The 71180-nt window shown below is 47.4% G+C and overlaps 1 protein-coding gene across 1 annotated transcript; it reads right to left on the minus strand.

Annotated features, from left to right (window-relative positions):
* Positions 1-27662: 27662 nt before the first annotated feature.
* Positions 27663-60508, minus strand: LOC146808573 (pepsin A-like). Its single transcript, XM_085623597.1, has 9 exons — positions 60367-60508; positions 42325-42481; positions 41623-41740; positions 39877-39995; positions 39572-39768; positions 31098-31214; positions 29113-29257; positions 28723-28821; positions 27663-27893 (listed from the first exon to the last, which is right to left on the minus strand). Exons 1-9 carry the CDS (start codon positions 60417-60419, stop codon positions 27768-27770), a joined length of 1131 nt encoding a protein of 376 aa, XP_085479723.1. The 5' UTR covers positions 60420-60508; the 3' UTR covers positions 27663-27767.
* Between the last annotated feature and the right edge of the window lie 10672 nt (positions 60509-71180).

Below are 71180 nucleotides of genomic sequence, written 5' to 3' on the forward strand. Positions count from 1 at the left end.
GATGGAGAGAGTGTGTGGAGTCAAAGATGCTGTGGCTTGTCTGCAGCAACACTTCAGAAGGCATGCACAACAGTCTGATGAATGGTACCGGCAGATGTGGTACCTATAAATAAACAATAAGGCTTTATTCTGGTATTAACCCTATCTCTTAAGGTATCACCTCACAAAAGCTTTTCAAATCCCAACCAACCTTTAGTTTTGTTGCTGTTTTGTTTTCATTTAGATTGTCTCTAGAGGCTGCTTTATCAACATTTTCAAAACTGTAGTGAATATGATTTCAGCTTCAAACCCACAAGCAAATCTTGACGGGGTTTGCTTCGCCCAAGTCCTCTCTGGCAGAGCCCTGCCAACTGTATGTACTAGTTGAACAAAAACATGTATTACCTTTGTTCGCAGCACAATGTTATGACAGAGCTCAGCACATGGTAAAATCAAGTCTTATAATGCATCACTCCTTTTATTTTTTGTCTTTTTTCCATCCAGGTGCGAGCCTAATATGGGACATTCTTTGCGGTGTGGTCAAAGCGGAAGGATCAAGGGAGCACGCAAGACAGAGTCCTGGAACATGGGAAACAGGTTAGTGGCAGTAAAAGAGGCCAAGCAAAGGAGAGGAGTATGAACGTTCTTTAAATAAGACTGCTTTAGAACGTTCATAAATATTACATTATAATAATTCTTTGTAACAGGTGCAGATGATTCATTTGATGAGGCTGTCTTCCAGAGGGTGTTTTAGAATGTTCACAAAGGTTGCATTCTAATTGCGTATAGCAAGGAACAGGTGAAGAGGATTAATTAGATGAGGGCTGTTTTCTAAAATGTTCATGTTGAGGTCATCTATGCGTGTTGTTTGATTCTTATTCTGTAGGATTTTCTGGATGTTTCCGTGGTGCCTGAAACCTGACCTCGGATATAGCTGCAGCTAGCTATTACCAACAGCACGTAATATGGTCAAAAGTCAGGGTACAAGACGTTTGTTCATTCATAAGTGTTGGGAGGTATTATAGAAGTTGTGCCGGTATATTGTGATAGTCAAGAGAAGTGAGCTGTGGCATGAATCCTGACAGTTGCCCCTTCCAAAGGCAGTCTTACAGGTCATTGCGTGTTGGGGTGGAGGGAATGAAATCGTCTCACCAGACAGAGGGGGCATGAACTGATGAGGCCGGTTTGTTATGTTATGTTATGTTACTGGCTATTTGTTAAGCGCACGACTACTCCCAAGAGTGTCCCGGCGCTAATCATAGAACCCGTATCAAAGATAATCAACAGTCAGGTACCACAGACACAGATCATGGAAACAGTGATGTTTTTAGTTTATGACGAAAGCACAAAAGATCAGATTCCTGGTGTAGATCAGAAGGAAGATTATTCCATAGAGCAGACGCCAGTACCTGAAAAGTACGGCCTCCCTGACGTGAAAGAAAAAACCTGGGAGTGTAGAGCCGTTGGGCAGAAGAGGACCGTAGCGTACGTAAAGGTACATAATATTGGCAGCGAGCCCTTAAATAAGGTGCGCCGATGTTATGAGAGGCCTTAAAGGCCAGTACCAGAGCTTTAAAAAGTATCCTCTTACGTACAGGAAGCCAGTGAAGAGTTCTCAAAAGAGGGGTCGTATGGGTACGTCGATCGGCAAGAAAAATCGCTCGGGCAGCAGCATTCTGAGCCACCTGGAGACGATTAAGGAGATATTCAGGTAGACCCAGATACAGAACATTCACATAGTCGAGGCGAGATAATACCAAAGCCTGGACGACTATCCTTCTGTGCGATTGAGAGAGCAGTGGAAGAAAGTTTCGCATCATCCTGAGTAAGCCAAAGCAAGTGCCTACCACTGACTGAACCTGGGCATTCATGGAGAGCTTACTATCCAGTTTCACCCCCAGGTTCTTAACCGTGGTAGCCAGGGTGGTGGGTGGAGACATATTTGAAGGCCACCAGTCATGCCAATTTTCATCTGGTGCCCCGCCAAAGAAAATCATTTCTGATTTATCCGAATTGCATCTCAGGTGATTAGTGTTAAACCAGCTAAAAACTGCCGAAAGGCAGCGCTTGATGGACAACCCATCCAAGACTTCACCCTTGGCACAAGTGAATAGCAGTTGAGTATCGTCTGCATAAGAGACGATTCTGGCGCCGAAGGATTCAACCAACAGTGCCAGAGGAGCTACAACCAACAGTGCCAGAGGAGCTACAGGAATGCTCTGAAGGGTCATAACCCTTCCAATCTATAAGGTAATATAGTGTTCCCTGAGATCATCTAGAATCCAGGATACAATGAACTTCGTACTCTTGTTGGACACTAATCAGAGTGTGTGGGGGTGGGGCATATTTTCATGTGTCGGGTGGTATGGCTTGATCAGTGAAACGTGAAACACTGGGTGAATAGTGTATTCAGGGAGAAGCCGTAGCTTGACGGTGACTGGATTAATTCTCTTGATAATGGCATAAGGACCTCTACATTGTGGTCGTAGTTTCCTTGGGCCTTCTAGTTGAAGGTGTCATGTTGATACCATACACTGTCTCCTCCTTTGTATGTAGGGGCTTGGGTTCTATGCTTGTCAGCTTAAGTATTCATGAACAATTTGGCTTTTGCTAAACTTGTCCTCGCGTAGTTTTGAATCTCATTCAGTTGGTGTAATCTTTCCCTGAATGAAGGTAGTGTAGTACAAACTCCTGATACATCAGCGGGAAGGGCCCGAGGATGTCAATCAATCAATCAATCAGGGTTGGTAAAGCGCAGCTACTCACCCTTGAGGGTCTCAAGGTGCTAGGGGGGAGGGGAGGTGCGACTCCGTTGAGTGCTGAGGTCATCCGAAGAGCCAGGAATTGATGTCCTTCCTGATCTGGAGCAGTGTAGGCAGTTGCCAGAGGTGGAGAGAGAGGTCTTTCTAGGCCTTGGCCGTGAGGTAGGAAAAGGAATTTCCTCCCATTCTGGTCTTGTAGATGCGTGGGATGGTGGCTAGAGAGAGGTCAGATGATCGTAGATGTCTCTTGGGTGCGTGGAAGGAGAGGTGAATGTTTAGGTATGCAGGTCCGGTGTTGTGGAGGGCCTTGTATGCGTGAGTGAGGAGCTTAAAGGTTATTCTTCTTTCGATGGGGAGCCAGTGGAGATTGTGAAAGTGTTGGGTGATGTGGTTGCGACGAGGGACGTCTAGGATCAGTCTGGCTGCAGCGTAATGGACGGTTGGGAGTTTGCAAAGTAGTTTCTTGTTGATTCCGGCGTAGAGGGTGTTGTCGTAGTCCATTCTGCTACTGCTGAGACAGTTGCTTGACAGTTTTTCCGGATTCGAAAGGGATCCATCTGAACATTTTTCGGAGTATGCAGAGGGTGTTGAAGCAGGCCGAGGATACGGAGTTGATCTGGTAGTTCATTGTGAGTGATGAGTCAAGTATGATGCCGAGGTTTTGTGCGCGGTCCGTCGGGGTTTCTGAGGGCAGGGTCCACCAGGTGTCATCCCAAGCATAGGGGGTGGAGCCAAGGATGAGGAATTCTGTTTTCACAGAGTTGAATTTCAGGCAGCTCTTCTTCATCCAGGTGGCGATGGCTTTCATCCCTTCTTGAAAGTGGTGCCTGGTGATGTTGGGTTATCGGTGAGGGAGAGGATGAGCTGGGTGTCGTCGGCGTAGGAGACGATGCTGAGCCTGTGGTTTCTGATGATGGTTGCAAGGGGGGGCATGTAGATGTTGAAGAGGGTGGGGCTGAGGGAGGATCCCTGGAGCACTCCACATCTGGTCTTTGTTGGGTCCGAGAGGTAGTGCGGGAGTCTAATTCTCTGGGTTCTGCCTGTGAGAAATGAGCATATCCAGTCCAGGGCCCTTCCCCGGATTCTGGCGTCATGAGTCTGGTGGCTAGTGTGCGGTGGGAGACGGTGTCGAAGGCAGTTGAGAGGTTGAGAGGTCCAGAAGGATGAGGGCTGCCATTTGGCCCTGGTCAAGGAGGCAGCAAATGTCGTCCGTGGTGGCGAGTAGGGCGGTCTCGGTCCTGTGGTATCAGCGGAATCTGGATTGGGAGATGTCCAGGATGTTGTTGGCTTCGGTGAAGTTTCCTACGTGGGTGTTTTTTGATGACCTTGGCTGTGAATGGAAGCTGGGAGATGTGCCTGAAATTCTTGAGGTCCGTCGGGTCTGCGAAGAGTTTCTTCAGAAGGGGGTTGACTTCGGTGTGTTTCCAGTCATTGGGGAATGTGGCGGTTTCGAGGGAGCAGTTGATCTTACGGCGTAGTTCAGATGCAATGATGTTGGTGGCTCTGTAGAAGATGTGTGGTGGACAGGGGACTGAGGGTGCTCTGGACTCAGTGAATGCTCTTCATGGACTTTAGGGTGTCTTCTGTCCCGAGCGGGCCCAATGAGCAGGGTCTGTTGTGTGGCGTCGCTGGGGCTGGGAGCTGTAGCGGTGCAGAAGTCTTGGTTGTCAAAGTTGTTGTAGATCATCTTAATCTTGAGGTTAAAAAAGGTCCTGAGTCTGTTGCAGAGGTCTTGGGAGGGAGGGGCGTCTGTTGTTTCGCTGTTAGGTTTGGCAAATTCCTTGATGATGGAGAAGAGTTCTTTGGTGTTGTGGGCATTGGTGAAGATTCTTTCTTGGAGGAATTTCTTCTTTGTGGATATGATAAGTTGGTGGTGTGCTGCAGTGACTGCTCTGTAGGCGGTCCATGTTTCTGGGGTTCTGTTGTTCCTCCACATCTTTTTGAGTCATCGGCAGGAGCGCTTGGATTCTTGGAGTGCAGGGGTGAACAAGCTTGCTTTTTTGATGTGTCATCCTGTGGCCTTTTTGAGGGGGGCAAGTGTGTCGGCGCAGTTCATTATCCAGCTGCGGAGGTTGCATGCCGAGGTGTTAGTGTCTGGTGTCATTGGTGGTGGAGTGCTGATGAGGGCGGAGGTGAGTTGGTCTTGGGTGACTTTGTTCCAGCTTCTACGGGAACGGCTGTGGGCGTGCTTGTGTACAGTGGGTTTTCTGAAGGAGAAGTGGATGCAGTGGTGGTCTGTCCAGAGGGGTTCCATGGTGTGGCTGTAGGAGACGTTGTTTCCTTCTGCGAAGACGGGGTTGAGTGTGTGTCCCGCCTTCTGTGTGGGGGAGGTGACCGACTGCATCAGTCCTATGTTGGCAAGGTTCTCTAGGAGGGTTGTGGTGTTTGGGTCATCATGGATGTCCTGGTGGAAGTTTAGGTCTCCGAGTAGGATGTAGTCATGTGGAGGCGAGAGCATGGGGTGCAATCAGGTTGGCGATGGTGCCGGTGAAAGGAGCTTGGGGGCCAGGTGGCCTGTAGATGAGGGTTCTGTGAGAGTCGTTTTAGGGTTGATCTGGATCTGGAATTGGGGATGTTCCATGAGGGTCGTAGAGTCGTCGGGGGCCAGTGGTTGTCATACGGAAGGTGATTTTACGAACAATGGCGATGCCTCCTCCGGGGCGGGTGTGGTGGTCTTTCTGCAGGATCTTGCATCCATCAGGAATGGTGGTGGTGATGTCGGGCATGGAGTTGCCGTTGTTCCAGGTTTTGGTGAGGAAGGTGACGTCGGGCACATGGGTGTTGAGGAGGTCCAAGATTTCTATGGCGTGCCTGTGTAAGGAGCGCATGTTGAGGAGGATGCAGTTGAGTGGTTTGTGAATGGTGATGTTTGGTGGGCTGGAGGCTGCTGCTGGGGTCCAGAGGTGGATGAAGGTGTCGTCAGCAGTGCCAACAGGAGACCGGGCCTTGGGTGTTGCTTGATGTTGAAAGCTGGCAGTTGTTGCTGCATCCTGGGTTGAGAGCGTGGAGGGTGCTGGAGTCGTAGCGGAGGTGGGTTGAAGGACCAGGGTCTGTGGTCAGGTTGTGGACTGGCACGGATGGGCTAGCCTTTGGCATGACAACGGATGCAGCTGGCTTTAAGTAGGGGTCGGGGGAGGGCGGTCATCCGAGAGGCAGGAGCGGGAAGGACACACTGGAGGGGGGAGGGGCTGTGGGGGCAGCAGCAGCGGGGAGAAAGCGTGAGATAGAAATGAGAGAGAAGAGAGAAAAGAGAGCAGAGAGAGCCAACAGAGAAAAGAGAGCACAGAGAAAAAAGCCAAGAGAGGCGGAACAGCAGAAGAGCAGAGTGCTCTCCCACTGGACCACCAGGGATGAGGCGCAGGAAGGAGCCTGCGGGTAGAGGACGGCCTCTAACACCCAGTAAACATAGAGCTCAGGGGGCTCAGAGGGCAGCTTTGCGGGGGAGAACAGTCACACTGACCAGGTCAGTAGTCTAGTTCTTATTGCTGTGCAGCGGGTGCCATTAAGTAGGGGTCGGGGGAGGGCAGGATGTTGTTCTGACATGAAGAAGAAGGGTGTGTAGTTAGTGGCTGAGTGGGGGCTGTTATTATAAGTGAATTCAGCCAAAGGTAAGGCCTCATCCCATTGTCTTGTGTACGTGGACAGTAAGCATCTTAGTGTAGTTTTGAGGGATTGGTGGACCCGTTCAGTTTACCCGTCAGTGACAGTGTGGGTAGAAGGCAGACAGCAAGGCTACCTCTATTCCTAACTTATCACAGAGTGTTCTCCACAATTTAAATGTGAACAGAACTTCACGATCTGAGATTAATTTAATCGGTAGACCATGCAGCCTTACGATATGCTCAATGAATATTTGACTAAATTATGTGGTGGGTGTCTTTTGAGGGGGATGAAATGTGCCATTTTTGGTAACATGTCAACAACTACTAAAATGGTAGTGAAGGTGTCGCTTGCTGGAAGGTTAGTAATAAAATTCAGACTAATGGTGTACCACCAATGAGCTGGGGGTACAGGCAGAAGCTGTAATAAGCCTGCAGGCACAGTGTGAGTATTTTTGTTTCATGCACAAGTTGGGCTACCAGATACGTATTCTTGTATAACCTTTCGCATGTTGTTCCACCTGAAGGTTTTTTGCTAATTCCTTTGGGTTTTCATTATATCTGGGTGCCCTGCAAATGCTGTGTCGTGATTCCATTGAATTATCTGACGCCTTCATTCTATAGTAGGGATGTACAATTTCTGAGCGTTAAGAAATAGCTTGTCAGTGATAGTATGGTTGGGTGGTTTGATCCATCCTTCAGCCTTAAGTTTTAAAATATTTTTCATATAAGGCCATAAGAAAGGTGTCACCCTTGCTGACTGCGACTATTTTTTCCAGTGGAATGATAGTAGGGGAGTATGATGTGGAATGGGAAGAGTGAGCATACCCCAGTCTAGAAAGAACATCAGACTGTAACTGTGAGAAGTTGGCCTGATGTATGATGTCACTAGTTATAGTGTACACCTTATATCAGTCCAAATACCCTTATGGTGATTGGTTGTAAAGTCAACCTTATAGACCAGCTATCCTAGTGGTAGCATGGACAAGAGCAGTCTTAGGCTAAACTCTGAATGGCATGTGAAGCCAGCTGTGATACCATATATAATCCCTTGAATACCAAATGAAAGGACACCACAACAGATATATATATAAAATAAAGTGTATTTATTCTAAGCAAACCCTCAGCACTCTTTATGAGATTAGAGGTAAGTACAACACAGTCTTATTTAAGCATACATTAAGTCACACAGGTAAGTAATACAGTTAGGCCCTAGGGGCCACGCAAACCATATACTAAGTAAGTGGTATAAGGACCACTGTCACGGAAATAGAATAGGCCTAGGCCTAGGGAATCGCTGGGGCTACACTGCACTAGCAACAGTTAGGAAGTGGGAGGCCCACGGGATTCGTATGCAGAGTGGAAACACTCACGCGTAATGCGTAAAAGTCACTAGCAATAGTACAGTTTAGAAATAGATAGATTTAGGACACTTCCGGAGTAGCTAGGAAGTTGAGACTTGAAACTTAGACACTAGGATAGTCACTATCCTGATGAGCACCGGAGTACCCAAGTTACCTAGCCCACAGGCTGCGGGTGCATAGGGTTGAAGTTGCGTCGGGTTTCGTCGTCGACTCCTATGGATGCCTGAAGAAAGATGCTGACAGGCAGTCAGGGAAGAGTGTCCGGTGGATCCCAAGGCTGGGATCAAGAAGAGAAGAGACCTGCAAGCAGAGGGGACAGAGTCAAGATCACTAGCCAGTGACCACGTGGAACCAGGAAGGAACCAGACGATGTCGTGAAGAGTTGCAGGTGAAGGTGAAGCTTGTCGCTGCAGCCAGGAGGACCAGGAAGCGTCGAGGACGACCAGGACCAGGAGGCGAGCTGTCCCACGAAGGCTCTTGCTGTCGGCGGCGTCGAAGCTGGGCTAGGACTCACCAGGCCTTGGCAAGCGGAACCCACGAAGAACGGAGGACTTGCTTCAGGATCAGACCAGGAAGGTCTGGGGTGCTTCTTCTTTGCAGGGAAGCAGGAGCCAGTCTGGAGGAGCCAAACCAGCGCAGAAGATTTCGGGATGCGTCGTCACAAAGGCCACTAGCCAGCGGGCAAGCAACCGGACAGACGCGGCAAGCAGGAAAATGCTGAAGGGCCCCACGCAGGACTCGTTGAGTGTGGGGGGCTGGTCTTCGGTGCAGATGGTGCTTGGGGGTGGGGCTTCTCAATCCCCGGTGCACAACTTCGAGGGTGCCTCAGAAGCTGCGCTTGAAGATACTAGCCACTTTTCCCAGGTAGCCGGTCCCACGTCGCTCGTCGCCTCCACGGATCTCAGCTCTGCTGTGGATGTGGATCAGGGTCGGAGAAGTCTGGAAGTCAAGGCTCTGGTCGGGCTCTGCAGTCGGTTCCTCGTAGAACGTGGGCAAAGCAAAGAGTAGTCTCTTGATGGTGCCTGTTTGCACAGGGTAGCCACTCCTTGGCCACAAGGGAGATTCTTCAGTCTTCTTCTTTCGTCGAATGTCGAAGGTCCAGAGTTTCTGTTCAAGATTGCAGGTTCAGGATAATCTAAAGTCTTGAGGCCCAACTCCCACTCTTATACTAATCTGGGGGGCTGGGATACCTGCTAGGTCACGCCTTATGGGTGGGACCTGGGAGGGGGTGGTTACACCCACTTCCCTTTGTCCAGTTTCGCGCCAGAGCTGGGGCTGGAGTGCCCCAGCACCGGTTTGAACTGGACTGTGCAAGGAACACCTTGTGTGCCCCAGGCATGTCTCATTCCTTTCAGCCCACCCTGCCCCAATACACTAAAGGCTGTCTGGGGAGGTGCTAGCACCTCCCCAAGCAGGAAACCTATTGTCCAGGCCTCCCTGGCTGGGATCGCTCCCAGCTGCAGGAGGTCAGACTTGTGTCGTGGCAGCAGCATCCATTTTGTGATGCTGAGGCTTTGGTCAGAGGTTACACAGCAAAGTAGGATTTTAACATGTCTCTCCCTCTAGAAGGGAGGAATAATATCCTCATCACCAGAAATGGTATGGGGGTATTATTCCAAAGCGTTAGACACCTTACACGACATGTTTTGATAAAGCCAAACCATAGTTACCATAACCGTTTAAGATAATAAGGCACTTTAAGAGTATATGGTAGGCTATATCATAGAACAGCTATAAGGACATGGTTCCGAAAGCTGCAGACAGGCTCAGCTCATGCTAGAGCACCATCTCACATGTTACCAAGCACTCTGCCTCCAGGATTGTTAAGGCCTGCCATAGGAGTGACTGATAGGTACACATGTGTCTATATATAAGGTAGATATAGATATACTATATCTAAGCAAGGGGTGATTACACGACCTTGCCCCAGCTGAGTGATCAGCCAGTTGTGTCTGATTGGAAGGCCAGACCAGGGGTGGCATAATACATGCTGCAGCCCCTGGGAGGCCTAGGGTACACCTATGCCCTGGGTACCTAGGGTACACTGTACAGGGTCCAATAAGGTGATCCTTACCAATTGTGTATGTACCTAGGGTACATGGAGACCATTTTACAGAGAGAGCAGACAGCCTGAGACCCTGAATGGCAGGATCTCAGGCCAACTAAGTCGAAAAACCAGCTAGACACTAGGCAAAAAGTTGGGGGTAACCATAGTCAGATATCCACCTTCCTACAGTAACTGCTTGGTTAGATGCCTGGGCCATAGGTGATGATGAAATCTAACCCACTAAAGAAATGCAGCCATCGCATTTGACAGGGGCCGAGAGCCCTACCGGAGCTAAAGAAATGTTCATTTGTATGATCTGAGACTATTGTGAATTAATGTTTAGCCCCCTGTGGGTAATGGCTCTATTCAGTGAACACCAGTTTGATGGCCAGAAGTTCTCTTTCAGCCACCATATAGTTACGCTCCATTGGTAAAAGGGTTTTGAAATAAAAGGCTATAGGATGCATGTGTCCAGATTTTTGGTTCTTTTGAGAAAAAAATCCTCCTATGGCTACCTGTGAAGCATCAGCTTTGACATTATAGGGCTGGTCTGGATTGTTATGCTGAAGAATGAGTACAGTGGTGTATTTCAGTTTTTAACAGTTGCAAAGCCTTATTGGCTTCTGGAGACACCCAAATGACTGCCCCTTTTTATAGCAGCTGTGTAATGGGTGCACCACTCTCTGAAAAGTCCATGATGAAACAACGGTAAAAATTGGTGAAGCCAAGTGTCTGTTGAATTTCCTTGACATTTGTTAGAGTTGGCCAATTGGTAATTATTTATACCTTTTTTTGGGGTCCATTGTGATGCCTGTTGGAGATAAATGATACACCAAAAACTCTACTGACTGGTCATGGAATGTGCATTTGTCTAGATTAGCAAAGAGAACATTTCCCCTAAGGAGCTGCAAGATGGCGCGTACATGCTGTACTTGTTCTGAGTTTGAGCACATCAGAATGTCGTCTATGTAGACAATTGCACAAACATCCCAAAACTCCCTCAAGACCTCATGAATGAAATATGGAAATGCTGCCGGAGCATTACGTAGCCCGAAGGGCATAACAGTATACTCAAACAGCCTGAACTTAGTCCTCAAGGCAGTTATCCATTCACCTCCTTCTTGGCCATGGATTAAGTGGTAAGCTTCTTGAAAATCTAGTTTAGTGTAAATGGAATTTCTGACCTGATCAAGTAGTACCGGAATTAACGGGAGAGGATAGGGGTTCTTATTAGTCACCTTATTCACCGCCCTATAATCCACGCTAGCTCTCAACTCCCCATTCTTCTTGGATACAAAGAAGAGTGAGGAAGACACAGGCGATGTGGAGTGGTGTATAAAACCTATCTCTAATAGTTCATCCAGATATTTCCGTAGATATTGAGTTTCAGGCTCTGTCAATGCGTAAACTCGACTGCAGGGTGACATTTTTTGTGGGAGGAGATCTATGCGGAAATCAAAGGCTCGGTGTGGGGGCAGCTGGGTGGTTTTTCCGGGGTCAAAAACATCTTGAAAGTCCTGGTATTCTCTGGGTACTTGAAGGTTTTCTGTTCCTTAGACCAAGGCGCAATGCAGAGGTATTCCCACCCCTGGAGCCTCTTGGTAGAAGGTAATAGTGCAGAATGGTGAGTCCAAGGTTACGGTGGTGTGTAACCAATTAATGTTTGGATAATGGTGTTCTAGCCAAGGTACTCTCAAAATTGCCCCAAATGTGGGAGTGTCAATTAGATCAAATACAAGTGATTCAGTATGCCCATTATCGTACACTAAAGGTTAGAGCCTCTGTCTTAAAACAAATTAGTCCAGAAGACAACTCTGAAACATCTACTGCTCACACAGGTTCAGGTTTTAGCAGTAGGTATTACTTTATTTTGTCATCTTGTCATCAAAGTTCCATTACAATGAACAAATTCCGGCATTAAAAATTCAATAAAATGCATATATTAATCACAAGCCTAATAAAATCAATGAAAAATGACCAGCAGTATTATTTAGGTTAGTGGCCATAGATAAAATATATATTCATACAATAAAATATTTACAATAAATAAATTGGGTTTCACTCTTATTATCTTCTGTTCTCCAATACCATTTAGCTGTGTTACGTGATGGTAATCAGAAATGTTATATACAATATCGTGATGGAAAAGCTACAGCAGAATACGTCCAATATAACCATGTAAGCCTCCCTTGGTTGCTAGGGGACCTCTGACTGATAAAGACCATTATTTGAAATCAATTGTCATACACCCTCTGGGCCCTACTTCTGATGCCCCACATTTGGCCCAGGAACTTTGCCACCGCACACGTGAACAATGGCCTGGCATCTGACTTCAAGATCCTCAGTGCAGTCCTGTAATTGTCAGTTCCCAACTGCTTGCAAGTGGAGTAAGCCAGTTTTTCCTTGGCGACATGTACTGTGGGCATGCAAACATTACATGTACTATGGTCTCATGTTGGTTTTGGCAGCAAGGGAAACTGTGTGTGGGCTCAATACAGCTATTCCATTTTGAAGTAAAAATATGCAGGGGCAAGGTGCCAAACCTAAACTGGATATATAGTTTCCTGTCCCCGGGTGTTCTGTAAAATCTAAATAAACTTCCAGGGAACAAACCAGTTTTTGCTATAAAATCTAGGGTGAGTTCCCCCGTGCCCTACTGCTCAATTCCCCCTGAATTATCCACTCCCAGTAGGCATCCTTTACTTAGCATTTCTGGGGGAGAAAAGAGGGGTCATTAACTTTCCAGATATCCCCCCAACTCAATAGATCTAAGCAAGTTCTTAATGCCTCTTGTCAGGCTGATTTAGTATTCCCGCATTTTATATCCTCCTAAGCCCGGCATACAAAAACAATTGAGCAGTCAACTTAATCCTTAACCAAAACATCAAGGGGCACAATCTTGCTTTTGAAACAAAGGAGTGTCTGCCCATGTCTAGCATAGGGGGTTGGAGAAGAAAACTCTGGGGTAACATTCCTGAGCTCCTAAACATTTTTAGCATCTGAGCTACTAAGCTCCTCTACATGGTCCCGGCCCCATAGTTCTGCCCCATACATCACAGAACTCACTAATTTGGTATCATATACTTGGAAAGCCGGCACAATCGGTTTAGTGTGGGATAAACAATGTTCTCTTCCCAAAATTCCAATCAACTGCTAATGTTTCGGACCTATCAAAGAAATGTGAGATTTCCATGACAGACTGTATGATACCTTTAGGCCTAGGTAATCAAAGTCGCTAACTCTCTCACGTTGTGCTCTGGCAAGCATGGGACAACCATGATATTTTGGCAATGTTTTGGCTAAAAGAAAAAGGGATTTCCGTGGAAGCATTCTCTTGGAGCATTTAAGGAAATATAGTTCTTTACTTGTGAACCAGAGAGTAGATAATGACATTCTGGTAAAATACACACATACTTCGAACAGAGGTATCTCTCCCATAGATTATGTGATTGCCTTCTATTGATCTCTTTACTTGCTCTCTGATTTGAATATAATTGCTAACACTCTCAGAGATCATAAGATACTCTCTATTAGTTTAAACTTCCCGTCCCGTGAGTTTGTGGAATATTAAGGGAGCAAAGTGAATTTTAATTGTATAAATGGAAGAACTAATTGGAAAACTACCAAAATAGTAGACTTAAAGGAAAGGCTGGAAGTAATTAAACTTGACACAAACGCTTTGCATCAAGATCCTCTAATACAATTGGACTGACATATGAAGTCTTCACTGGGCAAGTCTGAACCTCTAAGTATCAAGAGGCCACCTTTATAGTTGTCCTCTCCCCTACACTCCCTAAATAGGGAGACTAATAGATTATTTCAAAGATAGTTACAATTTTTTCTGTTGAACAAAATAAAATAATCACTCATTTAAAAAGAAACAGCGAGACAGAAAGCCTTAAAAGAAATTATATTGTGATCACAGGTGCGCTAATTTAGGAGATGTAGTGATAGCAAAGGATATGAGGACATTCTGACTGATTGTTGCAGATGGTTTGGTAATCATGAGATCAATGATCATCCCTATCGAAGAAGGGGATTGGATCAGTTACATTACTGGATTGGATGCCTCCAACTCTATTGTTTTTGATTCCCTGTCAATAATTTATCCTCTTTCTGAAGATAATAATCTCCCATATTGCCCTCCCAACCAGGCAAATCGAACACTTTATTCATTGTGCAAGATCATCGGGGGCAATGGGACGCGATGACATTTTTATTTCTGTAATAAGCACTGCTATGGTCTATTTTTTGCCTCTATTGTTTTATTTTTGCTATCATCATGGAGTAATTCCAGAATCTTGGTCTGGGAGCATTATTGTGTCATTGTACAAAACCGGCTGACATAATTATCTGCATAATTACAGGCCGATAGCCTAACTCTATTCTGTTGGTACGATATTTGCTAAAAACAGTCTAGAGCATCTGCTGCATTCAGTGGCTGATGGAACATAATTCCTTTTGAATAAGCAGGCTTTAAGAAACACTGTGTTACTTTGGACAGTACAGCCATGTTGCAATCGATCACCTAATGTGAAATACGTTTGTGGTGAGTGGTCCCTTAGTCAAGGATTGCTCCCCTTCGGGGAGCTTTTATTGGCCATTTCAGCTGATTATTCTTTTTAGTTTTGTGTGCCCCACTAGGCCAACGGGAATTTCTTTTTTTTTTAATGTTAGGGAGCGGCCCCTAGGCAAGGGTCGCTCCCCTTTATTGGTGTGAATATTTTGCCCATTTCTGCCCCCCTTGGGGCAGATCGGCCTTTTATTTTTAGGCCCATCTGCCCCCAAGGGAGTCAAAAGCCATTAGACACCGGGGATTATTTTTGTGTTGTTGAGGAGAGGCCTCTTGGGTAAGTTTCGCTCCCCCAAATGGGGGTGAATATTTTGGCCATTTCTGCCCCCCCTTGGGGGCAGATTGGCCTTATGTTTTTAGACCCATCTGCCCCCAGGGGAGGTACAAGCCATTAGACACCAGGGATTGTTTTTGTGTTGTTGGGGAGCGGCCCCTTGGGCAAGGGTCGCTCTCCTTTATAGGGTGAATATTGTGGTGGTTTCTGCCCCCCTTGGGGGCAGATTGGTATATGTTTTAGGCCCATCTGTCCTCAAGGGGGGCCGAAGCCACTAGACACCAGGGTTTTATTAAATGTTGTTGGGGAGCGGCCCCTTGGGCATTATTGTGGACATTTCTGCCCCCTTTGGGGTCAGTTCAGCCATATGTTTTAGGCCCATCTGCCCCCAAGGGAGGCACAAGCCATTAGACACCAGGGATTGTTTTTGTGTTGTTGGGGAGTGGCCACTTGGGCAAGGGTCGCTCTCCTTTATAGGGTGATTATTGTGGTGGTTTCTGCCCCCCTTGGGGGCAGATTGGTATATGTTTTAGGCCCATCTGTCCTCAAGGGGGGCCGAAGCCACTAGACACCAGGGTTTTATTAAATGTTGTTGGGGAGTGGCCCCTTGGGCATTATTGTGGACATTTCTGCCCCCTTTGGGGTCAGTTCAGCCATATGTTTTTAGACCCATCTGCCCCCAAGGGAGGCACAAGCCATTAGACACCAGGGATTGTTTTTGTGTTGTTGGGGAGCGGCCCCTTGGGCAAGGGTCGCTCTCCTTTATAGGGTGATTATCGTGGTGGAGATTGGTACATGTTTTAGGCCCATCTGTCCTCAAGGGGGGCAGAAGCCACTAGACACCAGGGTTTTATTAAATGTTGTTGGGGAGCGGCCCCTTGGGCATTATTGTGGACATTTCTGCCCCCTTTGGGGACAGTTCAGCCATATGTTTTAAGGCCCATCTGATCCCAAGGGGGACAGAAGCCACTAGACACCAGGGTTTTTTAAATGTTGGGGAGTGGCCCCTTGGGCAAGGCTTGCTTTCCTTTTACGGGAGGGAATAGTTTGGCTGTTTCTGCCCCACTTAGGGGGCAGATCGGCCTTATGTTTTTAGGGCCACCTACCCCCCAGTTTGGCTGGTGGATTGTGTGGACTGGTGCATTATTGCATATGTGATTGTAATGTTTTATTTCTCCTTTTTACTCTAGTAAAAAGCTTTTGATTCCTGTTTGCGGTTTCTGCAGTTGTTGATCTACAGTTTTGCTTAGTTGCATTTATTTGGTACAATTTTTGAATGTCATAATGCAGCATATTTTGTTTGTGTTTTGAGCATAAAATTCTTTGTGATGTGTTTTGCGTGGTCTTATTTGTAATTTTCTTTTCTTTTTCTTGTTTAGTGGGATATTGTTGGTCTTTGCTGTGTCTGGGTAGAGTAGGTGGTGATGAGTCTAGCTGCTTCTGGCAAGTGAGTGGTATAGTTTTGGAGTATATAGATCTTGGTAATAAAGCCACATTTTGTTTATTACTTATTTTTGTTTGACAAGTCACCTTTATTAGAAAGGATTATGGCTAGCCACAGAATTACTACTCAGCAGGTGGTTGGTATGCTTTTTGAATCTTCCGCCGACCATGAATATGAAACTGACAGTACGTCTGAGGGAGAGGAGGAAGTATAAGATTCTGGCAGTGAGTTTTCTGTCCATGAGGAATCATCTGATGATGAAGCTACTCTCAGTGCAGATGACGCTACTCTCAGTGCAGATGACGCTACTCTCAGTGCAGATGACGCTACTCTGAGTGCGGATGATGCTACTCTCAGTGCGGATGACGCTACTCTCAGTGCATATGACGCTACTCTCAGTGCGGATGACGCTACTCTCAGTGCGGATGAAGCTACTCTGAGTGCGGATGAAGCTACTCTCAGTGCAGATGTCGCTACTCTCAGTGCAGATGTCGCTACTCTCAGTGCAGATGTCGCTACTCTCAGTGCAGATGAAGCTAGTCTGAGTGCGGATGAAGTACCTGTTTTAGAAGAGGACATTGATGTGAAGATGGTGCAGCAAGAGGCATGTGGATTGCAGCCTGAGGCTGCAAAGCTTCCCATTGGAAGTGCTGGACTCTGGGTTGATCCAAACATGCTGCAGCCGGTGTTGCCTGCCTTTACTGGTGATGCGGGGTTTGGAGTGTATTGTGAATTTTGTTTGCCTATACAGTTTTTTCAGTTGTTTATGGACGATGTATTTTTGGCAGACTAATTTGAATGCTGGACAGTATTTGAGGGACAACAGTGCCATACTTAGGCCCCTTTTTTGGTTTGACTTTTTTGATTGGTTTGATAAGGAGGCCGGCCCTGGCTTCATATTAGTCTACCATTCCATTGATGGCAACGGCCATATTTTCTGCAATTATGAGTCGTGATCAGTATTTGCTTTTGCTACGGATGCTGCATTTTGTTGATAATGCTTTGCCACGAGATCACCCTGAACGTGACCCTATTTTTAAGATTTTGCCTATTCTTGATCACTTTGTAGATCAAGTTTCAAAGATCTATACTCCAGGGAAAGAAATAGCTGTTGATGAGTCTTTGGTCCTGTTCCAGGGTCGTTTGGTTTTTAGGAAGTACATTCCTAGCAAGGGGCCACGTTATAGAATTAAGATGTATATGTTGTCTGAGTGTAGGACAGGATATGTTTATAATTTCCGGGTGTACACCTGAAGGGATTCCACTATTCACGCCCCTGGTTGTCCATCCACTTTAGGAGTTTCAGAGAAAATTGTGTAGCGACCAGCAAGAAGCGTTTTTAACAGAGGTCACCATTTGTAACTGAGAACTTCCACACTGCCTGTTTAAGGAATTGTTCAAAGTGGACACTGTTGCTTGAGGAACAATCCGCTCTAACCATAAAGGTTATCCAAAAGAGCTTGTTTGCAAAAAGCTTCCGAGGGGACAGTGCAGCGTCTTGCGTAGTGATGAACTGCTATCTGTGTAATTTGTAGACAGGAGGGATGTGTACATGCTGACTACCATCCATGATGAAAGTACTTCACCTGTGGCTGTTTGGGGTCAGGTTGCTGAAGTGCGCAAACCTGTGTGCATTGTAGACTTCAATAAGCACATGGGTGGTGTCGATAGAGTAGATCAGAGGTTGAAACCTTACACTGCTGTTCATAAGGCTTACATTTGGTATAAGAAGTTGGCCATCCATATTTTAAATTGAGAAACTTTTAATGCTTTTGTTGTGTTCAAGGAGTGTTCTCCAGTGTCAAAGATGACTTTTGTTCAGTTTCAGGAGTCTGTGAAAGGCAGCCTTATTGTACTGGAACAGGCAACTGTTTCTAGAGTTGGAGAGGTGGAGGATGTGACCAGATTAAAAGATCGCCACTCTCCCAATTTAATTCCTCCCACGCTCAAAAACAAAACAATCTCTGTAAGAGTTTTAGATTCTGTTTGCAAAGAGGTATGCAGAAGGAGAGTCTTATGCACTGTGCTGATTGACCTTCTAAACCTGGGCTGTGTGTTCCCACATGTTTCAGATTTTATCACACTCAAAAGAGTTTTTGGGAGCAACCGTGAGTCTAATAGTGTAGTGCCTGGTCTGTATGGTTTTATATTTGTTGTTCAATTTCATGGCTGGCATTAGAATGATGTCTTTAATTACCGCTGCTGTGTTTGTAGTTATAGTTTTGTATGTAGTTCCAATTGGTTTGTGTTTTCTTTCTTGTTAAAAAATTTGAAAATGGTGTGAGTGGACTGGGACTTGGCTGGTTGTGTGCATGGACTGGTGCTTGGTTGGCGGTGTGCGTGGGTTGACGCTTGGCTGGTGGTGTGCGTGGACTGGGGCTTGTCTGGTTTGGTGCATGAACTGGTGCTTGTCTGGCGGTGTGCGTGGGCTGACACTTAGCTGGCAGTGTGGGTGGACTGGCGCTTGTCTGGCTGTGCGTGTGGACTGGCGCATGGTTGGCAGTGTGTGTAGGCTGGCGATTGGCTGGCGTGTGCGTGGGCTGGTGCTTGGCTGGAAGTGTAGGTGGGCTGGCATTTGGCTGGTGGTGTGGGTGGACTGGCATTTGGCTCAGGGTATGTGTGGACCGGTGCTTGAATGGTGGTGTGCGTGGCCTGGCATTTGGCGACGGCATGTAAGTAGTGACTTGCTGCTACACACTCTGCTAGCCAAACACCACTGCACACACTATGTCAACCACCAGCCGGTGTGATTGCTATGTCAGTCATGTGGGCGTATGAAAGTAATGGGTCCTTGAAAGGCGCTATCTTTTGATGTGAATGTTGTAATGTGCCGGGCTCGGTGCTGGCGGTGTGAATGGTCTTGTCTGTCATGGATGAAAGGGGTGTGAATGGCCTGTAAAGAGGTTGTTGCCTTGCCGTGACTTTAAAACTCACAAGCTGTGAGTCATTGGTTCAGGTTTTTAACCTTTTAATTGTTAACGGTGTATTTCCTTTTTGTGAAACCTTTCACTCACCCTCGTGCCAAATCCAGCCAGTATGTGTGTGTGCTTGAGGAACAGATGGCTAGGCAGTCATATTTGTCTTACTGTCTTTCTGTGCTAAGGTGTAGTTTGTCTCTAGGGACAGTTTACCAACTTTAGATATTTTGTAAACCTCCCAAAAAATGGGGAGGACTGGGTGGTGTGCCTCTCATGGATCCCAACAAGTTTGTTTACTCACTGTGCCATGCCTCAAAATGTGACTATAGTCACATATTTCCTCTGCATTACTGTGTCATAATCTTCGGGTATCAGATAAACCACAATTTTCCTACCATCCGGCATTACCCCCCATGTCTCCTGATAGAAATGGTCCCTCACTTGTGTCGGTGGGCCAAGTACCTACGACAGGCAAGGGCCAACTTCCCACTTGGTGCAAGGGCTCTTCAAAGCCCTTCACGCACTAGGCAGTGTTTAATTTGTAAAAATATGAGTGCGGGCAGCCTATAAGTTTCCTAAATGTCCACTGCCCACTTCTACCACTGGCAGATCTCACAACAACATAAGTGTGGCCCACATCCATGCTGGTCCCCCACTGTCACTATTGATGCCGCCCACCAGCTCTCGCAATACCGTTCTGCCAATTGCTTGGTGGGCAGAGAGAGAGATCCTGGACTTGAGTAAGAAAGCATGGCTTCATTTGTAGCTGAAGCTTGAATGTTGTGTTGCTAGTTCACACAACTGATTAACCCCTTGCATCGGAGTCAACAATGAGTCAAAAGGCTGATGGTCAATAGACCGTACAAACCTTGCTCAATCAATCAATCAAGCAAACCTTTATAGGGCACAGCGGATCACCGTGAGGCCCTGGAGATGTTGGCTGCTGTGAGGTGGGTCGTTCATCGAACCTCCAGGTCTTGAGTTCTTTCCTGAATTGCTGGGGTGACGCTGCGGTCCTGAGGTGCAGGGGAGGTTGTTCCATGCCTGGCCTGCCAGGTGTGAGAAACGCCCATCTCCCAGAGAAGCCCCTCATGTTCTTTCCCCTTGTTCCCCTCACTGCCTTGTTTGTCTCTCTGTGCAAGTCTCTGCTGCAGCTGGGTCTCCTCATCAAACACCATCCACCTCGACGCGGGAGCACTGCCCGGTGCAGCTGGCTTCACTCACTTACAAACACTGAGGAGTAAAAGTCGCCTAATGACAACTTCTGGTGACAACAGAAGTTTATGTTCAAAGCTGCTCTTTGACCCTTTAAACATGCGCTGGTGGTGAGGGAAGGATGTCTGGATCATGCAGTGTGTCCACCGCATCCCCGCACTCTTGCCACGTGTTGGAAATCCTCTATGGCTCCAAGCTTTGCTCCTGATTGCACACTACTGTCCTTCGACCCTCCATGGAGGCAACGGTGCTGGAACAGTTTTCAGAGCTGGGGTGCGGCCATCAATGATGCATCACTGGAGCCACAGGGACTGTGAATGATCCATGTGTCAGGCAGAGCACCAATGGGCCACCACCACTCATCCTACAGCGGGGAGTTTGGTGCGTGGCCGGTGGCAGACTTTGGAGCACAATGTCAACAATATATCAGTAACACAGGGTTTGGTAGATGCTGCCATTAACAGACACCACATTTTACATTTCAATAAATGACCAATCCATTTGCACAGACAGACAGTTTTACTGATAAAACTGTACCGAGAACAAACGATAATGTCTGGAAAGGAGGTCTAAGCACATTTTTATCATTTGCCCATCATCAAGAGAAGTGCCTTGATTTGTTTTGATCCTATTAAAATATTTGATTCCATCACGCCGCAGAATGACAAAACTGCTGACATACTTTGAAACATACCTGCAGTTAATTCACAGGTGTAAAATGTTGTTGTGTGTTAAAAAAACTGACATCCTGCAGTCTTTCCTTTCACACCCCCTGTACCCCAGCAAGATTGTAGATAGGTCATTTATCAAAATCTTCTAACTTTGCAGACAGAGAAAGAAATGTAAGCACAAATCCACATGTTAAAAGAGTATGCAGCAATGTGTCAGTAGCAAAGCTTGCCATTTGACTCTGTAAATGCACAGCAAAGGAGGCAGGATACAAACAACATCTATATATATCTTTATTGCTCATTCCCCTTCTGATCTCAAATCATTTAATGTTCTTGTGTTGGGCTAGGAGGTTGCGTATTGCCCTTGTAAATACATTATTTACAAACCCCTTGCGTCACAGGTGCGTCACTTTTTTTGACTCACGGACAGTGCAGTGTGCCTGACCAAATTTACAAGGCCATGTAAAGCCACCCTATTTTGCATGGCCTTGTAAATATGGCCCTCTTTCATGCATTACTTTGCTTGAAAGGGGCGTTCCATGGGTGTTGCTGTGGGTGTTCCCACGCAACAACCATGAAACTGACACATTCCCAGATTTACAAGGTTTAGTAAACTTGGGAACGCGTCCGATTCCTACGCCTACCCAGGGAAGACATAGGAGAGGTGCAATGAGGAGAAATACCTTTTATTTCTCTTCGATTTTCCTTTTTTCTATGTGTGCTTGTCGCCTAGCCTCCGGACTGGAGGAGAACATTGAAAGTGCCATTATTGACGGGCCCTTTACACCTCCCATGCAGGGTGCTGGCGGCCCCTTTAACGTAGACTGGCTCACTGCAGCAGGAGGGACGGCTCCGACGACATCATCAAGGATGGACGAATCAGAAGCCAGTGAGCCCCGTAAAGCGGAAGTCCGGATGAACGACGGTGCGAAAGCCCTTGGAGGAGAAGACGGAGACGGAGAGAGCAGAGCGACGGAGACGGAGAATCAGGAGGAGAACGGAGGACGAGATCCAGAGAGCAGAGCGGCAGGATTCGAGAAAACTGCGGAGCCAGGAGGCCAACTTCACGGCATCTCGCCCCGCCACGCGCCCGGAGGAGCGTGTCTGGGAAAGGCATACCACCCCGGACCAGGACCCCGCCGTCGGTGAAGACAACCTCGACCCGGCCACATCAGGAAGAGAGGAGAAAGAAAGAGAGACCCAGACGCGGTACCAGCTCTTTAATAAATCCTCGAAACAGTCCAATCGTCTAGTGGTGTCCTTGTTATACTCAGGGGGAGTACAGCTCCTAGGCGACAAGTGGCGAGCCAGATAGGAGAACTGAACTGCGAACCTCCACCCGATAAAGGATGGACACACTTATTCACCAAATGAAGGAAGGGCAGGCTAAGATGGAGTGGGCCATAGAGCGGACCTCCTCCCAAGCGGAGGCCGATCGGGCCGTCTTCACGTCGGCTATCCAAACTCAAGCCGAGAACCTGGTCAAATTGGCTGAGGGACAAGCTCACCTTATGGCCTCTCTCGGGCAGGCTAGAGCGGCCGCCCCTCCGGAAACCGTGGTCCCTCTTCAGAAGTTCACCCCCGGAGAGGACCCCTTGGCCTTCTTCCTGAATTTCGAAAGAGCCGCCCGGGCTAGTGCCTGGGCAGGAGAGAGGTGGCCTTTTTATCTCGCACCATTGTTGGTTGGGGAAGCCCAGGCGGCGTATCAGACTGTTAATAAGGATGGAACCGCTACCTACGCCATGGTAAAACAATACATTCTAGATAGACTGGGAGTGGATGACGAGACTCATCGGCTGCGATTCCGGCAAGAGCGAGGGGCACCTGGCGACCTACCAAAGACTCTTTTCTTTAAATTGAAAGAAGCAGCTGATCAGTGGCTAAAACCCCAGGAGTCCAGTATGGAGGAGGTAATGGGAAAAATCTACCTGGAACAATTCCTGGAAGCGCTCCCCTATCCCAGCCAACGATGGTTAAAGCAACATGCCGGCTTAACACTGGAGCAGGCTGTGGAAATGGCCACATCCTACGCCTGAGCTCAAGGCCGCCCACACAAGGAACCCGAGCGACCAGTAAATCCCGCTATCCCAGGAAGAGGGGACCGGAAGTACAGTAAAGCGATCCCTGAGCCCGTATGAAACCGAAGAGCCCGACCAGATCACCCCCCTTTCTCAGGTCCACAGTGCTATGATTGTGGGGAGTGGGGACACATAGCTCGCTATTGCAGGAAGAAGAGGGACCACTAGATGTGAGCTATTTGCCCCACTCCCTCCTCTTCGCTCAGGAGACGGGACACGTGTTCTACGTGAGTGTAAAAATACAGGGTAAGGGAGTACGGGCCCTACTAGCCTCAGGCTGCAAACACTCCGTAGCAAGGCAGGAGCTCATACACCCCTCTTGGGTCCTACCGGATAGAAGGGTGGGTATAAGGTGCGTACACGGGGAAATTCTTTTTTTTGCCCATGCCCACCTTTTGGCGGGGCACGTTGGGGCTGAAAAAACGGGTCAAGCCATACTGCAGCATTTCTTCTGGCCCGGGGTCTATGCCCAGGTCCAGAAATACTGCCAGGAATGCCACATATGTCAACAGCGCAATCCCTACACACCTCCTGCGGTCCCCTTGCAACCACTTCCCATCATAGGCAAACCGTTTGACAGGCTAGGAATGGACCTCATAGGTCCCTTACCCAAATCTAGTCGAGGACATCAGTACGCCCTTGTTTTAGTGGATTACGCCACCCGCTATCCGGAGGCGTTTCCCCTTAGAGCAGCCACCACCACCGCCATAGCTCAGCGTCTGGTAGAAGTGTTTTCGAGGATGGGTTTCCCTAGAGAAATGGTCACTGATCAGGGAACCCCATTCGTGTCGAGACTGATGAAACAGGTGTGCCATCAACATCAGACACATAAAAACCTCAGTATACCACCCCCAGACAGACGGGTTAGTTGAGCGCTACAATGGAAGCCTGAAACTAACCCTAAAAAAACTTCTGTCTGGGGATGGGAGGAATTGGGACCAAATGCTGCCTTTGGCCCTGTTTGTGTTACGGAGTCAAACCCAGTCCAGCTTGGGAGCTTTTCCTTTTGAGCTCCTTTTTGGGCGGAAGCCAAGAACCTTACTCGAGATAACGAAGGACAGCTGGGAAACAGAGGGGAGAGAGGAAGCTGAGGCACTCCTAGACTATACCCGTCAGTTACAGTCCAGGTTACATAAATTGAGGACACTCGCACATGAACACCTAGCCATCGCCCAAACCAAACAGAAGTATTTTTATGATAAGGGGAAGAAGTGGAGGGACCTCGATGTGGGTGATTGGGTCTTGGTGTTATTACCCACTTCTGCTCAAAAGATGAGGAAAGAGTGGCAAGGTCCCTTTCAGGTGGTGAGCAAAGTGGGTAGAACCTCCTACGTTCTACAGGTGTCTCGAACCAAAACTCAGTTGTACCACATTAACATCCTAAAAAAATGGCTGGGAAACCCTCCGGGTTCTTCCCAAACCGTCTCCTTTTCCACTCCTCTGTCGCATACCATTCCTGAATTGCCTATCAACCCCGAACTGTCCACCAGTCAGAGGGACGCTATTGATTCTCTACTACATCAATTTGCTGGGATATTCTCTGACCAACCGGGAAGAACCCACCTGGCTGAACACACCATACCGAGCCCCTCGGGGGTTGTAGTCAAACAAAAACCCTATAGGGTACCTGAGGCACGACGAGCGGCCTTGCAAGCCGAGATCCAACAAATGCTAAAAACTGGAGTTATTATCCCTTCCCAGAGCAACTGGTGTTCCCCGGTTGTCCTTGTGCCAAAACCAGATGGAAGTATCCGCTTTTGTATTGATTTCCGGGCTGTCAATAGGGTTTCCAAACAGGACGCGTACCCTCTTCCCCGGGTTGACGAGTTGGTAGAACGCCTTGGTGAGGCCAAGTATATAACCACTATCGACCTCACCAAGGGGTATTGGCAGATTCCCCTTGCTCCTGGTGACCAGGAGAAAACCGCCTTCTCAACTCCCTCGGGGCATTACCAGTTTACTGTCCTCCCCTTTGGCTTGCATGGGGCCCCGGCCACCTTTCAACGGACCATGGATACCCTTCTCAGACCACACCTTCCTTATGCTTCCGCCTACCTGGATGACATTGTCGTCTTCAGTAAAACGTGGCCTGACCACCTTCACCACCTGAACCGTATATTAGACAGCATTTGTCAGGCGGGGTTCCATATAAATGCCAAAAAGTCCCGGGTGGCTTATCACCAGGTAAAATATTTAGGGTTTCTGCTCGGAAATGGGAACCTAAAACCTCAGACGGAGAAGGTGGCCGCTGTTCAGGCTTTGACCTACCCAAAGACAAAGAGGGATCTTAGGGCGTTTTTGGGATTAGTGGGCTATTACAGACGGTTTGTCCCACACTTTGCCAATCTGGCCGGTCCCCTAACTGATCTCCTACGTAAGTCCCAGACTTCACCTCGCTTACAAGTTCCCACTGATCAGGAAGCTGCTGCTTTTCAGGCCCTCAAAGACGCTCTCACCTCTTCCCCTGTGTTAGTAGCCCCTGACTTTCAGAAACCCTTTATCCTTCAAACAGATGCCTCGGGGGTTGGGATAGGGGCGGTGCTTTCCCAAGAGGATGCCGAAGGCCACGAGCGCCCTATTTTGTACATCAGTAGGAAGCTCTTTCCCCGGGAAGGAGAGTCTGGCGGTCAGGTGGGGGGTGGAGAAGCTTCGCTACTATTTGGAAGGCAGGACCTTTATCCTCTTTACGGTCCATGCCCCTCTCACCTGGCTCCAGCGTAACAAGGGCCACAATGAGCGTATCCTCCGCTGGTTTTTGGCCTTACAGCCCTATCGCTTCGAGGTGAAACATCGCAAGGGGTCGGATCAGGGTAATGCTGACTTCCTCTCCAGATACCCTATTTCCCCCGATCGGGAAAATCCGGGGGTTGGGATGTGTCACCTAGCCTCCGGACTGGAGGAGAACATTGAGAGTGCCATTATTGACGGGCCCTTTACACCTCCCATGCAGGGTGCTGGCGGCCCCTTTAACGTAGACTGGCTCACTGCAGCAGGAGGGACGGCTCCGACGACGTCATCAAGGACGGACGAATCTGAAGCCACTGGGCCCCGTAAAGCGGAAGTCCGGATGAACGACGGCGCGAAAGCCCTTGGCGGAGAAGACGGAGATGGAGAGAGCAGAGCGACGGAGAATCAGGAGGAGAACGGAGGACGAGATCCAGAGAGCAGAGCGGCAGGAGTCGAGAAAACTGCGGAGCCAGGAGGCCAACTTCACGGCATCTCGCCCCGCCAAGCGCCCGGAGGAGCATGGCTGGGAAAGGCATACCACCCCGGACCAGGACCCCGCAGTCGGTGAAGACAACCTCGACCCGGCCACATCAGGAAGAGAGGAGAAAGAAAGAGAGACCCAGACGCTGTACCAGCTCTTTAATAAATCCTCGAAACAGTCCAATCGTCTAGTGGTGTCCTTGTTATACTCAGGGGGAGTACAGCTCCTAGGCGACAGTGCTGCAGAATGAAAGTGTAAACACCTCTTGTGAATGTTTATCTGCAGGTAGGTAACGATCACCCCTACAATGCAGACAGCCTTGCAGCATGATAACAGAGTGTCTGCGTTGGCGCATAGCAGCCCATTGTGCGCCAGCACAGGGGAGAAGGAAAGGAATGTGCATCAAAATATTGTAAATGAGGCCCTGAACTTCCTAATTTTACCTCAGAGCCCCTATACATACCTGAATTCAATCTCCAATAGTCACTTGTCTGAGAAAGCTTCCCTCACACATAGGGATGGTAAAGAAGCTGCAGCAGACCATGCCCCCTGCACACTCTATTGTAGGTGAAGTGCAGTAGCAGAGAGCAGTGCAAGCTTCCTTCACACACAGAACAGGTACAGGTGAGACCACGGTGCAGGCCTCCAGTAGGTGCAATGCAGAAGCAGAGAGCACTGCAAGCTTCCCTCGCCCACAGAACAGGTACAGAAGAGAAAACACTGCAGGCCTCCAGTAGGTGCAGTGCAGCAGCAGAGGGAACTGCAATCTTCCCTCACACACAGAACAGGTACAGGTGAGACAGCAGTGCAGGCCTCCTGCACACTCTAGATGCTGAGAGCACCACAAGGTCTCTGCCGACTTCCATGGCTTGTACTGCATTGAATGAGAGGTTAGGTGGTGGCCGTGCGCTCTGACATACACATGGCTTGCAACAGGTGACATTGAATGTCAGGTGTGGTGGTGGTGACCACTGTGACGTACATATGCCCCTCAACAGCTGACATTTAATGACAATTCTTTTCCTTCTACCTTGCCAAAATCCTTTAATGTTCCTGGTATCAGGAACTCTGGGCTGAGGAATGGGGGAGTACAGAGAGACATGCAGGAACTGGAAAGGATTTGTAATCTCCACTCTCTTAACTACCGCTGCAAAGTGGACCTCTCACACCCATGACACCCTGTGCCATAGTCTACACCTAGATTGAAGTAACAAGATGCACGCTGGGACCCTCGGACAAGGTCTTCTGATGAAAGGTACAACCTGGAGACACTTGTGTTAGGGAGCGACCCTAAAAAAGGTTTCGCATGGATGAAAACTGTACTTGAAAAGCTGAAATCCAGTAAGAGAATGTACTAGGATCACACAGATGGACAAAATGGGAGGACCCTATGTGTAAGAAGGCGGACATAAACCACTTTTCTAATGAATAAGTAATTAAATAAAGGAGCATTCTTGAATTCTTGAGACACTTTTCATATTTAATCTAAATGAATCTAATGCTAATTGATCAGTAAAAGGAGAGACGCTGTTGTGGTTCACCATGATTGTTTATTATTCACTCAATATTTGTACACTCAGTCATTTTACAAAACCCCTGCCTCTAACTCACAAAGACAACTAACAAACTTTATGTTCATGCAACGGTGGCGAGGCCGATGTAGTTGGCGGCTCTGTCGAAAACGACGTAGTACTGCCTGATGAAGACGTCTCCCAAGATCCAGACTCCATCGGTCTCTTGGAAGTTGCTGCTGCAGTAGTTCTGGGGAGGACAGGAAGAGATATGCACGTAAAGATTTAGATTGTAAAATTGGGACAAATTAAAAGTTCCAATGTTCTAATATAGCCTTAGAGCCCGCCGTAGTGGGCTCTACTGGCCATTAAATGCCTACTCCAGCGTTAAAGAGGAAGCAGGTCTTTAATGGCTGGTAGAGCCCGCTACGGTGGGCTCTAAGTCTATATTAGAACATTGGACCCCAAGAGGGCAGAATGCTCTACTTTGTAAAACAAAGGCCTCACGGAGCCCCAGGGTGTTGAAATTTCCTCGGGTTCCGTGAGGCCTTTGTTAAACATTGGAATGTTGATGCTCTGGGCTTCTACCGACCATTAGAAGCCCTGAGCACTCCATTGTTTTCAATGGAGCGCCCAACATTCCAATCTTCTAATAGTATTTATGCCCCCCCATGTTTTCTAACATAAAATGAATTCAGATATTCTTAAAACCTGAGTTGGGTCCAGTGATGAGCCCCATAGCTTGAGGTAAAGCTCTCCGAGGCAACCAACAATTCTAGGAAGAGAGGCTGAATTAAGAGGGAATGAAAAGAGGTCTCCAAGAGTCACCCTACTTTGGCACCAATCTTCTGATGCATAGTCCCGTGTGACTGGGACCAGAAGCAGTGGGAGGTCTGACTCTTCAAGAAGGGTGGGAAGCATCACATTATTGTAGAAGTGGGCCCGTTCTTCTGCTCATCTTATGAGGCACCTCAAATTCAGGCTTCATACGTGCTCTCCTTAAAAAGGGAGAGTTTTTCTGATTTTAAGGCTCTGTGCTAGCGCCTGAAAGACACACAGAAGCTGTTTATGCTCCTTACCTGGTTGATGTAGGCACTGGCCGGCACCGGGTACTGGACGCCATTGATTGTGAAAATGATGTCAGACAGCGAGCTGATGGAATTGCAGTTCACCACATACTAAGGAGCATGGAAGGAGAAAAAACAAATGAAAGAACATGTGTTGAGAATATGATCCAGACATTGCTGTGCATTTGATGGATTACAGAATGTGAAAAGTGGATTTATCTGCAAGGTTGTTTGAGAGATCAGCGAGTGAGTGACATGAGATGAGAAGAACAGAAATGATTCAATGGAATCACCTCAGATGCAGGTGATTGGCTTATCCTGAGTATGCAGCTTCAGACATCAGGATCTCCCAGGGATGGACAAGGTCCTGGAATGATCACCCCTCTGTACCCTATCTCTTACCTCGCCATTTGAACTCTGATAAGCTCCAATCGCATTCTGGATGTTTGAGATCCCGGGGGACAGACCAGCAATAAGGGACGTTCCGGTGTCGACGATGGCCTGGCAGCCTCCGTTGCAGGCGATAACATTCCCGTTCATGGAGATACTGGAGGTAGAGATGGAAGAGAAATTGGATTACAGCTAAGATACTACAAAATGAATTTAACTATTCATCTTTGAATACAAATCTTGAAAAAAAAGTACAGGTTTAACACTTTTTAGGGGGTATTTATGAGTTTACATTGTCTCCATAGCCAGCAATCAGTGTCCCCCAAACCCTTTTCACATGGCAACTGCAGGTGATGCATCTGGGAAACAAAACCCTGTGAGCAGATCCAGCATGTGAAGGCACCCTGAGGGATCTGTCATAACTCACATTATCACTGAAGAAAAATCTCCACAACAGGAGACCAGCCACAGACACAGCTTCAATAGTGTCCCAAAATTGTCAGGAGCTCTGTCCCTGAGTGACCGGGACATTTAAAAACATTTTTTGTCTGGGGCCATCATGATTTAGATGGAAGACCGGGACGGAAAGCTTTCTCATGAAAATGGGATAGAAACTCTGGTGTAAATCATCCCCGTCCTCAAGTCTTAAAAAAGTGAGGGGCATATTTAAGGGGATTTGGCATAAGGCAGTGCAGCAAGTCACCTCGCTGTGCTGCCCTATGTCACAGTGAAAGGGCAGGAATGCACTGTATTTATCTAATACGGTGCATTCCTGTTATTTCCCCCTGCGCTGGTACCGTTTCAGCAGACTAGCGCCAATGTAGGACTGGTGCAAGGGTGCCAGTGTTGTCAACAGGATTGTTTTTGTGCAGGAAGGGGCACCTTCCTGCACAAGAATCATCATAGGAGGCTTTTTCCTCTTAGAAAGAGGCAAAAAGAAGATAAATTAAGTTAATTACCTCCCCTGGGACGGCGCATCCACAGTCTTACAGGGTGTTGCATATCTGGAGAAATGTCAAGATCCAGGGGTGTTGCATGGGAACAGCAACCGCAAATGCCTCTCTAGCGCAGAGTGAGGCAACACAGTGATTTGCGCTGCCTTTGCCTTGCCTCACTCCATATCTATGAGGCATTTGCTTTGCGTGGCCTCCTTGAATTGATTTTGTGGTTTGCCCCGCCGGAGCGTCACTAAAAGCTATGCTACAGTGGCACAAGCGGCTCAGGAATATGCCCCTGAGTTTCCACTGGTGCAGCTGGCAGTTATGCCACAGTCGGAAAGGTAATGCCGTGAGGGGAACACGAGAAGGAGGTAAGGTATCTGACTACATTTGTCAGATGTCCCACTAAGGTCCTTCTCCAAATGAGGCCATACATATTCACCCAACCGTGTTCACTACTTGAGCATCGCGTGTGTGCTACCTGTGTGGAGCAGGGAGATGTTGTGCGCAAAGGTGCATGTATTCACATCCCCGGTAAAGTCATCTAGTCACCAGTGGCCTGATTTGCAAATTTGCTTTTAGAAAGGTCAGAAACTTGTTACTAAATGTTTTTTTTTAGGAATTAAAACGAAAAAATATCCTCATCTCCCCCAAGTGAATGTGCCAGGCCTGGCTGCAGTGGGCCCATGGCTATCTGGCAGTTGTTGTCTCTTGCTGTGTGTATAGCCAGGAACAAACACTCCCTTCAGTCCTCAATCCTCATACATTGATATGGTGTGGAAATTTCCAAGGATTTCATTGAAACTGTCCCTGGATTTGGTGTTAATTTCAGTGGGGCGGAGAGGTGGTGCTCCTGGGCCCCCTCCTGATTTCCTTCAGTGCACCAATGGCAGAAGAGCTAACATTTGTTAACAGCTGGATGGGTTTGTGTGGACTGGTTCTCTCCCTAACCATAGATCACTGATCTATTGAGTTGCTGACTGCCGCCTGTCTGCTACTGACCGTCCCTACACCTGACCTGTCCTTTGTTACACCTGACCTGCTGTTTGTTGCACCTACCTCTCCAGGGTGATCTGCCAGTAGGTCTCGGCGGAGAGAGGTATCCAGTTCAAGCTTCCAGTGTAGTAGGAAGATTCGTAGCCACCAAAGATCACCACGCTCCCGCTGGCTCCATTCCTGTGATCACAAAGAAGAGAAAATTGAGATCAAATGATGAAGGTTCAGACGAGAGAGGCTTCACCTATGCAGCAGGATATAGCATTTGCTTCTGAGTGCAAAACTCATCTATTTCAATCTGCGCCACTTCGACGTGGGCGACATTTACGACTGGGCATTGTTAGCGGGACGCGCAGTGTGGATGTGGCTCTCAGGTTGACAAGCAATGTCTTACCTGCTGGAAGTGTAAATTCCACTGATTCTAAGCTGTCAGGTTGTGAACTTGTCCTGTTGTGCTGTAAAATATCAGCTTTTGAGTCTGAGCGCCCACAAAGTAAAGGCTGCGTTTGGAAAGTTGGTCTGGCAGTGCGACCTGGCTGGTGGTGAATCTATTGGATGGTGGAGTCAAGCTTAGTCATTCTGTATGTTTTAATCCATTTTATTCGGCTTTGCAAATACGACAGTGAGATATGGCACATCAACCGGAGAACAGTGGAGCAGTATCTCCCAATTCCCACCTACACATCATCCCCCCGCCCGCATCCCATCTCATAACAGGCTGTGGTATCTTCTCCATAGATGAAGCCCAGGCGTTCTTACCACTCTGCAGGTGACGCGTGTCATGCGAGTCACGTGAGTGGGCTTAGAGAAGAACTAAACTTCACAGTTGTTTCCTCCTTTGTTACCTCCATCACTATACTCCACCATCATTCTATGAAAAATAACATTTAGTAATATTTTGTATAAAATATACTTACCTGAAGAATCCTATAATCATGTGCCATCACCAACCACTGGGGGTGAATGTTTTGCCATTGTGCAACATTCCGTCCATCATCTTGTGTGTTTTGCTGTTCACCCTATGTGGGAAGGGTATGCCCAGACGTGGGTCCCGTGCTCACTACGCCACTGGAGTCAAGCTATCCTGGCTGAAGAGGGGTGAAACCCCGAAACCGGTCCTAGGATGCTTGATTCCGGTCCAGGGAAGACATGGCTTGGCAGTTTGAGCTGGACTGTTCCCATGAGGCACAGGGCCAAGACTGATTTGCATATGGGGTGGCGTGGGGAGCAAAATAACGATGGATTAAACCCAGATCTGTGACTGGGGGTGAATGTTTTGCCAATGTGCAACATTACATCCATCATCTTGTGTGTTTTGCCATCACCAACCATCCATTCTGACCTAAAAACTCAACCTAATGCAGTCTTAACCTGTTTAAAAAATACAAATGATATATAAAGCCCTTGCTCCGGAGGTTCTGTCCATTGGATGTTCCGGTTCGCACCGTACATGCTCAACAGAACCTTCGGGTCATTGGACGAAGCATGGCTGGCGAGACTAGCATGTGCTACCCTTTGGAATAAAATGTTGTGTGTGAGGGGAGTAAAGTGCAGGAACTCTCCTCTGCTGGATATGAAAGATACATGGCCTTATTTACAAGAAACGACGTATTGCTGCGCCAAGGAAGAGATGAGTCAACATTTTACGACACCATGGATGCACCAGTTTTACAGTACAGAGGTCTGTGGCGCAAGGTCCCAAAGATGCATCAGAAATTCGAACGTATCCGTTGGAAGGATGCTGCAAAGCATTTGGCCTAAAAGTGGTGCATTGCTGTAGTTGGTCAAACAAGGAGGCGATGCCTCAGTTTTAGCTTACACAACTGTCCTACTGTATGGGGACCAATGTAATAGAGTGTCAAAAGGTAAAAAGGTCACCATGCATTGGTCCTGGATGTCACGCATACAAGTGGGCATAGTCTACTTATGTGTACCACAGGTCCTACAGATGTGTGACATAAGTCATTAATGGCGCTTAATGTGTGATTTACTGTGTTACCTTCTTATGCGTGCACTTAGATTTTGAGAGGATGTGACTTGATTGCAGATTACACTGTTTCAAATCATTTCAGCTGGTTGAATTCCTCTGTAACAGCCCATGCGTCACCCTACGCCTGGCTTTTCGAGGTGTAGGAATTTTGATGCATCTCAAGCACAGTGGCCCACTACCCGACAATGCGTGACTTTTACAAAAAGTTATAATACCACAGCGTCAGTTTTACTGGGGATTTTACGAAGGAACGCCTAACTTTCATATATTAATTCTAACGTGACACAGCCGATTCAGGCGAAGTAAAAAAACACGCATCCTGACGAAAAGTGACGCATCTTCCTTGATGGGCCCCTATGAAAATATGGAGAAAAGATTGTGCTGCTGCTGCGTAAAAAAAAATCACGCAGCGGTAGCGCCAGCTCCTTGTAAATATGTCCTACAACGTCATTCTCTGAGTATTTTGCTAGATTAGGAACTTTTCCGTGCCGCGAGCTCGAACTTGTCAATTCTCATTTACTTGCCACATGTGGCACCTGGACCCCCTTGTGTTTTTGGAGCTCCTTGCAAACGCTGGGTATCTTGTCTTGATATAAAATATACCCTCATGACAGGATGTCCAAGTACCCCCAACGCGGATGTTGCACCTGGTCACCAGGCACCAGACCTTCTCATGAGTCGCCCCCAGGCCACCTCTAGTTCCTTCGTTCGTTCCACCTGAGCTCCAGATGTAGTCAAGTTTGTTTGAGGCGAGCACCGAAGTGACCCAACCAGAGCATCCTTGAGTATCGACAAGACCTACTCATGCGCACCTCAAGGAGACTCTGGTTGTCCAGCTGCACATTGCTGTAAACTGCTGCTTCCCTCTCAGTCCAGTCGTTGTTTTCGCCTGCTGGTGTCTGTAAGTGTGGTCATGATTAGCAGAAGGCAGCAGACATGATTTACATAATTGTATTTATTTATTTAAAACATTTCTAATGTGCTACCAACTGCTATGTGGAAAATTCAGAGCACACAAAAAGTAAGGGCGTGTTTGGCCTGGGAATGGCCCAAAGTCGACAAGGGGACTATAGTTCCAAGTCAATAATAGACCCATGAAAGCATCAAAAGATGGCTATGCCTTGAGTATATAGCAGATAGGAGCCTGGGTGTCAGGGTAGACCAGGTGCTTAATTTGAGACAGTAGAGTCCGATGCTCGTGACATCCAGGACCAATGCAAGGTGGGTTTCAGTCTGAGGAGACTTGGTGAGGGGCTCCTGTGGAAGTTACCTTCATAAAGAAAGGTGTGGCCAGCAAATCTTTCATATCAGAACTGATGATGTTAAGAATCTGTTATTGACAGAGGTGGGACTGCAGATGGTTGGTAGGGAACAAAGGACCAGTCATTTAATTTGTAGTGCAGTCATTCATCACCTTTGATGAAGGCAAAGTGTGGTAGTCTGTAGCCTTCCCTGTGGTGGGAGACAATGTAGGATTTGAATGCATTCCCACAAACCTCCTCTATCTGGAGACAGATGGAGGGTCTCTATCGAAGATCACTTCCAGGTTGGCTCTTGATTTAGAAGGTTGGTGGGATCCCACGCCATCAGGCAGACCTAAGGGGTTCAAAAGACGATCGAATAAAAGCGCATTATTTAATTTGTCCTAGTAAGGCACAGTCGGCTGCGTTCCAACCACTGGTGAAAATGAGAGGGACGATGAGGTACTTTGAGATAGTTGTCAGGGTGGTCCTCAACCTTTAGAAGGAGCTGGGTGCCATCTGCATGCCTGGGGTATCCAAACATACAAGAATCCATAACAGCTGCTAAAGGGGGTTTATAAGTCTTAAGTAAGATGGGGCACAGAGCAGAACCGTGAGGAACGCGGCGATGGATATTCTGTGTGCCTGAAAGTAAAGGTCCCCATTTTGTTTGATGTGTGCAGTTATATAGGGTAGTAAGTGTACCCTATGGAACTAAGTCCCCGCCCACTTGTTTGTCAGTCACGGTGACTGCCGTCACAGCAGGAGGAGCCTCAGCATATTACCTTCAGGCCAGGATTGTCTACTACGAGTCGTCCTTCTAGCTGTGTGACCATACATGACTACAAACTCACTGATTATCTACAAGGCTAATGGTACTCCTACTGGTACTATTGGTGTTAGAAGCGCCACAGCTCCTACTACTCAAATTGCAAACCCATAACCTATGTTGCTGCTGCTATCAGTAATACTTGTTCTAGTATATACTAGTGATATTGTAGTGTATGTGCTAATACATGCAGCCTCCCGGAAAGTACCTGTTGCAAGGTGTATTCCCTGCGTTTCCCCTCACCTTGTTGTCCTACCTTTCCCACCCCTATAGCCTGCTATGGTTCCTTCCCCTTTCCTGCAGTTCCTGCTGTCACCAAAAATCCATGGTCTGTTGGTGACGGTTCCCTCAGCTGTTAGCTGCGGTGTTTGTTGGAGGCTGTGAGACCAATAAACAGGAGTTTACTCACGATGCTTTGACGTCTCTTTTCAACATTTTGGAGATGATTTGCTGCCGGTCAGGGACTTGCAGCCAGCCTCCGCCCCAAATACTTTCTTTACCACAGCAACCTGTAGTCCCAGTCCTGACTGTTCGTGTGAGCCGCTACTTACAGTGTCGAGGTAACACAGTCCTAAGGTGAGGAGCCGAGTGGTGGGCAAAGTCGAGTCAAGTGCGTGTCGTCTGTCCGACCGTCTCCTGGGACTGCATACTGTGTCCCGCTTCGACGCGTTCGCCTGCTGGGCCGTCTTCCGCTTCTAATTTACATAAATGATCGGAGCCTCTTGAGGGATCTCCAGATCCAAATATTGCTCTCGATCCAATTTTGATCAACACGATGACGGGCACAGCTTGGAGCAGTTCTTACATGCTATTGCGAACTCCGATCTACTTTGCTCGTCTACTCTGCAACTTTACGGAAGCTGGAAAGACACTTTGGGCAAAAAGTGAATGTGGTCTTAGCGGGACAGACATTCTTTTGCAGGGCGCAAGAAAAAACTGAAAAATTTACATCCTACATAGCTATGGTGAGAGGTTTGGTGAACTTATGTGACTTTGGCTCCTTAGGTGATTCTCTTATTAGAGACCAGCTCGTACGCTGTACTAATAACCCAAAAATCCAAGAGAAGTTGCTGACTGGGAGCCCTGACTTGAAGGCTGCTTTGGAAATAGCTAAAGGTAGCAACCATACAGCTGAGTGAATTAGAGAAATGAAGCATTCTAATTGGAACGAGACAATACAGGTGGTGAAAAGTAAAGTTGATCCTGAAAGTGTTGAGAAGGAGAGTTTCTCGAGCAAAACATTTGGTGAACCCTCTAGTAGCAAGTTTCTAGAAGATAGGAGGGGTGAAAGACTAAGGTGTTACCGTTGTGGTAATTGCAATCATTCAGCAAACAGCCCAAGTTATCCTGCTCAATCCACAGTCTTTAGGAAGTGTAATAAAAGAGGACACTTTGAAAAAATGCATGTTCAGAAAGAAAGAAAAATGTACATGCAATCGATGAGGTTGCTGAGGGAACCAACAGTATGTATATTTTCCAAATTGAAAAAAAACTTTGTGCAAGGGTGTGGACTACCCTAAACACATTATTTCACTCGATGACATCGAATTTAGTGAGTTTGCTGACTAGCGCTCTCCATATACTTTAATCGATTACAAAATCTTTAAGGAAAAGTTCCTTGGCAGGTATTACACGCTGAATTCACCTGAGTTAGATCCACAAAGTTATAATAAGGATCCCATTCCTCTGGTGGGCATGTTCGGCATGCAAATGAAAGTTAAGGAACGTTTGACTCAAGGGAAAGTTTACCTTACGAGAAATGGATCATGTTTGTTGGGATGGGCTCCCCAGAAAGAGTTAGGCATTAGGCTTGACCCTAACAGAGTTTAACCTGTGTTTGCTGTAGAAGGGAGTAAACTGGAGCTCAATGCTATTTGTGATGAGTTCCCTGAGGTGTTCTGTGATGATCTGGATCATTTAAAAGGCTTCCAGCACAGAATTTAAGTAAAAGACAACGCAGTCCCTGTAATTCATAAAGTGCGTCCCATTCCCAACCTCATGCGAGCTCCGTTGAGGTAAGAGTTGGACAGGTTAGTTTCACTGAGCATTATTGTACCCATTGAAAGCTCTTTGTGGCTTGGTCCAATTGTGGTTGCTCAGAAATCTGTGGGAAGGTGTTTGTGTGGACCTGAGGGATCTGAATACAAACATTTGGATAGACAGGTTCCCCTCCCTCGCTTCAATGAAATGATCAGTATGATGGGAAAGGCAGAGATTTTCAGTGTGATCGACCTATTATCCTGCCTACCATCAAATTGATTTACACCTGATTCTAGGTCGCTTACATAGTTTATTACCCCTTTTGGTGCATACAGATTTCTCCACATGCCTTTCAGCTTAGCTTCAGCTGCTGCTGCCTTTTAGTGTGTCAAGCAGAGCATTTTGGGAAGAAGTGATAACATCCTTTGTTTCAAGGATGACATCCTTATTCATGGAGTGTCAGTACAACAACATGCAGCCACTTTGAGAATTGTACTTGAGGCTCTCAAAGAGGCTGGCTTCACAGTAAGTAAGGATAAGTGCAAAATCGGTATAGATTCTGTAGACTACTTGGGCAAACCATCTTAAAGAATAGAGTTAAGCCAAAGTTATATTTGGTCAGAGCTGTGAGAGATGCTCCTTCCCCAAAGAATAAAGATGAGTTAAGGTCGTTTTTGGGGCTGACATAATATATGAATACGTTTGTCAGGAATTTTACATCACCTTTAAGGAATTTATTAAAGAAAAATACCCTTTTTATCTGGGAGGAGGTTTGTCAGTGTTCTTTTGAGGCTTTCAAGGAGGCCATTGTGAATGCTCCCTCTCTGAGCTGTTTGATATACGACCCAAAACTATTTTGACCTCAGATGATAGCGGTGTTGGTGTGGGTGCGGTGTTGTCGAAAGTAGTAGATGGTAAGGAAGTGATTGTAGCCTTTGTGTCTAGAGCTTTGAGAGAAGATGAGTGCAATTACTCTACAGTTGAAAGAGAAGCTCTGGCTTTTTCTTGGGCTATTGGCCATTTAAATTGTTTTCTATGGGGTCTTCCTTTTGTGGAATGCACTCTCCACAAGCATTGATGTACACATTCTCGATCGAAGGGAGGGTTGCCACGACCCCCAGGATTTCCAAATTGCTCTTAGGTCTGGAAGCATTCAATTCCACTATAGAATATGTGCCTGGTAACAGGAACTGGCTCGCAGATTGTCTTTCACGGCTACCCTGGATTTAGGGAAAGCTAGTGAGTGATGCCATGTCTGAGAGTGGTGGGATTGTGGCTTCAGTGGAAATTCCAGGAATTTCAGAGGAAGAGTGGGAATCGCAGATAGGTGGTGAGGAGACCTTGGAACAAGTCAAAAGCAAGATCATTCATGGTTGGCCCATTAAACCTGGTACACTTAGCGATAACCTTAAGGATTATTGGGTTGTGCATAATGAATTAGGCAGTACAATTGTCTTAATGTCAAGAAAACCTGCCGATCAGGCTCTCCAAAGTATGCTGTGGTCCTATCATACCACACCCAACTTGGTTACCAATATCTTACTGTTCCTGGCGTTAAAAGGAAGACTTCCCGGAACCAAGTATCACTCAACTGGTTGGGTGGAGAAGTGCCCAGAAGGGTAGATAGGGTCAAGATGAACAGGCTTAGAGAGCTCTACCAGCTTAATTACAAAGAGAAGTATGACTCAAAGTATGGTGCTGTAGAGGGCAGGTGAAAGTGGGAGACATCCTCCTGGTCAAATTACCAGTGTCTCGTCAAGGAGGGGGAAGCAAGTATTCAGAGCCCATGAAAGTGGTCAAGGTGGGCGGGAATGGGGTTACACTGGATGACTGCCGCACATGGAGTGTAGACATGTTATCAGATTGTCATCCCTTCTTAATCAAGAACAGTCCGGAGGTGTGTTCAATGGGTGATACCAGATCAAAATATGGTCGGAGGAGCATGAGGCCACATAGAGACTTGAGTGGCACAGAGATTATGTTCCACACTGATCTATAGTTCTGTAGTTGCTGTGGGAATATTGTATTGTACTAGGGTCTGGGATATGGTGTTTATCACTTTCAGAACTACTGTAATATTTGAATGTATTCGCATTGGGTTGGGCCTGGTTCTCTATTTTTTTCTTACTATGGATGATTCTTTTGCACCAGCTTTATTCCTGGTTTTCTTTTGTTCATAAGGGGGAGATGTGTTGTAAGGTGTATTCCCCTGCTTTTCCCCTCACCTTGTTGTCCTACCTTTCCCACCCCCTATAACCTGCTATGGTTCCTTCCCCTTTCCTGCTGTGAGCATTTCCCGCAGTCACCAACATTCCATGGTCAGTTGGTGACTATTTCCTCAGCTGTTAGCTGCGGTGTTTGTTGGAGGCTATGAAACTAATAAACAGGAGTTTACTCATGAGGCTTTGACAAGATAATCAATGTATCAATACAAATACTCCTTTTATGTCATGTGGTTACTCCTTCATATGTGGTGTGTGACGAGAACCTGACTTACGGGCTCAGGTAGACGGAGAAGAGATCTGCAGAGAGCAGCCCCTGGCTCCACATATTGTCAAAGACAGGGGTGGCGTTATCTTCTGAAAGGCTTGGAAAGGCCAGTCCCAGGATGCCATCGAACTGCATTTCAGAAAAGAAATCTGCTTCTGTGTAGGCCAAGCCGAAGACCTGGTCGGTGACGGTGAGGCCTCCAACCTATGATGAGAAAGAAAGAGATGGTCACGGTCATGAAGCAAAGACTAGCTGTGAATGTCCTTGGGACACATCTGTTCAAGCTTATGGTACTGCCCTTGGTCCTCCTACCTGCACAGTGTCGTATCCCAGGACCCCGGTCATGCTTCCGGTGCCGTACCCAATGGACAGGCTGGTGCTGGTGGACTGGAAGGTGGAAGAGCTGGAAGGGCTGAACCTGTTGTGATTGGCTGTGGGTTTAAAAAGGCATCATTAGCACAGAATCATAAGGAAACTCTCCTCCAGGACAGGCTGGAGCTGCTCAACCCTGGCATCTGCCCTTCGAGGCTACAAACTCTGCCTATAAGTGTGCCTGTTGACTTTTGTTTCCCTTAGTAATTCTGAAGGTATATAAGCCAAGAGGCAGTACTTGTAATTGATAAAAGCAAATACAAATAACAAGAACATCACAGTTATCAGTTTTAGTCCTTCAGAGTGTTGATTATTTGTGAAGGATCATGAGTTCTTCTTCTGTCGCTCACCCTGGCCCACCTTGGCTTTCCTTTCTGACTTGCTTTCCACCACACATTGAGCTGGATATGTTTTTGGAACAGTCCAGATGCAATTTTGGGATTTACAAAACCACACAAAGCCCGATTTGAATTGTTCTGCATGGCTTTCTAAAAAGCAATAACCCAGTTCACCCACCCATGAATTTTGATGCAAACCCATATTTACAAACACTTGCAAACATGGGAGCGCACCAAAATGGTGCAGCTACCCAAGTCTGGTGTATCGAGGAGAAAAATCTCCTTGTTACCTCCTCTTTGCATTCTGCAGCACACATACAAAGAGGAGTATGCCTCAAAGTATAGTTTTTGTGCCGGGATGTATTTTGAACCAGTTATTTCCATCTGTCTAGCAGGGGTAAGTGCATAATTGGATAGACCTATTTTTTTATTAATTTAACATTTCTAATTTGACAAAGAGATTATTCTAAAGTTGTTTCAATATTGCAGAAAACTCATATTCTCTTCTTGTGACATCTTTACTCCCAACACAGGATACTACCCCAGAGACTATAAGTATTTAGATTTAGGGGCATACACATGATACTGGAGGCGAGACCGGCTCAAGTCTCTCATAAATACTTGAAACTGAAATAGCAGATTTTACAATGAAATTGGAAATCTTTACAACTTTGATGCAGTCACTGTTTCCCAGATGTGCCATCACGTTGATGTAAGTCTAAAGGGTGGAAACATCTGTCATACCAATAGAATCACCCAATAAAAAGTTATAAGCAAATTTCTAGACCCTTAAAGTCAGGGTTATATTCAAACAGAGTCTCATATAGACAACAAGACCTCCACTGGGAACACCAGGGCCTGGGAAGCGTTTCAATGCTTATCTCTTCGATAGAGAAGAGGTAACAAGAGCTCTTTTTGTGCAGAGTCCATGCCAGTCAGTGGTACTTGGGAAATGAGGACTACCGACAAACCATGTCAGGTCATCGGCAGAAAGAGGCTCCCAATTTGTTTAAGTGTCTACAAATAAAGTTGGCTTTGCACCCCACATTAGCCTGGGATGCCTGGCTTACAGCCAATGACATTCAGGACCTGGCTTAGATCTTGGCGGATGGGTTACTCTGTCACAATGGTTCAGATAGCCCATCTGCCGAAATGCAAGTCCCATAGGACATAATGGGATTTATATTTCGGCAGACGAGATATCCGTCACCATTGTGACAGAGAAACCCGTCCGCCATATCTTAATCAGGCCCTACGTCTTCAGGTGCTACCTTGAGATATGTATTTCCTTTGTCTTGCGGATGCCAAGAAGCTCCTGTGGATGGATGAAACCTCAGAAGATACTTACAGCAGGCCGAGCTGGAGCAATACACAGATGGGACCCAGAGGTTCGAAGAGCCGCTGTCAAAGATCACGATGAAGTTTTGAGGCGGAGTCCCAATGGAGATAGTTCCGTAATAAGACATCTAATGGGTATTGGAAGGGGATTTTAAATTATGTTTTGCAGTGTTGGTCACGTAAACAGCTTTATTCTTGTAAAATAAATAATTTATGTAAGAGTGCACATGATTTCAATGTTACGACCACACCAGAAATGCTGTGCACATGTCTCTTGTGATTGGTCAGGGCCTCGACAAACATCACTGTACACAACACATACACACAAACCAGAGGTCACAGACCATTGCACAGACTCCTCACTACTCTATTGTCTGTCATGCACTATCTCTTGGTGCTCAGTGTGTACGTAACTTGGACCCAGCAGTCAGCACCTCATCGTGAATCACTCAGCACCTGTTCTTCTGCCTGTCAACGACGGGTGTCCATCGACCACTGCTGACAAGTCTCTATCTCATCGACACCTCAGAGGATGGCTGCACACTCACCGTTGAGATCCAATGCTAGCACATCCTACAGATCCACCATTCTCCACAGCCAGTGGGCCATCACATGCCACTGCCTATTAACACATCACACCATGCAATGTATAGAGCGCTGAATGTTCCAATGGCAATGTGAAAACGCGCACGGGGAGGTATGTTTCACTCACATCCATGTAGTTGGTCATCGGCTCAGTGGCCACTTGAGCAGCCAACTCTGGGAAGTATTTGCTGCCTGGATTAATTTTGTGAGTCTTCAGGAACTCATCCAGTAGGCCCGTCTCTCTCAGGCGATCCCTCAGGGATTTCCCTTTTATCAGGGGGACCCTATTAAATGAGAGGGAAGAGAAAGAAACTCATCAGTAGGAAAAGGAAGACACAAAAATGAATACAATGAGAAGGCTGCAGGTTGGTTTTAATTGAAATAGTGAACCATTGAGTATCCCCGTGTGAGAGGAGCTTCCTACTGGTAATATAGAATTACAAAATGTATGTAGTAGAAATTGAGTTCTGCATTGGTGGAGTCTTTGTCCAGGGATAAGATAAATTGTGTGTCGTCTGCACAGAAAGAAGATATCAAGGAGATGAGAGGGGCCATGTATATGTTGAATAACAGCGGGCTGAGAAATGAGTCCTGTGGTACTCCAGATGAGATGGGACATTCGGCCGAGAGGAACGTTCCAAGAGCCACTACTTGCCTACGATTGGTAAGAACGGATCTAATCCAGGCCAGTACAGTGTTTGAGATGCCACTGGACCTTAGCCTTGCCAGGAGAATGCCGTGCGAGATGGTATCAAATGCGGCAGACAGGTCTAGCAAAATCAAGCCTGCCTTCCTGCCTTTGTCAGCCATAGATTTTAGTGTGTCCGATATTTCCAGACGCTCATGGTGCTCCTTAGCTTTGTGCTGTTCCGGTGCTTGCCATTCTGTGGTTTTCTATTCTGTGCAATTACTGAATAAAAGCAAGGGTCATATTTACAAGCCCCTATTGCCACAGGAATGTCACTTTTTGTGACATTCCTGTGGCAATAAACCCTTCAAATTATTTTACAAGGCAGCGTTAAACCAATTAACGTGGCTTAACGCTGTCTTGTAAATAAGGCATCCCTTTCAGGCTATACTTAGTGTGAAAGTGGCAGGCAATGGGTGTTACGGTGGGCATTCCGCCGCAACACGCATTGATTTTAACGCTGCCCCATATTTACAAGAGTAGAGTAATGTTGGACAGGCCACATGAAGGGCTTGCTCCCTCCCCGCATGACAGGGCCCGAGCCCCGGCCCTCCAGGTGTTACCCACAGAAACAACCCACACCCCGTCTCCAGCCGGGACTCCTGCCCCCGGACATCTCTGTATCATGGGGCCGAACCACTACCGGCTCCCTCGCCCGGCCCGGCCGCCATCTTGGACACTGCACCACGAGGCCGCGTGGCCTCAGCTCGACCCTAACCCTGGGCCTGGCCCCGACATCCCGGCACCACCATCCACCCAGGAGGTGAACGGACTACTTGGCAGGTCGATGGGAGAAAGAAGTGTCAATGGCTCTCCCCCGCCAGGTGCCGATCGCCCCCCAGCTCCCCCGGGCGCTGGCTCCACCCCCCTGCTGGGTGTCTGGACTCCCTCATCCCGGACCTCCCGACCTCCAAGTGCGAGGGTCCGGACATCAAAGGGCGCCAGACCTATAACTGGGACAGCTCCAGAGCAGGAAGGCAGTTGTATCCTGGAGTCGAGAGACACCGAGAAGAACTCATCCTTGACGGACTACCGGCGCTGCCGTAGCCCTGCCTTGTGAACTATCATCCTGCCTGCTGGCGCTGCCGCGGCCTTCTGCATCCTCCATCCTCATCGGGACCTGCTGGCGCTGCCGCGGACCGTTGTACCTACCACCTTCATTGGGACCCGCTGGCGCTGCCGTGGACCGTTGTAACCACCACCTTCATCGGGACCTGCTGGCGCTGCCGCGGCCCGTCCAGCTAGAACACCGAGCTCGAGGATTGTGAGCTATCCATCATATCATCACATCTACCAGATTGGTAACAAGACTGTCCCGCTACCCCCTTTCCCAACCAAAGAGACTAGAATCGAGGGGACCCCTGAGTCCTGACCTCCTTGTACCATTCTATCGTACCTAAAGATTGCTTATAAAGAACGTTAAACCTTATCTTGGTGTGGTGTACATCTGTGGGGGTGAAGTTACTCGTCTGTACGATCGCTGGAGACGGCTCTCCCCGGAGACCTCTCCCCTTGTCCTCGGCCGACCCTCCCGGTCCATCTAACATTGGTGGCCAGCGGCGCGATCCGAATCAACGCGTAATCGTACAGAGAGTAGCTCACCCCACGACGAAACCACAATGTCAACCAAAGAGAGCGGATCCACCGAGAAATTCCAGATGGAGAAATTGGAAGAGTACAGCCATCGTGAATTGAAACAATTCTGCATTGAACTAGGCATTGCTACCACCGGCCTGAGTACCAAAGACGATTTCAAGCACGCCATTGAGTCGTGGGCAGAAACCGGGGCCGCGAGATCCCCGGACCAAAACATTGCAGCATCAGAGAGGAACACCACGGCTCCCGAGGAGCGAAGAACGGGTCTCTCGCAGGAAGAGATCCAAGAGAGAGAAAAAAGCAGACTACATGAGCTAGAAATGGCACGGCTCAAAATGGACGGTGAACTAAAATTAGCCGAACAAAAACTGAACCTAGAACATCTACGGCTCCGAGAAGAACGGGAAGAAAAACAGAGGCAGAGAGAGCTCGAAGAAAAGAGATTAGCGTACGAACACGAGCGCAAACTGGCAGAAATAGACCTACGGAAGCAGAACAAAGAACTGGAGGTGCCCGAGCGACCGCACACCCCGGGAGCGACAGAAAAGAAAGTCCACATCCCCAAGGATGTCGTTCGAGAGTATGTCCGAGAGGACGACATACAACAGTGGTTCAAGGCCTACGAGATCGCCATGACCTCCCACCGGATCGATCGAAGTGACTGGGGAGCCGGTCTATGGGGGAGGTTCGTCAATGAAGGCCGCGATGCCCTGTTACAGCTCCCAGACCATCTGATGTCATCCTATGACCACATGAAGGCTGCCCTCCTCACCCGATATGGGCTCACACCCGAAATGTACCGCCAGAGGTTCCGAGACTGCACCCGAATCCCGGGTACAACTTGGGTGGAATATGTCAACTATTTCAGCCGAGCCTTCGAGGGTTGGATCAAGGGAAGCCACGTAACGACCTACGAGCAACTTTTTAATCTCATGGTGTGGGAGCACCTCTCTAACAACTGCTTCGTCGAGCTCAGGCAGCACCTCCTCGACAGTAAATTGACTGACCCACGGCAACTCGCCGAAGAAGCTGACCGGTGGGAAAGCACCCGAGTGGAGAGGGCCGCACGAACAGAACCGGAACAACCAAGGTCAGCACCGTCCCCGAGGAGGAGGAGGAGGCCAGGGACGAGGAAGAGACACCGTCCCGGCCGCTCCCGCTGCCAGCACCCCGCCCCCGGCCAGCCGGGGCAACCCCCCGATGCGGCCGGGGTTCCGAGCCAATGTCACGTGTCACCGATGCCAGCGAGTCGGCCACTACGCCAATGACCCGAACTGTCCACAGAACCAAACTCCGAGACCCCGCCAGGTAGCTGCCGCCGCCCTGGGGGGAGAACAAATCTCCGAAGGACAGGAAGAATACGAGCAGGGACAACAAGAGTGGGAACCGGCCGCCATGGTTCTAGCGTGCCTAGGGGGAAGAGACATGGTCCCGCGGGCTCCCCTACCCGCCAACACCAGAAAATATAGTCAGTGGGTGAACATTAATGGACGCCGGGCCGAAGCCCTACGTGACACGGGGGCCAGTGTGACGGCCGTCCGCTGTCACCTGGTAAAACCAGAGCAGATCCTGCCGAACATTCTCTGCCCCGTCCGTTCAGCCGACAATTCGGAGAGTCTATGTCGGATGGCCTGCGTCCCCTTCGAATGGGGAGGAGTCTCCGGCATGTTGAAGGTGACGGTCCGAGATGATGCCCCCGTGGACTGTCTCCTGGGGAATGATCTTGAGAGTTCCCCGTGGGCCGCCGTAGAAAGAAAAGAGCACCTGGGGATGTTGGGCCTCCCGGACTGGGCGTGCGTAACCACCCGGTCCATGGCCGCCCGTGCCATCCCCCGACCAGAAGAACCAGAATGGCCAGCACCTCCTCCCCCGATCGCTCCAGTAGAGGACACCGACCATACCAACCCCCCAGAGCAAACCCCCGAAGGGCTCGCTCAGCCCCAGGACCTTCCCAACCTGGCTCAGTGGCATCAAGAAGGGGGGCCCACCCAGGAACAGTTCCGTCAAGAACAGAAGACCTGTCCCTCCCTCGAGGGACTCCGCCAGCAAGCCCTCGCCCAGAGCGCAGGGGACACCACCGGAGCCCATTGGATCTATTGGGACAACGACCTATTGTACAGTGAGCAGAGAATTGCGGAGTTAGGGGCCAGTCGAGTGCTGGTGGTGCCCCTCCGTTTTAGAGACTTCCTGTTAAATTTGGCCCACGATGTCCCTCTGGCTGGACACCTGGGCCAGGACAAAACCTACAGTCGTCTGGTGACCCACTTTTTCTGGCTGAAGATGAGAAACGACGTCCTCAACCACTGCCGGTCCTGCCCCACGTGCCAGGCCTTCGGGAAGAGCGGCCGCAAACTCAAAGCACCTCTGCAACCCTTCACAGTTGTCACCACCCCGTTCGAGAGGGTGGGAATAGACATTGTGGGGCCCCTGGACCCCCGTACAGCACAAGGACATCGGTTCATCCTGGTACTGGTGGACCACACCACCCGCTACCCCGAGGCTGTGCCCCTGCGAACTGTAACAGCCCCGGTGGTCGGCCGGGCCTTAATGGGGATCTTCTCCCGGGTGGGCTTCCCCCGAGAAGTCGTCAGCGACAGAGGCACAAACTTTATTTCGAAGTATATGAAGTCCCTCTGGCAACAGTGCGGGGTCACCTACCGGTTCACGACCCCCTATCACCCTCAAGGAAACGGACTAGTCGAGCGGTTCAACCGCACGCTCAAGGGAATGATTGGGGGATTGGAAGAGCCCCTCCGTCGCCAGTGGGATGTACTACTTCCGTGCCTCCTCTTCGCCTATCGAGAAGTTCCCCAGAAGTCCCTCGGCTTTAGCCCTTTCGAACTCTTGTACGGGCACCCTGTGCGAGGGCCCCTCAGCCTAGTCAAAGAAGGTTGGGAGATGGCCCCCCTAAAGACCCCTCCAGACGTCTTCAAGTACCTCCTGACCCTACGCAACCAGACCAGGCGATTCCGAGAAATGGCGAAAGCGAACCTTGAGGCCAGTCAGGAGGACATGAAAAAATGGTACGATCGAAATGCCTCCTCCATCGAATTCGAACCTGGCCAACAAGTGTGGGTGATGTCCCCCACCGAACCATGTGCCTTGCAGGACAAGTGGACGGAGCCCTTCAAAGTAGTCGAACGCAAGAGCCCCGTCACCTATCTCATCGATATGGAATCTCCCCGGAACCCCCTCCGGGTCCTCCACACCAACAGACTCAAACCCCACTTTGTGCGCTCGGAGCTCAGCCTCCTGATGGCTACAGACAGTGGAGCGGAAGAAGACTCCGAGCCTCTCCCTGATCTCCTGAAGACTCGTGAGAAAGATGGTTCCGTGGACGGGGTCCGGCTCTCCGATGCCCTCACCCCGGAACAGCGCCAAGGCTGCCGGGACATCCTGCTGCAGTTTGCTACCTTGTTTTCCCTCACCCCAGGGGTCACCCCCTGGTGCTTGCACGACGTGGACACTGGGGACAGTCCCCCTATCAGACACCGGGCGTACCGCGTACCAGATCGGGTACGGGCCTGCATCCAAGAGGAGGTATCAAAGATGCTCACGCTCGGGGTCATCGAGCCCTCGGACAGCCCCTGGGCCAGCCCGGTCGTGCTGGTCCCCAAAGCTGCTGCCCCCGGCACCACTCCTGAGCTCCGATTCTGCGTCGACTGTCGGGGCTTGAATGCTGTCACCAGAACCGACGCTCATCCCATCCCCCGAGCGGATGAACTGATCGACCGCATGGGGGCTGCCCGCTACCTCAGCATCTTCGACCTGACAGCGGGCTACTGGCAGATCGGTCTCACACCCCGGGCCCAAGAACGATCCGCCTTTTCTACCCCCGATGGCCACTACCACTTCAAAGTCATGCCCTTCGGCATGAAGAATGCCCCAGCTACCTTTCAGCGACTGGTGAACCAGGTCTTGGCGGGGCTCGAGGAGTTCAGCGCCGCCTACCTGGACGATATCGCTGTGTACAGCCGCCACTGGTCCGACCACCTCCACCACCTCCGAGAGGTCCTGCAGGCCCTCCAACGGGCCGGCCTCACAATCAAGGCCAGCAAGTGCCAAATTGGTCAGGGGTCCGTGACCTACCTCGGACACCAGGTGGGAAGCGGTCTGGTGGCCCCTCTGCAACTCAAAATCGCTGCCATCCAGTCCTGGCAGCCTCCAGTCACGCAGACCGAGGTCCGAGCCTTCTTGGGGCTCACCGGCTACTACCGGCGGTTCGTGAGGGACTATGGCAGCATTGTGGGGCCCCTCACGGGACTCACATCCAAAAACCACCCGAAGAAGGTCAACTGGACCCCAGACTGTCAAGCGGCCTTCGAGAAGCTGAAAGCCGCCATGTGCACGGCCCCTGTGCTCCAGGCCCCCGACTACAGTCGAGAGTTCATCATACAAACAGATGCCTCCGACCACGGCATCGGGGCGGTCCTCTCCCAGCTGAACTCCGAGGGACTTGACCAACCGGTGGCCTTCATCAGCAGACGCCTCCTGGCCCGAGAACAGCGCTGGAGCACCATCGAGAGGGAGGCCTTCGCAGTGGTGTGGGCCCTCAAAAAGCTCCGGCCCTATCTCTTCGGTACCCACTTCCGGGTGCAAACAGATCATCGACCCCTGCAGTGTCTAATGCAGATGCGGGGGGAAAACCCCAAACTATTGCGTTGGTCCATCTCCCTGCAGGGGATGGACTTCACTGTGGAACATCGACCGGGCCAAGACCACGCCAACGCAGATGGCCTGTCACGCTTTTTCCGCCTCGACGAGGAGAGTCCCCAAGAGGATGGATGACTCTCCCCGCCTTCAGCTGGGGGGGACGCATGTTGGACAGGCCACATGAAGGGCTTGCTCCCTCCCCGCATGACAGGGCCCGAGCCCCGGCCCTCCAGGTGTTATCCACAGAAACAACCCACACCCCGTCTCCAGCCGGGACTCCTGCCCCCGGACATCTCTGTATCATGGGGCCGAACCACTACCGGCTCCCTCGCCCGGCCCGGCCGCCATCTTGGACACTGCACCACGAGGCCGCGTGGCCTCAGCTCGACCCTAACCCTGGGCCTGGCCAGCCCCGACATCCCGGCACCACCATCCACCCAGGAGGTGAACGGACTACTTGGCAGGTCGATGGGAGAAAGAAGTGTCAATGGCTCTCCCCCGCCAGGTGCCGATCGCCCCCCAGCTCCCCCGGGCGCTGGCTCCACCCCCCTGCTGGGTGTCTGGACTCCCTCATCCCGGACCTCCCGACCTCCAAGTGCGAGGGTCCGGACATCAAAGGGCGCCAGACCTATAACTGGGACAGCTCCAGAGCAGGAAGGCAGTTGTATCCTGGAGTCGAGAGACACAGAGAAGAACTCATCCTTGACGGACTACCGGCGCTGCCGTAGCCCTGCCTTGTGAACTATCATCCTGCCTGCTGGCGCTGCCGCGGCCTTCTGCATCCTCCATCCTCGTCGGGACCTGCTGGCGCTGCCGCGGACCGTTGTACCTACCACCTTCATTGGGACCCGCTGGCGCTGCCGCGGACCGTTGTAACCACCACCTTCATCGGGACCTGCTGGCGCTGCCGCGGACCGTGTAACGACCACCTTCACTGGGACCTGCTGGCGCTGCCGCGGCCCGTCCAGCTAGAACACCGAGCTCAAGGATTGTGAGCTATCCATCATATCATCGCATCTACCAGATTGGTAACAAGACTGTCCCGCTACCCCCTTTCCCAACCAAAGAGACTAGAATCGAGGGGACCCCTGAGTCCTGACCTCCTTGTACCATTCTATCGTACCTAAAGATTGCTTATAAAGAACGTTAAACCTTATCTTGGTGTGGTGTACATCTGTGGGGAGGAAGTTACTCGTCTGTACGATCGCTGGAGACGGCTCTCCCCGGAGACCTCTCCCCTTGTCCTCGGCCGACCCTCCCGGTCCGTCTAACAAGTAAATATGGGGCAGCGCCAAAATCAAAACCAAAAATAACCTGGTCTTAACATGGCGAATCAAGTAGAAATTATGACTTTCTCCTCGTTTTTGCTGTTTCTGTGTGTGCTGCATTGTGCAGCACACATAGGAACAGAAAATTGCCATGAATGATTGTTTATGTGCAGGAACATGTCTCTTCCTGCACATAAACAATCATTTAAACAAGCATTTACAATGCAATCAGTCTCACCTTTGGGACCTTATATGTATTTAGCTATGCAGCACATTAGCCTGAATGCTGAAACATCTACTGTTCTTTAACATGGAGGGAGAGTAAGCACCAAACTGCTTGACAGGCCAGGTATGGGAACACCTGAAAAGAAATATTGCCTTTCGGCAGAAAATGGAATAGTCCAAGCTCTGTTTTTAATAAAAAATCAGGGCCTCCGGTGGTCATATCATTGAAAATACAAGATTTTAAAACAATGTTGTTGTCTACAGGAGCTTGTGGAAGACAATTTCTATGGACTGGAATATAGATATTGCTAAAGTGATTCTGGTATTTTACTTACCTCTTCTGGTCGTTTTCTATCAAGAGAGTTAAATAGAAGCAGAAAGCAATTGTGGTATTTTACTGAGCTCAACTGGTCACTTTCTATCAAGACAGTTAAATAGAGGCAGTTGAACAGAAAATAAATTCCCTGAGAGGAAGCAGACAAGTCCTAGGGCTGATCTCCAGAGCCCACGAGTACATAAACATATAATATATACTAAATTATATACAAGAGGTCTTGAATGCTCGACCTAAAAATAACGATTTGCAACTTCTAAGTGTGCTGCATAATTCAGTATACATGGACGTTTCAAATCGCCATTCTAGTTGCTTATGTCCAGGAAGAGACACCTTTCTGCAATTTTAGATTTACGCTGTGTTCTGCCATTCTATGGTAAATACGTCCTAAAGTAAAAAAAAAAAAAGCTACTGGGAAATATCAGGCATCATTATGATACAGATCGCGAGTTCAGCAACCCCCTCCAAATAACCTTTGAATACCAGCCTGCTTTTGGACAAGGGGAGCAGACTCCATCTAGTACCTGGGTATTAATGCATGATAATGGATTCTCACCACTTCATTCTTGTACCCCTCTAATGTGAGAGGCAGGGGAGCTCTGGTTAGATGAATCTAGCTGCAAGCAGTACCTCTCATTCCTGCGCGTCCTGTCCTCCATCCCTTTATGCCTCCCCTATTGAAAACATGTTTGAAAAGTACCATGGAAACTGACGGGAAACCCTCACAGGAATCCTTAATACTAAATGATAAAGGGGCATATTATCAAGGGCATTATCGCCGCTTTAGCTTTTTGCCGATAAAGCGGCGATAATTTTATCGCCCTATTAGCAAGCCTGCGCTAACATGCGTTAGCACAAGCTTTCTGGCGTTAGCTGCCGTTTTTTAATCGCCTTGCATGCCAGCGATATGTATCGCTGATGACATGAAGGTAGGCGTTACTTGCCTAAATTTCATGGTAAAAATCGCTAGCAGCACTTCGCTGTATTATCAAAGATGACCCGTGATACAATAATTCGTGCTAACCCCGATGTACGCAGGTGCTAAAAACCTGACTAAAGCCAGATCCCCATCAGAAGACCCACAGACATCAAAGAGGAAGGGGCATATTAGCAGGTAAGGGCGATAATTATCGCCCGTGCCAAGTATCGCTTTGATGTCTAGGGGGCATATCAACAACAACCGGCGATAATTATCTCTAAGTGCACTTAGCGCTAGGATAATTATCGCCGGCTAGCGTGAATTTTTATCGCTGAGATAGCGTGCTATTAGCAACGCTTATCTCAATAGCGATAAAAATCCTCACGCTAAGTGGCTAACGTGAGATTATCGCTGGAAACCCAGCGATAATCTCACGTTAGCTTGTTGATAGGGACTGACAAATTTAGCCATGATATCCTCCTTCCATAGGATATCATGGCTAAGTCAGAAAAATACCAGATGTAAAAAAGCAGCGTTAACCGCGGTTAGCGCTGCTTTTTTTGTCTCTAACAGGGTTAGCGACATACTTGATAATAGGAGAAATGTCGCTTAGTGACATTTCTCCTATTATTTTACTCTGGAACGCCCCCTTTGCATCTCATTAGAGATGCAAGGGGAAGCGTAGAGTAAAAGGGTGCTAACATGCAAATTTGCGTGTCAGCACCCTGTTGCTGATAAGGTGCTAGTTTTATCTCTGCTTTTTTGGCTTTTAAAGCCAAAAAAGCAGAGATAAAGCCCTTGTTGATATGCCCCTAAGTATCGCCCGAAAACCTAACGCCTCTTAGCCGGAGTTATCGCTCCCTTTCCCTGACACTATCGCCTCTCACAGTGTTGATAATACGTCGGTAAGAAGCCGAAAATTATCAGGGCAAGGAGGCGATAACAAAACTCCCGATACTTGGCACGGGCGATAATTATCGCCGTTACTTGCTAATATGCCCCCAGGTTTTTACAAAATGATAATCCAGTTCTTCCCTGTCCAGGAGAGAGGGGAAGGGATTCCGCAAACACTGAGGGAGCATCTCCGGGTATGTGCTCCTTTTACATCAGGAAGGCAGCCAGAAGAGCTCCTGTGGATCTTAAACTCCTTCCAGGAGTGTAGGGTTTCACAAAGATTAAAGATGAATGATTCTCCAGCTGGCCTTGTGTCAGTGAGTGAGCGTCACTGCTGCTCCAATGTTCCCTTATGGCATTGCCACCCAGGGATCTACCACTCTGTTATCTACACGGGCAGATCCCGGGGTCAGAATTAGCACCCCGGTAATTCTTCCTGTGAGACAAAGGGGACTACAAGCTTTTTCCCCAGGAATGAGGAATAACATGCAGATCCAGTTATACCCGATCGTTTTTTGTAGCTTTTCTCCCCCTTGGAGGCAATAATGGGTCCAGATCGGCACACATATGCCACTTGCTTGGCGCAGATGGTACACGGGACAGGGCATTTTTCCATTTGCCCCAGGTGTGTGAGCGTGGAGGGCTTCTTCTGACCCTCATGCTAAAGGATGCAGACAGCGCAGTGGTGGTGGGGAGGCCGGGGCCAGCTCTGCTGATGGCTCTAGTGCCTGTCATCATCTGAATTTTTGCGGCCTGATTAGGCAGGACCCGGGGGCACCTCGGTAGCCCCTGGGAAGACATGGCTTGGCAGTTCGGGTTGGACTGTTCCCATGAGGCACAGGGTCAAGACTGATTTGCATATGGCCATGTCTGAACTGGGGTGGCGTGGTGAGCAAAATAACGATGGATTAAACCCAGATCTGTGACTGGGGGATGAATGTTTTGCCAATGTGCAACATTCCGTCCATCATCTTGTGTGTTTTGCTGTTCGCCCTATGTGGGAAGGGTATGCCCAGACGTGGGTCCCATGCTCACTACCCACTGGAGTCAAGCTATTCTGGCTGAAGAGGGGTGAAACCCCGAAACCCGTCCTTGGATGCTTGATTCCAGTCCAGGGAAGACATGGCTTGGCAGTTCGGGCTGGACTGTTCCCATGAGGCACAGGGTCAAGACTGATTTGCATATGGTCATGTCTGAACTGGGGTGGCGTGGTGAGCAAAATAACAGATGGATTAAACCCAAATCTGTGACTGGGGGTGAATGTTTTGCCAATGTGCAACATCGGGAAGGGTATGCCCAGACATGGCTTGGCAGTTCGGGCTGGACAGTTCCCATGAGGCACAGGGTCAAGACTGATTTGCATATGGTCATGTCTGAACTGGGGTGGCAGGGTCAAGACTGATTTGCATATGGTCATGTCTGAACTGGGGTGGCGTTGTGAGCAAAATAACGATGGATTAAACCCGGATCTGTGACTGGGGGTGAATGTTTTGCCAATGTGCAACATTCCGTCCATCATCTTGTGTGTTTTGCTGTTCGCCCTATGTGGGAAGGGTACGCCCAGACGTGGGTCCCGTGCTCACTACGCCACTGGAGTCAAGCTATCCTGGCTGAAGAGTGGTGAAACCCCGAAACCGGTCCTAGGATGCTTGATTCCGGTCCAGGGAAGACATGGCTTGGCAGTTCGGGCTGGACTATTCCCATGAGGCACAGGGTCAAGACTGATTTGCATATGGTCATGTCTGAACTGGGGTGGCGTGGTGAGCAAAATAACAGTGGATTAAACCCAGATCTGTGACTGGGGGTGAATGTTTTCCCAATGTGCAACATTCCGTCCATCATCTTGTGTGTTTTGCAGCCCCTGGGTGGACACTGCTCAGGAAACTCATTAGAGGGTTCCCTGAGGGGTGGAAGTGTGAGACCGAGCGACTAACCTTGAATGATGAGTTAGGGGGAGCAGCCCAGGTCCATTGCACAGCAGACTCGGCGATGAAGGCCAAGTGGCCAGAAGAACAGGTGAGGGATCATTGAATGGCACACCTGAGATCCAAAAATGGATGAACAAAGTGACAAGACAGTGAGGAGAAAAGTGAGGGTGTTGAAGTATGACCAGATGAAAGTGGGCGGTCACCCCTTCAGTGAATTGATGCAATACTGGCTCCAATTCCAGATGAAAACTCCTTTAAGATGTTGTGAAGAGACTTTCAGTGGCTTGCCGCGTCAGTCTCAGGTAGTCCATCATTATATATCGAGTAGCCGGCACCACAAGAAGGCTGGCCCCTTATGCACAGACCACCAATGTGTGGTGTGTGGACGTTCTTGCCAGGAGGACACACTCGCTGATAGGACCCTCTACCCACTGCCTGCAGAGGACAGGTGACCATGGATGACCCCTTTGCAAATGTGCCCCTCCCCTTCCAATATCGGCGCCAAACACCAGTTCGGTATTGAAGCTCCACAAGACCAAACAACACCCATGTGGAGGCCAGCATTCCTCTTGTCTACATGTGGATGCTGTGGGCCAGGTAACTCAACGCCTATGTGGAAGCTCACCAGATGCATGGCTGGCATTCACTGGGTACTCCTGCCTGATGGTGGAAGAAAGAAAACAAGTCCCCTAATCCATGTCATGCCCACCAGAGACCGTTCCGGCTACACCTCAGCCCTGGCACAGACCTCAGATGGATGCACTTAAGACAACTCTGCACTTAGACATGGCCGCCTCTCAAACCCTCCACCACCTGCCTAGGCAGGGGCTGAAAGTTAATTCATGAGGGTCCTGAGTGCTGCATGGAGGCTGCAATGGCAGCACCGGTTACTGTCCTAAAGAGAATACTTTAATGGCTAGGGGTGACCACAGGCCGGGAAAAGAGACACGTGCTGCGATATGGGATTGGTACGGTTTTATACAGAACACCTCTGGCCTGATTAACAAAGGTAAACTTACATGAAAAGTCTAAGGGCCAGATGTAGGAACCCAAATTGCGATCGCAAACGCTGAAATTCTCAGAATTTCAGCGTTTGCGATCACAATTTGTCTGTGTGCAATGTAGGTAGGCAAATACCCTCTCGCAAAATAAGGAATCACAAAAATTGCGCAAGCATTTATGGAATAACAATTAGCGATTCCCTAAATGCTATGCTAGTAGGCATCGCAAATTGTTATATTACCACCAACTTCAAGTTGGAGGTCATTTGCGATTTCCTTTGAAAAACCACTTTTTGCTTTCTTCATAGTGCCATGTGGCGCACATACATGCCCTTAGGGCATGTATGTGTGCCACATGTGCACACATGCACATTTCAGGGGTGCAACAGGGTGTCCTTTGGAACCCTTGCACCCTTGAAATTGCGCACACAATTTGCAAGTACTTCTTGGTTACTCGCAAATTGCGTGCGCAACTCCCATTCACTCCTATGGGCCAAGAGGCCCGTAGGAAAGAATGGGAAGGTATTCCTTGATTGCGAATTTCAATTTGTGATTCGCAATTAAGGAATATTAAGGAATCGCAATTATTTTTGCGATTTGTACATACGTTCCATTTTGCGAGTCCTTAATAGCGATAAGGGAAAAATCGCTATTAAGGACTGACTTTACCTACATCTGGCCCTTAGTTTAGACCTTAAATCTAACTTTCCTACTAGTGAAGTTAGACTTTTGGTCTAAGTTAAACTTTTGGTCTGAACTTACTTTGAGTCTAACTTTACTACTAGTAAAGTTGGACTTTATGTCTAAACTTAGACATCGGGTCTAAACTTGGCCTTTTGGTCTAAGTTTACCTTTGCACAGTATCTGTTTACTGCTCAGACTACGTGCAGATGATCAGAGCAGAGTTTTAGCTTTGTGCTTCCTTCTTTTACCTTCAATTTCCTAGAATAAACAGAGTGCAACAATTTGCAAGCCCTTTACCTTTACAGAACAAAGAGGATTTGTTTACAAATTGAGAAAGCAACATGAAGTGGCAAGTGACTGTTTTCCAAAGTTTAAATTCAGCCAGGAGTAAGACATTGTTAGCTAAACCTTATGTTGTGTGATTGTGGTATCTGTACAATAATTCTAAAATGTAATCTACGAAACTCTAAACAATAAGGGTTGAATGTTTAGTAAAATGTTTAGAAAAAAATACCATTATGTAATAATTTGGAACACATTTTATACCCTCCAGTTCAAAATGATCTCTCAACAGCAATATGCAAAGGAAGTGCAAACCAGAGACTCATCTAGACTTTATGGTTTAGAATAAAGCAGTGTGTCTGTGCTCTTGGTTTGTGAAGATCAAAGACTCCTCTAGAGTCTACGGTTTAGAATAAAGCAGTGTGTCTGTGATCTTGGTTCGTGAAGACCAAAGACTCCTCTAGACTCTATGGTTTAGGATAAAGCAGTGTGTCTGTGCTCTTGGTTTGTGAAGAACAAAGACTCCTCTCTATGGTTTAGAATAAAGCAGTGTGTCAGTGATCTTGGTTCGTGAAGACCAAAGACTCCTCTAGACTCTATGGTTTAGAATAAAGCAGTGTGTCTTTGCTCTTGGTTTGTGAAGAACAAAGACTCCTCTAGACTCTATGGTTTAGGATAAAGCAGTGTGTCTGTGCTCTCAGTTCACGAAGACCAAAGACTCCTCTACACTCTATGGTTTAGAATAAAGCAGTGTGTCTGTGCTCTCAGTTCATAAAGACCAAAGACTCCTCTAGTCTCTATGGTTTGCAATAAAGCAGTGTGTCTGTGCTCTCAGTTCATGAAGACCTGAGAATCCTCTAGACTTTATGGTTTAGAATAAATCAATGTTTCTTTTTAGAATAAAGCAGTGTGTCTGTGCTCTCGATTCATGAAGACCAAAGACTCCTCTCTATGGTTTAGAATAAAGCAGTGTGTCTGTGATCTTGGTTCGTGAAGACCAACGACTCCTCTAGACTCTATGGTTTAGAATAAAACAGTGTGTGTGTGCTCTCAGTTCATGAAGACCAAAGACTCCTTTAGACTCTATGGTTTAGAATAAAGCAGTGAGTCTTTGCTCTTGGTTGGCGAAGAACTGAGACTCCTGTAGACTTTACGGTTTAGAATAAAGCAGTGTGTCTTTTTAGAATAAGGCTCTCTGTTCATGAAGAACAGGGACTCTTCTAGATTTTATGGTTTAGAATAAAGTAGTGTGTCTTTGCTCTCACTTCATGAAGACCAAAGGCTCTTCTAGATTTAATGGTTTAGAATAAAGCAGCATGTCTGTGCTCTCAGTTCATGAAGACCAGAGACTCCTCTAGACTTTATGGTTTATTAGCACATTAGAATGTGGAGCACTCCATTGAATACAATGGAAGGCCCGCAGAGCAACATTTCAATATAGCTTTTGTTCACAGCTATTGCTGTGAACAAAGGCCTCTCGGAGCTCGAGTGGATTTAAACACCCTCGGGCTCCAAGACACCTTTGTTTTATTTGTTAGAACATTTTGCCCTCTAGTGGCAGAATGTTCTAATAGCCGAATAGCCCTTCGTAGCTGGGCTATACTGGCTCTGGCTATTAAAGTCCTGCTCCCTTGTTAAAGGACGTCGCCTTCGGCTCAGGACTTTAACGCTGGAGCGGGCCTTTAATAGCCGGTATAGCTAACTACAGTGGACTATAAGGCTATAGAATAAAGCAATGCGATTGTGCTCTTGGTTCATGAATACGAGAGACTGTTCTAGACTTTATGATTTAGAATAAAACAGTGTGTCGTGTTCTCAATTCATGAGGAACAGAGACTTCTCGAGACTTTATGGTTTAGAATAAAGCATCGTGTCTGTGGTCTCAATTCATGAAGAGCAGGGACTCCACTAGACTTTATGGTTTAGAATAAAGCAGTGTGGCTGTGCCCTTGGTTCATCGAAACCAGAGACTCCTCTAGACTTTATGGTTTAGAATAAAGCAGTGTGTTTGTGCTCTCGGTTCATGAAGTCAAGAGACTCCTCTAGACTTTATGGTTTAGAATATGAGTGTGTCTGTGCTCTCACTACATGAAGACCTGAGACTCCTCTAGACTTTATGGTTTAGAATGAAACGGTGTGGCTTTGCTCCTATTTCATGAAGACCAAAGACTGATCCAGACTTTATGGTTTAGAATAAAGCAGTGTATATGTGCTCTCAGTTCATGAAGACCAGAGACTCCTCTAGACTATGGTTTAGAATAAAGCAATGTGTCTGTTATTTTGATTGATGACGAACAGAGGCTCCTCTAGACTTTATGGTTTAGAATAAAGCAGTGTGTCTGTGCTCTCACTACATGAATACCAGAGACTCCTCTAGACTTTATGATTTAGAATAAAGCAGTGGGTCTTTTTAAAATAAGGCAGTGTGATTGTGCTCTCAGTACATGAAGAACAGCAACTCCTCTAGACTTTATGCTTTAGAATAAACCCATTTGTCTTTTTAGAATAAAGCAGTGTGTCTGTGCTCTTGGTTCATGAAGACTAAGGACGCGTATCTGTGCTCTCAGTTCATGAAGTCCAGAGACTCATCTAGACTTTATGGATTAGAATAAAACAGTGTGTCTGTGCTCTCAGTTCATGAAGTCAAGAGACTTCTTTAGACTTTATGGTTTAGAATATAAGAGTGTGTCTGTGCTCTCAGTTCATGAAGACCTGCGACTCCTCTAGACTTTATGGTTTAGAATAAAGCAGTGTGTCTGTGCTCTCAGTTCATGAAGACCAGATACGCCTCTAGAGTATGGTTTAGAACAAAGCAGTGTGTTTGAGCTCTTGGTTGATGAAGAACAGAGACTCCTCTAGACGTTATGGTTTGGAATAAAGAAGTGTGTATTTTTAGAATAAGGCAGTGTGATTGTGCTCTCTGTTCATGAAGAACGGTACTCTTCTAGACTTTATGGTTTAGAATAAAGTAACGTGGCTTTGCTCTCACTTCATGAAGACCAAAGGCTCTCCTGTATTTTATGGCTTAAAATAAAGCAGTGTGTCGTCTGTGCTCTTAGTTCATGAAGAACAGAGACTCCTCAAGACTTTATGGTTTAGAATAAAACTGTGGGCCTCTGCTCTCGTTCATGAAGACCAGAGACTCCTCGAGGCTTCAAAGTTTATAATAAAATGGTGTCTGTGCTCTCGGTTCATGAAGACCAGAGACTCCTCTAGAGTTTATGCTTTAGAATAAAACAGTGTGTCTTTGTTCTCAGTTCGTAAAGAGCTATTTTGCACACATATCTCAGTGTAGTACTCCCTCATTAGACGTAAATGCTACATGCATGATTGCTGTAAGCTAAGCATACAACTGAAATGAACTACCAAACTCTCTGGACTGCAGACCCTGCCTTAATCCCACCAGCCTCTGCCCCTGTAGGGAAGCTCTAAGTAGACACCTCCTTGGCCAGGTACTTAGACGGGGCCACGAGGCTCTATCTAAACTCCTTTCTCATGACCCTACAGCACACATAGAGACTGATAGCAAATACTCACTTGACCAGGCACTTAGGCTCGGTCTAAGCTCCCATCCCATGACACTACAGCACTCTGAGGGATTCATAGCAAATACTCTCTTGACCCGGCACTTAGGCTTTGTCTAAGCTCCCATCTCATGACCCTACAGCACACTTAGGGACTCATAGCAAATACTCACTTGACCAGGCACTCAGAGAGGGCCACCAGCCCCAGGAGCAGCAGCCACTTCATGGTTTCCTCCTTGGTCCACAGTATCCAAGGCAGATCTGAGACTCTGGAGTAAATTGTGAGAGTCCCAGGTGAAGGGGCTCCTTATATACCGGAGAGGCGTCCCTTGGACAACCTTCACGTGCAGACAAGGAGTGCGTGTGTGTGATAAACCAGGGGCTCTTATCCAACACCAAAGAGAAAGGCTATTCTCAGACTCCTAATCTCAGTAGATCTCTATATTGTCTAATAATGCACACGTGCCTTTGTGGACATCATATCATGTGTACAGATTAGATGCAGTGTGTGCTGTGATTCTTGGAAATGTACATACCTGTAGGAGAGTGGCAGTGCACGTGCCCTCTGGATACTGAAAGGACCTTGAGATAAGGACACACTGACCTAGTTTGTGTGGTGCAACAGTCAGATGCACAGGCGACTTCCAAGAAGCCTTTTGTGGCCAATGGTTAGACTCCACATGTGTGCCAAAGTCAGGCTATCTCATATGTGAATACTCATGTGTTTCACAAACCACAGAGCTTGTGTTGAAGTCCAGGGTCTTGTCCTTACCCTGGTGGGCTCTCTCTGTGACAGAAGAGGAGCCAATGAGGTTTCAAGGAGGATGTGTTCATTTGCAGTCATTAATATGGAATCATTAGGTGCTTTTGTAATGTTAACACTTGTGCTTAGTTTTCAGGTACTGTAAGCCACAGAGCTGTGAGTCCTTGGGAGAACCGCAGTGAGTTCACGGGAGCAACAGAAACAGTCACACCAGAAAAAATGTTTTTAAAACTCATTGGCAGATTGCCACACTGGAAGGGTATATTCCCTTCAAAGAAGGAGCCATGTGAGTGGGTGACTGTAGATGGTTGAATAGGTCAGTAGTTGGGGACATAGACGGGTCAGTCCACAGGTGCATTCATGAGCAAGAAGCAACAATGCCATTAATAAGACTGTGGCCATTGATCCACTGATCCACTGCCTTGCCATAAAAAACATAACTCACCTATTGATCCATCCATATGTTAATAGATTCATCCACCCCTCTCTCTATGTATTCCATCATTTTTCTACCCATGAACTCACTCACCCAGTCACTCTCAGCCCATGCGAGCATGGCAAGATCACTCTCAGCCCGTGTGAGGATGGCATCAACACTAACAGCCCATGAGAATGGCATGATTACTCTCAGCCCATGCGAGCATGACATGAAGACTGACTGCCCATGTGAGGGTGGCATGAACACTCCACTCACAGTCCATGAGAGCATAACATCAAGACTCTCATCCCATGTGAGTATGGCATGAACACTCACAGCCCATGTGAGCATGGCTTGAAGACTGACTGCCCATGGGAGTATTGCATGAACACTCTCAGCCCATGTGAGGAGGGCATGAACACTTACAGTAAACACACAATTTAGCTACCAGAGAATTATATTTAGTTATGTTACAGTGTCCCTCGTAGCATTAGTTAATAGGGGTGCTGGGCATACCAAAAAATGTAACAAGCTGTCCTCACACACGACCAGGTGTCATGCTTCATTATGGGTGAGTGTCTGAAAGGTTTCAACCCTCCATCCATCATCTCCTTGTGTTTGCTTTGTTCGCCCTAAGTTGGCAGGGTATGCCCAGACGTGGGCCCCTTGCCACTGGATTCAAGCTAGCCTGGCTGATGGGGTGTTACCCAGAAACCGGTCCCGGGATGCTTGTTTCCTGTTCAGAGAAGACCTGGCTTGGCAGTTCGGGCTGGACTGTTCCCATGAGGCACAGGGTCAAGATGATTTGCATATAGCTGGGTCTGCACTGAGGTGGCAAAGTGAGCCAAAGAATGATGATGGATTCAACCCAGATCTGTGACTGGGGGTGAGTGTCTGAAAGGTTTCAGCGCTCCATCCATCATCTCCCTGTGTTTGCATGCTTCATCATAGGACAGCCCTTTCTCTCCAAAAACACGGTTTGATGGAGAGCGGGCCTACACCTGAAGAGAGGGAGGCACTTCTAATTTTTTCAGGGGATGCATGTAAATAGTGAGTTTACAAACTAATGCAGCATCCTAGATTGCATTTATTCATCGGATACATTACTTGGTATTACAAAATTAAGGATGTGGGGATTAGTGGAACTATTACCCCCATCACCACTGTTACTGTCATCGACATGTTTCGGCCTATGGCTCTACTGATTCCCTGGCATTCTTCAGGACAAACAAACAGGCTCCTGGTGAGGCAATGTTGCACTAAGAGTTGCCTTGTTGTTAGAGTGACCTGGGTCTACCTCTAAACTAAAACTTGTTTCATGGATACCTGTAAATAAATAAATGATTATTCAAGGTGCCTTAATTAAAAGGAGGACATACCAAACGTTATCTATAATGCATACGCAGCACTACATGCTGGTGTGATGTTGTGACACTGCAAACGTGAGGTCAATGTGCAAGCACTTCTTTACTGAATTGTGAGACCAGCTCACAACCTTACCCCAACGTAGGGTCTTTAAGGCTCCATAGAAGAAATGTTTAGGCACCCCTGTATTCACACTCTGGGGAAAGTAATCATTTTAAAGATTTTTTAAGAATTAAAGCATATGTTTGACCATGACACACTTACTCGTGTTCAGCGATAGTCAGGGAGACACTACCTCCGCTCATTCATACTCTTACTGCCTCAAGGTGCGTCCCTCTTCGTACACCTACGTGTGTCCTCTCCTTCCTCCTAATGATGTCGGAATGGAAGGCCAGGGGCATTTTAACGGTGTTCCATTTCATCGGAGAAGCGAGATGCACAGCACCTGAGGTCTGTTTAGTCAGCACAGCTGCATCTGTTCATGATCCGATGTCCAATGTGTCACCTGCCTGGAGGAGGTGTCATGACGTAGAGTCTCCAGCCGGCGTTTGCATTAGAACCAGCAGTTTTCCTAAATGTGGCATTACCTTGTGTATTTTCACACATCCTAAAGGTTGAATGTTCGGAGAGGGCATAGATTCCCCGTAGATTCCCAGTCCGGCACCTATTCTTACACTTAGAATCCTGGGATGTGTAGTTACCATCTCTAGGAACCTCTGGGCTGTTCGTAATTCGTGAAAAAAGGTGCCCTGATGTGCCAGAGTTTGTTTCTTCATCGAATTGTTACCTATCATAGACCGACTTGTCACAATTGAAATATATGTATTGTATATTATATATACTTATTATATATAACTCAATATCGCAAAACCAGCCCCTTGACATATCTTGCCATTTCGCAGACACAATCTACAAGAATCCTTTTTTATATTCTGATAAGATCGACAACATCATGGTATCCTTTGAGATACACTTATGGAATTTTATTAGAGGTTTAATTAAGACTACCATGACAAAAATGAAAGGTGCGAACCATGTACATTTAATTAATAAATACGCGATGAATAAACCAACTCTCTGGCATATCAGGACAGCTTTATTCACAAATTACAAGCAGCCCAGAGGGTCCTAGAGAACATCAAGGGTGAGGGAGTCAGGTGTAGTAACCACTCCAACTCCAACCTTGTTTCCACCAGAAAAGGAAACCAAGAGGCCTGAGGCCAAGTCATGGCAATCAGGACTACTGACACCCCCAAAGACCGGATGCAGAGAAGGAACCAGAGAAGCAGTGGAAAAGGAGAGAATGCTTACAGAAGACCCCAAGGCCACAGGCAGGATAGAGCATCCACAGCCCAAGCCAAACTCTCCTGACTCCAAGAGCAAAATCTAGACACTTTGACATTGATAGCACTTGCCAACAGGTCCACCACTGGAACATCCCAGTGCACTGTCAGCTCCACAAACAACACTGGATGGAGGCAAAAATCAACTGATGACAAGATGGCTCTGCTGAGAGCGTCTGACAGAGAATTGGACACCCCTTGAATATGAATCGCCAATAGCACCAACAGACAAGACTCCACCCAACAGAACAAATTCTCTGCCACCAGAGCCAGAGAAGGGGACTTGGGCCCCCTGTCTGTTCACATAAGCCAATGTTGTGATATTGTTTGTCCTTATCAGGACAACCAAACACCTCAGCAACCGCGAGAAGGCCCTTAGAGCCAATCGAAGAGCCTCCAACTCCCTCCAGTCCGAAGACCTCTTGCTCTGAGATTGTCCAATGAACCCCCATCCTGGCCCCCCACCTGGAGAGGCTGGCATCTGTGGTGACCACTAAAGGGGCAGCAGGGGAGAGAGACACCCCAACAGCAGATGATCCTGAACCAGCAACCAACCCATATTCTCCCTGATCTGAAAGGAATCCAGTATCGAAGAAGAGAGGGAGAGACTATGAGGAGACCAATGCACCAGAATGTGTTCCATCAGCTTGTGCAAATGAAACCGGGCCCATGGAACCAGAAACACAATGCCCGCCAGATCCCCCTGAACCTGGAGCCAACAAGCCACCACCTGGACTTGCCCGGAACATAGAGCCAGAATGTGAGACCGGATCTTGGACACCTGAATTTCGGGCAACATGACCACCCAAAAATCTGTATGAAATCTTGCTCCACTAAAGAGACGTTCCTGAGATGGAACAAGGCAGGGTTTTCCCCTACCGATAAGAAACATTGCTCCTTCAAAACGTTCAGAACCACCCCGTGTGACTGAGAGCCAACATGAATGAGGGAGCATGAAGTAACCAGTCATCTAAGTAGGAATGGAGAAAAATCCACTGACCATGAGCCAAAGCCACCAACGGAGCGGTTCTGTGAAGACCCGTGGAGTGGACTTCAGCCCAAATCACATAACAGCGAACTGGAAGTGACAGTCCCCTATCGCAAAACGGAGAACCTTCTGATGCTCCCGTGCCCTGACTAATTCACGATTACAGACTATGGACACTAAGTGGGCTTCTATGAACTCTCGTATTTCCACAGTGGTACAGCAAGGTGATGAACTTCAAACTGTTTCTACAAAATTAATTGCCCTTGAGAAGGAGGACCTTTGGCTGGAAAAATCAGCGGAGGACTTGGAAAACAGAAATAGGCGCAACAATCTACGCTTATATGGTCTTCCAGAAAATTTAGAAGGTGATGATCCAGTTCCCTTCTTCAACAACTTTCTCATAAAGCTTCTGGACCTCCCTGCATCTACAAATCTGAATATACAGAGAGCACACAGGTTGGGTCCTCGTTTGTCTTTTTCAGCTGCATACCTTTCAAGCCACGAGGTGTTATTTTTCTGTTTTTGAAATTTGCAGACTTGCTACTGGTTTTAAATGCAGCTAAACACTCAATCAATCAATCAATCAAATAATCTTTATTCGGATATTAAAATATAGCCATAAAAGATACATAATTTACAATCGGGCCTTCAAAAACACAGTATTCCATACATTAATAAATAATTCATATTAAAACAAGCATCTTAAAAACTAACAATCGATGTCGTCCTTAAACTGAAAAGCTGTACACTTGTGCTCGATTCATTTCAGGGTTTTTAATTCTTTTGTTACTGCTCCTTTTTGATGTGGTCAACCCAATTACTCCTCTCCCCTGGTTTTTCTCAGCTTGACTGCCAGGCGCAAGAAGTATACCATGCTGAACAATGTGAAAGGATCAGCGGCAAGCTTGAGAAATAAAAGGGCCACTTTGGCCTGTCCAATATTGGCTCGTTTCAGTATTGTTTTTAAAAACAGTGAGCGTGGGTAAGCAAAATAGGGACACAGTAAGACAAAATGCAGGGTGTCTTGCGGAGATCTGAGATCGCAGCCGCAGCACCCTTTTGAGCTTACGTCATGTACAAAACCTGCTGGGACGGCCAGAATGTGGTGCAGCAAGTCTAATCTAAATCTAGACATTAGAAATCTATCATGTCTATTGTACATGTTGGCCAAATAGAATTCCATGCCCGGCTTAATTTTAATGAGCTGGTGTGATCTCACTGTACTTTTGGACCCTTCTATTGCCTCTCTGGTCCTAGCCAGGTACTGCCTACATGCTTTCTTTATACTACCCTTGTCTCTATTGGCCAGCGTGCTTGGATCATTAAAGCATTTTTCGTGACCCAGCGTGGTCAGAGCATCCCTTACATATCTTAACCATGCTATTCTAAACCACTTATCCCCTTTCATGCAATCCTGTATGATTAATCTACTCAGGGTTGCCTCAGGGTTGGTCCATATTTTTACCCAACAAGAAATTGGATTAGAGGCAGCCTGATCAGTAAGATAGTCTATGCCCAGTTCCTCGTGGGCAACATACGAAGAGACGCTTGTAGGCACCTGCAGGAGCCTTTTTAGAAATGTATCTTCTTTTTTTTTAATGTTCCCCATGTCACGAATGCCCCAAACCTCGCTTCCATAAAGGGTCTTTGAGCAGCATACTGAGCTATATAAATGGGTAATTTCGTGCAGGGACCAGCGACCCAATCTTGTTGCGTAATTCATAATAGATCCCACAGCACTCGGAAGTTGACTGCATTTAAGGCTTACTAGGGGTTTAAAACTGAGATCTTGATCAAAAACAATTCCCAGGTAATTAAAAGTTTTTACTTTTTCCAGTGTATGGGTGCCTATTGAGAAGCTATAATTCTTGGCCGGTTTTTTACCTACTTCCATGACATAAGATTTGGATAAATTGGGCACTAAGTCTAAGTCCGCCATGAACCTGACAAACCCATTGATGAGCAACTGCAGGCTCCTTCCTGTGCGGGCCAAAAGGACTGCATCATCTGCATATAGGAGGACTGGTATGCTTCTCTTCCCTATAGAAGGGCAGTCTGCCTCCAGCCCTCCCAGTGCTTCATCTAGCCCATTTATGTAGAGTGTAAATAAAAAAGGGGCCAGGATGCAGCCTTGCCGCACCCCTCCCCGGCATTGGAACTCCTCTGTCAGATCACCGTCATCTGTGAATCTCACCTGTGCCGTGGTTTCAAGGTGAAGTGACTGTAGTGCTCGTAACAAACCCAAGTCTATGCCCATCTCAGCCAACATCTCCCACAGCTTCCTTCTGTTGACGCAGTCGAAAGCTGCTGAGAGGTCCATGAACGCTAAATACACAGTGCCTTCCCTGGCCAGAGTGTATTTGGCCACTAGATGATAAAGGTTAAGCCACTGATCTATTGTCGAGCGCCCACTTCTAAACCCATACTGGAGATCGGTAATGATATTGTATTCTTTGGCCCATTCCAAAAGGCGATTAAGAATGACTCTCCCCATGATTTTCGCCGTAACATCTATGAGGGATATTGGGCGGTAGCATTTGGGGTCATTTCTGTTGCCCTTTTTAAATATTGGGACGATAACCGCCGTAGACGTAGCTAAACACAAAAAACTGCTTGTCTGGTCAGGTGCTAAGTTATTTTTATCTCAGGATGTTTCCTCTGCGACTGCTAAACGGCGAAAATAATTTTTGGATCTTCGACCTCTCATACGCACACTTGGAGCTCGTTATGGACTTTTTCACCCATGTTTATTCATGGTTACTTACTAAAATAAAACCTCCACTTTTGAGGAACCGGCAGAGCTGAGAAAATTCATCCAGTCGCATTCTACATCATCGATGGATGTCTCTGGCCCTCTCTCTTCTTCAACCGCCAGACCTCGACTTTTTTCTCCTCTATTATGAATTTACTCTCGCTTGGTTTTACTTAATGTTTTTTATCTTTTCCGGTTAGGTTAATAATTGTATCGTAGCACTATGTTTGTCTTATATTGTTTTCCGCACTTCTTTTATATTCTTCTATTTGCTCTAGGTACTTTTTTTTTTTAATCCTCTAACGTATTTCTCTCTCTGTTTCCTGTTTATCGAATATGTTCCCCGCTGTGACGCTACCTCCCCGGTTAGTTGTGCCGTCTTCTTCGTGTCGCCACTCCCCGCACGTCTTCTTTTGTCTTCCCCTAAAAGGTACATATCACAGTCGCCATCCTCTCTATTTTCTCAATCTATACTTCTTTATTGCATTGGTGATTGTCATGTACTGTCTTCTCTTATTGTCTCTTTTTTCAATCCTCTCCTTTTTTGGTCCTTCTTCCCCTTCTTCTTCCTTTTTCCATCCCTTTCCCTCCTTTTCTCCGATGTCGTACTTGTATTTGGATTGTAAGTTTGATTACAGTATTTATTGCATCTTTGTTAATATTGTAAGTTTTGTTTTTATTGTTGTCGTTTTTTATGTATTTTTGATGCTTTTACATTAAGCCTGGGCAAAGCACTATGCTATGCTCGCGTAGTTTGCGAAGTTTGCGCTGCATCGCACTATGCGAATTGCACGTAGCACAGAGCAAACACATGTAGCATAGCGTAGTGCAGCGGTCATTTTTTACTTGCTCGCGGTCCTCAACGTGAGGTTGGCGACCGCGAGCAAGCAAAATGACATCCCGGCAAGACTTTTTCCTCGTTCGCGATCAGCAACATCAAGTTGCCGATCACGAGCGTTGAAAATAAACCTCCCGGCAAGCTTCTCAATGCGGGGAGGTCAGGTTTCTCATTGCGAGTGGTCGCGTATTCTCGCGACCGCTTGCGATGAGAAACTACCAGTCCGCGTTGAGAAAGCTGTCGCTCAAGTAGAAAGCTACTCGAGCGGCAGAAAACGACTGCTTGCACTGTGCAAGATGCAGTTTGCACTGATTGCACATTACGGACAAGCGTTCAGCACTGTGCAATCAGTGCGAACAGCCTCTTGCACAGTGCACTACGCAGTTTGCGAAGCTACGCGTAGCTCGCGTAGTGCGAAGTGCACTTCGCGTAGGCACGCGTAGCGCTACTTCACAAACTACGACCAGGGTTATTTTACATTCAAAGTTATTTCTTGGAATGTGAAAGGTTTCATTAACCCTATTAAGAGACAGAAAATACTATCACATCTTGCCCATCTAACAGAAACTGAGGCTTTGAAATTGAAGAGAAGCTTTGTAGGATCAGTTTTTTTCTCTCCCACTTCTAATAAGAAAAATGGTGTAATAATTCTATGTCATAAGAAACTAAATTGTAAAATTATATCGCAGAAAATGATACAGAAGGTAGATGGCTGTTAGCTAAGCTGTTAATTAATAATATCTCTTTGACTGTTTTTAATGTTTATGGGCCAACTCATCCTGATTGCTCCTTTTAGCCTATGATCACACAAAAATGTATTCAATTTAGAGAAGAAAATTTCCTTTTAGGAGCTGACTGTAACCAAGTTGTTGACCCCTTTCTTGATCGCCAATCACAGACACGCTTTACACCCCATAGATCTCATAAACAATTTTTGGATACTATCTCCCAAACACATCTTGTTGACTATTGGAGGCTCAGTCACCCTGATTCCCTTGACTTCTCTTTCTTCTCTCCCCCTCACAATTCTCTCTCTCGTTTAGACTATATCTTCTTTCTCAATCTTTATCTCAAAACTTGTTATCCTCTTCTATTGAACCTATCGTTATTTCTGACCATTCCCCAGTCATAACTGACCTTGACCTACTTCCACCACATCCCAGGTCCTCCCGTTGGCGTTTCAACAACTCTCTTCTTCTTGACCCTCTTTTCTCTTCTTCTTTCACTACCTTTGCTAACAATTTTTTTTACATTAACAACGTTTCTACTTCCTCCCCTTACATAATTTGGGACTCCTTTAAAGCTACTGCAAGGGGTTTCATGATAGACTTTGTCTCAAGAACGAAGAAACGTTTTCTCCAGCAACATAAAGCTACCCTGGCCCACATCAAAGCTTTAGAGCATAAATGTTATACCTCATCGGATAACGCAGTTCTTCCAGCCCTGATTCGCGCTAAATTGGCATTCAACAAAACTTCGACTGACAATGCGTCTTCCATACTTCTCTGGTCGTAATAAAGTTGGAGAACTTCTAGCAAATTACCTTAAATCCCGTAAAGATCATACACTGATTGACTCTGTTTATTCTTCAGATGGCACTCTTCTTCATAAGGATCAAGACATCCTTAACGAATTTAAACTGTTCTATGAAGATTTGTATATCCCGGAGTCCCCTCACTCTAGTTCTCTCATTCAATCTTATCTTGATAAATTACCATCCTTATTCAGGTCTTAATCTTTCTGGTCTTGAGGTTGACCTCACCCTTAATGAACTCTCCTCTGCTTTGTCTGTTCTAAAGAAAGGGAAAACACCTGGCCCTGATGGCTTTTCAGTTGAATTTTACCTACATTTCTCTAACTTACTCCTTCCTAAGCTTTTAAACCTTTTTCATTCCTTTTTTCTCTCTGGTAAAACAGAAGGTAACTTTTAAGAAGCCACAATTTGCCTGATTCATAAAGAAGGACGAGATCCTACGTTTTGCAAAAATTATAGACCGATTTCTCTGGTTAATGTTGATTCCAAACTTTTTGCATAGACACTTGCTTTACGTTTAGGTCCTCTTTTACCTCATTTAGTTGGTAAAGAGCAATGTGGTTTTGTCAAAAGCAGGTTGACCTCTGATAATTCTCGTCTTTTTCTTAATGTTTTAACCAAAGTCCCCTTTCTCTCCACATCTTTAGCGGCCATATCTGTTGACGCTAAAAAAGCGTTTGATAGAGTAGATTCATCATTTTTATTTGCATGCTTGAAATGGCATGGCCTTGGTCCCAAATTTATTTCTCTTATATCTTTGTTATACTCAGCCCCCAGAGCTTCAGTATTAGTTAACGGTTGTATCGCATCTTATTTTCATCTCCAACGTGGGGTCCGTCAGGGATGTCCTCTATCCCCTCTTCTTTTTGTTCTTGCTCTTGAATCTTTCCTTTCCTCAATCCGCAACAATGCTTCCATCTCTAGTTTTCCATACGGTGAGCAACATTTAAAACTCTCTGCTTACGCAGATGACGTCCTACTCTTTA

Source organism: Triturus cristatus, chromosome 8 (genome assembly GCF_964204655.1).
Source record: "Triturus cristatus chromosome 8, aTriCri1.1, whole genome shotgun sequence".
NCBI classification, from domain to species: domain Eukaryota; kingdom Metazoa; phylum Chordata; class Amphibia; order Caudata; family Salamandridae; genus Triturus; species Triturus cristatus.

Bases quoted from the DNA above. Each gene is read 5' to 3' on its own strand.
- LOC146808573 (XM_085623597.1), bottom strand. From the start codon at position 60,419: ATGAAGTGGCTGCTGCTCCTGGGGCTGGTGGCCCTCTCTGAGTGCCTG. The intron at 39,996-41,622 runs GTAAGTATCTTC...TTAAACCCACAG, and splicing joins TTGCTCCAGCTCGGCCTGCT to CCAATCACAACAGGTTCAGC. The intron at 31,215-39,571 runs GTAAGTCAGGTT...TTGTGATCACAG, and splicing joins TTCTCCGTCTACCTGAGCCC to GAATGGAGCCAGCGGGAGCG.